This window comes from Asterias rubens, chromosome 3 (assembly GCF_902459465.1).
Source record: "Asterias rubens chromosome 3, eAstRub1.3, whole genome shotgun sequence".
Taxonomy (NCBI): domain Eukaryota; kingdom Metazoa; phylum Echinodermata; class Asteroidea; order Forcipulatida; family Asteriidae; genus Asterias; species Asterias rubens.
In genome coordinates, this window is record NC_047064.1 from 14,805,776 (window position 1) to 14,858,301 (window position 52,526).

Consider the following 52,526-nt stretch of genomic DNA (forward strand, 5'->3'; position numbering starts at 1 on the left):
CCAAATCCATCCTATATCGAAATCGTTTCCAAATTAATATTGCGATATTCGATAATATCGTGATATTGCCCAAGCTTACTCCGTAGTCATAATGGGTTGATGTGGCTGGCAGCCAGAGGCGCCCTTGCATGCCTGCTTCTAGAACGATCTTGGCTGGGCTCCGTAGTCATAATAGGTTGATGTGGCTGGCAGCCAGAGGCGCCCTTGCATGCCTGCTTCTAGAACGATCTTGGCTGGGCTCCGTAGTCATAATAGGTTGATGTGGCTGGCAGCCAAAGGCACCCTTGCATGCCTGATTCTCGAACATGTTGCCCTTTAAAATATTGCCCATTTTCATAAGGACTCTATTGCAAAATTGAAACCCCTTTAAAAACTGATTTTGGGGGTTGAACAAAACAGTTTTAAAACTGTTGCAACTTCGTTTTCATTTTGTGGCAAGTTTGTTTGCCAAAACAATATGGAACATTGTCTAATTCATGTCTCAAAATGTTTTGGTCCAGTGTTAAGATTGGAGCCCTGCAGGCCTAGAATTTCACCTGTGAGAGAGCAAGGCCATTTTTATTTTGCAACGGCCACTTCCATCAGAAAATCTTGAGTCTATGGGAATTGTTGTAACGAGAGACACCAAGGGACAGAAAAGGCAAAGGCTTCCATGTAATTTGTACTATCAGGCTTCGAGAACACATGATAATCTTTTTTGTTTCTTTTTTTCATTATTGTGTTTCTGTTTTGTAGTGTGTGGGGTTTGTTGGGGGGGGGGGTCAAATCCTTTCTAAGACGGAAGTAAAGTAAAGAAACATAATAATTGTACAGTAGGTGTTGAATATCCAAATATCGCTCTTTTTAACTGTCCAATATTTTCAGGGCTGTAGCAATACTTTGACTTAACGATACTGTTTCGAGTTTTATTCGGTTTTTTATTTGTGAGAAGAATGTGTTAGTTACACATTGTTTAAATTTAGTCTTAATGCTTACTGATTAAGAAGCTCATGAAGAATGATTGTTTTCTGGGAAATTGTCCCTGTTGTGTTTGAGAAAACTGTATTTGAAACCCTTTAAGGGTCTATGTACTTTGACAACAAACACAATGTCCACAGAACTACACTGAAACTTACACAGTTTGAAGATGATGATGGGAGAAAGCTTCCCTGAAAATATTACTTGCTGAGGTTCTGTAGTTTTTGAGAAATGAGTAAAACAATGTCATGAAAATCATTTTCGTCTCAGTGATCATGAGACGAAAATTATTTAAGCATGTAAAAACGTATTTTCATGACATTGTTTTACTCATTTCTCAAAAACTACAGCACCTCAGCAAGTAATATTTTCAGGGAAGCTTTCTACTATCATTATCTTCAAACGGTGTAAGTTTAACGTAAATCTGTGGACATTGTGTTTTGTGTTACAAAAGTACCCAAATCCTTTAAAAGCACAACAGCTGGTTTCGGTTGTTACAACCAAAATTAAGGACAATGTGTTTAAATGCTGAAAATTGCTTGGTCTGTCCGAATTGGTTTTTTTTCTCCTCAGTCATACAGCGTTAAGTATTTTCACATATTTGTTTGTGCATGTTGGCCTACAGGGTTGAACCATGAACACCATCTGTTATTTCTGTGTCAGTTCAACCTAAGCTTGGGCGATATCACGATATTATCGAATATCGCGATATTAATTTGGAAACGATTTCGATATCGGATGGATTTGGTTTTAATCGAAATATCGATCGCGATATATCGCGATATCGATTAAATATCGCAATGTATTTGCTAGCTGAGACATCTTGCACCCCATAGGTTTGGAGTAAAACCAGAAGAATAGGTCATTAGAACACCTCTCTAATGCTATGACTGTCTCTTCTACAACTTTCACTTGGAGTTTGAAGACTGATGTCAAATTTAATTAATCGCGATTATATCGAATATCGCGATATATTGTCGGCGATATATCGTAAATAAAATAAATCGATATCGCCCAAGCTTAGTTCAACCAGTCCTGTGTAATACTTTAATTGCCCTTGGGAGGAATTTAGGAGTCCAACAAGTGTAAATTTTTACTTGTTTTATTTGGTACATTTAGTGTATGTCTACAAAAACAGTTTGTTGTCTTGTGTAATGACGAGTTAAAATGAATTTTAGTTCAGTTTTTAAGTTGTTCATGTGATTGTAGAGAGTCGTTGATTGAGCTCGTTGCCAAAAGAAATGTTTTGCCATTAAAAAAATTTTTTTTTATTGAAGCAGATATGATAAAGGGATATCTTGGAACTTTTAAGTTATAATTGTTATTGTTAAGGAGAGATTAATCATTGAATTCAGTTTTGTGATGCACTCATTTTTCCTATAAATAGAATCCTCATGAAAATGTGGGGAAAAAAATAGTACATCTGTTTTAAAAGATGTCATTCTTGCATTTGGATAAAGATTCTCATATGTTTTTTACCCTTGCACCGATGTGTAATAGGGACTGTACACTCGGTACTCAACTCCATGTGCAAATTACTCTGGTGTGCTGCAAACCCACAACCTTTGCATTGCTAAAAAGCAGATGTCTTATCACCAGACCACTGGGTTTGTAGCCTTGATCAAGGCGCTCAAGCCAGCCGCGACCTGCAAAATCCCAGTCCCCATCACTGAATTCCCCATACATAACACAGTGCATATAATACGTGTACAGCGTATGTACACACATACATGTACGTGCTGTACAATTACCATCTGTATAGTACACGTACGGTACATGAGTATTTTCTTGAGCCACGTGTGCGAGGTTGAAAGTAGAAAGACACGACCGTAGTCGCTATACTGTTCTCGCTGTACAATGTACTGTACATACAATGTAATGTATACATGTACATGTATGTTGTTCAAGGCAGTTTTAGCAGCGGGTACAGGAACAATTTGACAGTCCATAAAAAGCAACAATTCTGTTAAAATATGTACATATCTTTTCAAATGTTGCGTCATTGAACTAGAGTGGTTGGGGTGTATCAAACACAGTGGTATGTTTATTGTAGTTCAAGACTATAACTGTATAATTTTTAAAAACAATTCTCTCACCGTTAAAAAAATGAATTTACCACAAAACTTAATTTAACCTTGCAGCCACGTGGCCTTTACACTGCAAATCAGCCCAAATCAAAAAGTTTAGTATTGATACAAGATAATTTCTCAGTAATTTGAGGGTGCTCTCCCCATTTTAAAGTTTCAAAGGCATGCTACATGTATGTATGGAATATGAATGTAAATATACATGTAAAATGTCCTATATGTATCTCAACCTCTCTTTTTTTCTTCCTTTTTTTTTATATACACTTTTCCCTTGTTTTTATGCCAAACGGCTTATCTCTACTTTTCTCAAATAATTTCATTTTTTAAATTGGGCTATTTTGCCATGAAAGTGCTGCACAGCTCTTTCAATTAATTTTTATTTTTTATTTTAATTTTATGCATGCCCTGACGAGTTCACTACTTTTTGTAAGCAACGTAATTTTATTGCACAGTTTATTTTTGTCAGCTGCTGTTTAGTGATTATGTAATCTCTATGCCACATATGCACGTTAAACTATCAAGTTTAAATTTGTATTAAATCTTAAGTTTTCTTATTAAATTAATTAAAATACTTATTGCGGAAAGAAACAAGAAAATAGCCTAAACATTTATTACTGATAATGTGTAACTTGTGGTAAGTGTAGTTTTCTTAAAAAATAGCAGGCAAATGACAACTGTAGTACACCCTGGAGAAATACTATACATAAAAATGAATTAAACTTTAAAACTGCACAATATCAACATATAAATAAAAATGAGCTGCTAAGTATCCCAACCTGACCCATACCGCCCTGAATAAAAATTTAAAGGCACTGGACACTATTGGTAATTACTCAAAATAATTATTAGCATAAAACCTCATTTGGTAGCGAGTAATGGGGAGAGGATGGTAGTAAAAAACATTGTGAGAAACGGCTCCCTCTGAAGTGCCATAGTTTTCGAGAAATTTTCCGCGAATTTGATTTTGATACCTCAAATTTAGAATTTGAGGTCTCGAAATCACACATCTGAAAGCACACAACCTCGTGTGACAAGGTATTTTTTTCTTTCATTATTATCTCGCAACTTCGACGACCAATTGAGCTCATATTTTCACAGGTTTGTTATTCTATGCATATGTTGAGATCTGGAAAGAAGACTTGTCTTTGACAATTACCAATAGTGTCGATGGTCTTTAACAGAAATTAATTTAAGAAAATTTACATCTATTGAATCATTGCAGTACCTGCTGCTAAGGATTCAAGGCTAGCTTAATGGTCTGGTGGTAAGACATCTACTTTGAATGTGCACAGGCTGTGGGTTCGATTCCCACCTGAAGTATTTTCACTGAAATCTGGAAAGTATGGAGAATTGTAAAGGTAAAAAATAACAGTTTATATTTACGTGTAATGTAAAGAAATTGACTCCCAAAATGGTGGGGCTGGTAGACGCGCATTGTGCAGAGGGGCGTTACTCGTTGTGCAAGGGTATATAGTGATTGTGAAGGTGGCAGTGGGCGGGGGCTGGGTAGCCTCCCTCCCAATTTACAGAAAATAAAAGGGAGAGATGCTAAAGAAATCACATGGCATAATAGTGGGGTTTTTCAAATAACAATTTTGGTTTGCTTGTATAATAATAATAATAATAATAATAATAATAATAATAAACGAGACTTATAAAGCGCATTTTACAAAATGAATATGAAGAAGCATTGTACATGTATGCCTGTATATGAATGTAAATATTTGCTCGGCCGAATGGCAGTAAACTTGCTGCTCACTCAAAGTGAATTTTACTTTCATTTTTCTATGATTTTCTTCAGCATTATTTAGTAAACTAAATATGTTTCTCAGTGTCCTATTGATACAATATGAGAGCTTTATCATAATTTTAATGTAATTTGTTGTAAGTTGTTTTGTTTTTAACAATTGAAGGTTAGTTATTAGTCAAAATTACCAACCAAGCTTATCTCTTGGTTGTTTTATTTGATGGGTTTACCATAATGTGTCTATTGTTCTGTGAGTTTAGATAATAAAGACGTAAGTGTCACAGTAAGTGAAGTCTGTCCAATCGTACTGCTTTGTAATCTACAGTGTTCCTAGCCTTGATCAAGGTGCTACAGCCAGCCGCGACCTGCAAAATCCCAGTGCCCATCACTGAATTCAGCCAGCGCACCCCCTTACATAACACAGTGCATATAATACGTGTACAGCGTATGTACACACATACGTACTGTACATGTACATGTACATTACCATCTGTACGGTACCTGTACGGTACATGAGTACTTTCTAAGTTGTTTGAGCCACGTGTGCGAGGTTGAAAGTAGAAAGACACGACCGTACTCACGACTTCGCTACACTGTTCTCGCTGTACAATGTACTGTACATACAATGTACTGTATACGTTGTTCGTGTATGCACAGCATGCAGACTGGCGAATCGCGCCGGGCTTGGGCACACTACGCCAACAGCCTAGAGTCAAGGCTACATTGTTCCTTGTCTTAAGACTAGCGGCGTCCTACACAAACAGACCCACATTTTTTCATTCCATTCTCTCTTTTTTTATTAATGCTATTGTAGGTTTTAAATTCTCAATTGATAGTTTAGTGAACCGTAAAGCCATTGGTCCTGTGTGTTGTGTTATGCACGTAAAAGAAAACTGCACGTATCGTAAGAGAAGGGGTTCACCCTGGTGTTCCCGGTTTGATCAGCAGCATGTAGCGCCAAAGCACCTTGTAAACCATGACATGGTGCTGTATGAATGGGTAATGGGGTCTCATAATCTGATAACAAAATGGCAATTAGTTTTCCAACCTCGGTTGGCAAAAAATTGGGCAGTGACGTTGCAATGGAAAAGTCTGTTAGGTCAGTAGTATGACATTGAAGTCCTAACCATTGACTCAAGTTATTTGAAAACAAATTAAAAATTTATTTATTACATCAAGACTCGAGATATGAAGCTAATACTCTGTTTTATTGGTCATATTATAAATTGCTTTCTAATAAACATCTTTCACTTTTATGTACACTGTACACATAGCATTTTTTACATCCAAACAATTTGGTGCTTTATAAATACTGTTTTATTATATGTTTACTGGGCTCGTAATGAAGTTAATTTGCGTCAATGTAAAATGGCCAGAACTGGTGAAATACATTCTGTTAAGGAACACGTTGCCTTGGATCGGACGAGTTGGTCTATAAAAAGCGTCTGTAACCCTTTTCTTATAAAATGCATACGGTTGGAAAGATGTTTTAAAAGTAGAATACAATTATCCGCACAAGTTTGCCTCAAAATTGCGTGGTTTTCCTTTCTGTGCGAACTAACACGGTCGGCCATTTGCCGACCGTGTTAGTCGATGAGGTAAAAGGAAAACCGTGCGATTTCGAGGCATGTTTGTGTGGATGATTGTATTCTACTTTTACAACATCTTTCTACCCATATGCATTTTATAAAAAACGGTTACAAACGCTTTTCAAAGACCAACTCGACTGATCCAAGGCATTGGTTCCTTTAAAGACACTGGACACTATTGGGAATTGTCAAAGTTCAGATTTCTCACTTGATGTATCTCACCGTATGCATAAAACAACACACCTGTGAAAATTTGAGCTCAATTGGTCGTCGAAGTTGAGAGATAATAATGAAAGAAAAAACACCTTTGTCACACAAAGTTGTGTGCGTTCAAAGTCTAATTCTGAGGTCTTGAAATAAAATTAGTGGGAAATTACTTCTTTCTTGAAAACGACACCACTTCAGAGGGAGCTGTTTATCACAATATTTTATACAATCAACCTCTCCCCATTACTTGTTACCAAGTAGGGTTTTATGATAATAATTATTTTGAGTAATTACCAATAGGGTCCACTGCCTTTGAAGGCATGGTACACGTTTGGTTATTGTCAAAGACCGCAGTGTTCTCACTTGGTGTATCCCATCATAAGCATAAAATAACAAGCCCGTAAAAATTTTGGCTCAATCGGTCATTGAAGTTGAGAGAAAAAACACCCTTGTTCGACGAATTTGTGTGCTTCCAGATAGGAATAAAAGACTTCAAGCTAGAAGTCTTTTAATATTTTAGTGAGAAATTACTTCTTTCTCAAAAACTACGTTACTTCAGAGGGGGTCATTTCCCATAATACTTTATTATCAACAGCTCTCCAATGCTCGTTACCAAGTCAAATTTTAAGTTAATATTTGTTTTGACTAATTACCAAACGTGTACCTTCCCTTTAATACACGGCCTGTGCACACTCAGTTTGTCATCTATTCAATAAATGAAAAATAGTCAGTGCACTCCAGTGCCCGTTTTGTAAAATGAAAACTTGTATTCTCTTATAATACTTCATAGTGGGTATAAGACATAGATAAAGAGCTACCGTTTCCAATTTGGGAAAACAAAATAATATCATTTGATTTTTGTCAAAGAAAGAATTTGAGAAAACTCACAAGTTTTTTTTACATTTGTTTACACTGAGACTGGAATTTGTGATCGTTAGAGAGCACTTTTGCTAGTTTTTTCCGTAAATAATCTTTTACATCTCATTAATTTAGATGTTGCCTGAGAAGCAGAACATCAAACAAAACTAAACAAAATACTTGTTTACTTTAAACAAACATGAACGTCTACACATGTTTATTTTGTCATCAAACTGCCCCCTAATCCAAAAACCACACAGAATAAGTAAATAAATACTACTAATTGTGCCACACCACAAACTTAATTATCAAAATACAATACAACAAATCAACCATCAGAATTTTTTCAAAACCGGAGATCACCTGGACGGATAAAACAAAATTGTTAACTCTTATTTTGGTATTTATAGGATGCGAGTCACGATACCTTGTCCATAGACTACATGTATTTCACAGAATGCCTAGAATGAGGTGCATTCTTGTCTACAACTAGACCAGAATGCTCCTTGCTTGCAGACGATTGGAGCATACTGATCAAAAACGTCTAGTTGTTAAAGGGAAGGTATTGACCCAGATCACCTGACATCATCATCAGAATAATCTTGGATGCGCCATACTGGTGGGCAATGTCACTGTGCGTTATTCAGTGAAGAGCACATTTTAGGCGACGCAGCGTTTACACATAAACACATTGCTCACCAAAATGTGAGCGTGGCACAGTTGCAGAGTGTGACGTGCTTGCAAAGGGTCAATATATTCGATAATCACCCTTTTCAAATTATTGGCAATTACAACCTGTGGTTAGAAGCCTACAGCAGCTTTCCATGATAGAAGCCTACAGCAGCTTTCCATGATAGAAGCCTACAGCAGCTTTCCATGATAGTATAAAGCATTTTGAGAAACATTTCACTTCAAAGTGATGTTGTTATGTAAAAAGGTATTGGTTTTTATTCCCCAAAACTAAATCTGATAAACACTACTGTCAGTAACGCTTCTCACATTGTGTGTTCCTATATTTCAAAAACGCGGCCACCCTTTGAAATGTAATTTTCACTAGTTAGTTTGATTGTATAAATCTACATTTTTATTGGTTTAAAACAATAGACCGATCCAGTAGGCTCCGCCCCCGACGCACGTGTGAGCAAGAACACGTGGGCTCTCCAATGCCTTTCTGCACAACTCTGCGGGGCCCACCAAGATACTCCGACGCATGTCGGACCTTATTTGTCGGACCTTTGTTACGTTGTGATTGGTCAATACACCATGGGGCGGAGCTTACTGGATCGGTCTATTGAACAGTTCCCAAAACAAAAGGTATACTTGAATGGTTCCAAAAACAACAGGAATACTTTGCCCCTAAACCATCGCTTCTTACCGTCAGTAACGCTTCTCACATTGTGTGTTCCTATATTTCAAAAACACGGCCACCCTTTGAAATGAAACTTTGTGATGTTAGTTTGATTGTATAAATCTACATTTTTATTGGATTAAAACAATTGAAAGATCCCCAAACAAAAGGTATACTTGAATGGTTCCAAAAACAAAACAAAAAGGAATACTTAGCCCCTTAAACCAACGATTATTTTCAGAACCACGACTCGTAGAGAGTGTTATATGCATGGTGTCTCCGCAAACCTCACAAGACAATTTCACCACCATGCAAAGTTTTGAATCTATTTTAGTATTCTAATAACTTTGTCAAACTTATTGTTTCACAAGTTTTTGTTCTCCATACATTGTAAATAGTGATTCAGTATCTAGTTCCACACAACCCGACCCTAACAACAAATTCGGTAGTCTAGTTGGTAAGACACTGCTCTAGAATTGCAAGGGTCGTGGGTTCGAATCCCACCCGAGTAACATGCTTGTGATTTTTTTTCACAGGACTCGGGAAAGTACTGAGTATACAGTGCTAACACACATAGGTGTATGGGTAAAAACCGAAATAAATATTCTTTATCCCCGATGCAAATTTAACATCTATTATAACAAATTACATGTTAACAAAGATTGGGGGAAATGAACACAACACTACTTTGTACAGTTTTATATGCATTGCACATTCCACTTAGTGAAGCATTGCACATTCCACCTAGTGATTCCACAAGTGAAGCTTTGCGTATTCATAAATTGTTGATAATAAAACCACTGGACTTTTAAGATTAACTCTGTAAACAATGCCCTTCACATAAATATATGGCAAGAAAACAAATTTACAAATTTACAAATATACAAATAGCCGTCTTACATGTTTCTGTGTGAACAACTCAAAACCAATGGTTGGAATCAAATTTTTAGAACAAACAAAAAAACCAGAGTGACTAGAAATAAGTTCTCTTTGGTGTTAGGTGCACTGTACATTTTCTGTAACAGCTTGAAGCACTACAAGCCTAGATTCGGGGCCCCATTGCACCGAAATCTGCTGATAATTTAAAATAGGTTTTGCTTAACAGATGCAGGCTACCAGCCAAAATGTAAAGTATGTGTATTTGTTTGTCATGGTTCCTCGCCACTTTTTACTTAGCAGCACATATTTGCTAAGCAAGGATTGGAGCTAGGGCAACAGAGGTCACATCTAGCCTCCATGTAGTTGCAGAGACAGTTAACAAATAAGGCTAACTTCAAATGGAATTTCAGAACGACCAGAAAAGAAGAAGTAGATGTGTCTATTAGAAAGCTTATATGTATTAATTTATGAAATTAGTTAGTATTTTAATGCTACAACACCTTTCCTTGTTTTGTCTATCAGACTAATCTTTTTTGTCATTTTGTTTGCACCGACACCAAGATAATTGCTGCTGGGTGGGCTGGGCTTTGTGGATTGGTCCATTAAAGTCATTGGACACTTTCGGAACAGAAAAATAAATAAAAGTTCACAGATTTACAAATAACTTACAGGGTTTACAGAAGGTAATGGTGAAAGACTTCCCTTGAAATATTATTCCATGAAATGCTTTACTCTTTGACAAAACATTAAAACAATATCAATTCTCGATATCGAGATTTACGGATTTATTTTAAACACATGTCATGACACAGCGAAACAAGGGTTATCCCGTTATTTTCTCCCGACTCCGATGACTGATTGAGCCTAAATTTTCCCAGGTTTGTTATTTTATATATAAAGTGTGATACACGAAGTGTGGGCCTTGGACAATACTGTTTACCGAAAGTGTCCAATGGCTTTAATGCACCAATAACAAAAGGGGGAGGGGTCAAAATCATACGGTGTAAACAAACTGCAAACCTAAAATTGTGCAATATGACCTCCCAAACTGACATACAGATTTGATCTAGTATCTACAAGGCACACATGATAGGGGTTTCTAATATGTACGTGAAACACAACGAGCAAAACCATCAAATGCTTTGGATGTTTTGCAAAATACTTTGTCCAAAATTACTCACAACAGAAAGAAACAAGAGCAGTATTCAAACCATTTGCTCTTTAACCTTTTAGCAATGTCCAGTACAATGACTTGTTTGATTGCGAGTTTGGTCAATGTTAAGCATCCAATTGTGACCCAGGCAAGTTAATTAACAAACACTATTCAAATTTAATTTGCAACTGGCTAAATTGTGTAGCATTTCAGTGAATGATGTTCTTTGTTGATTGATAAACAATGTTACAATAAACAACTGCCAAACAACAACATAGCTGTACATATGTAATTGGTCAAATATAATTACTTTCCTTGGACACCAATACTGCACCCATCGATCCCCAACAGCCACGCGCTCATTGGTCCATTTACAACAACACGGCTAGAACATCAGTGTGTCAACCAATCACGTACAAGTAAAAAGCTGCTCCCTGGTTGGTCAATCATAACTAGGTTGCTAGGATACCAACCTTCCAGCCAATCACCTGTCGGTCGAAACCACAGCTGAAAAGATTACATGAGGACGACTCATCGTTCCAAGCTGTACAACACACCATACGATGATGGCCCTAGATGTAAAAAACAAAACAATCAAATATTTATCCCCGGTTTAACAATTTGAAAAATGCAGTTTGAAATCCACTGATGTAGCAGCTGTCTCAATGTTATTTATAATATCAATTAAACAAATGATGTGTTAATGATGAAGAAAAGTTGTTTAAAGGCAGTGGACACTATTGGTAATTACTCAAAATAATTATTAGCATAAAACCTTACTTGGTAACAAGTAATGGGGAGAAGTTGGTAGTATAAAACATTGTGAGAAACGGCTCCCTCTGAAGTAACGTAGGTTTTTTTTTTTAAAGGTAAATTCTCACTCAAATAACAAAATACTTGAGGCCTGAAGCCCGTTATTAGGCATGGGAAAGCACACCAATTTGTGCAACATGAATATGTGTTTCTTTCATTATTCTCCTGCAACCTCAACGACCAATTTTAGTCCACATTTCAACAGATTTTATGTTTTATGCATATTATGTTGGAATACACGAAGTGAGAATACTCGTCTTTGAAAATTACCAAAGGTATGCAGTGCTTTTTAAAAAACTACGGTACTCTTCAGGTATCAAACAAAATATATATATAAAAACACAACAATGGTTGTTGTTGCTCTACTTACCATTCTATTGTTTCTGGGCATCCTTGCAAGTCGTACTCCATTCAGATCATACAGACGAATATGACGATTGTCATGTGGAATAGCAATCACATTATTAGTCAAAGACACCGACAACCTACAAGGAAATACAAAAATACCAGCATAGTTAATTTTTAAACAGACTCAAAATAGGTAATCTGTGAGTAGTTTTCTATGACTCAAACATTACTCACCTGTTGATGCCCGAGTCAGACCTAATCATTGCGATCGGGGTCCTCATATTTTTCAGGTCCCATACTTTGGCGGATCGATCGTCAGATCCACTCACAATTTTGTCGCCGGATGCGAAGGCAGCCGAGGTAACAGAGCTGTCATTGAAAGAAAACATTCATAAATTTAGTTATGGTTCACACGTCCAAGGGAAAGTACGGTGTTATTGTAGGAGGAGCATACCAGAAATTGCATTTCAAGAACGATTCACTAGACCAAAGGCCCTGTTGCTCAGAACTGTAACTGGAAGAAAAACAAATTCTTTAGAAGACAATCAATGACTTCAATCTGTAGCCACCAAGAATGAGGACAATTTCACAATGATTTAAGACGCGTCTTAAATGTGTAACATGTCCCAACTCAAGACACTTCCGAGGAACGATTTTACAAAAGATAAGAAGAGTTTAACCTTGGAAACACCCATGAACCCTTCGTAATTTAAGATCGGTATGGTAGTTATATTTGTATATTAACCTATGTAGCTTGTTACATAGTGGTGCTGCTGCCGTTGGCTGACCATTGTGATGTGAGAGACGGGCGCTATGAAGAAATTTAGTCTTATTGACACCGACAGATAGAATCCATTACTCATTAGAGTTTGAATGACGAGGAAATTATCTGTAGGCTGTTGCATTAGTGTAATAAAACACGTATGAAATAATAGCCTTTGGAACTAGCAAATTCAGCCTGAAACCCATATGCGGAAGACGAGTTTTCTGAAATCAATCCTAGAACTGAAAATCTGCTGGTAATTTTAAAAATAGGTTTTGCTTAACAGATGCAGGCTACCAGCCAAAATGTAAAGTATGTGTATTTGTTTGTCATGGTTCCTCGCTACTGTTTACTTAGCAGCACATAATTGCTAAGCAAGGATTGGAGCTTGGGCAACTGAGGTCGAATCTAGCCTCCATCAAGTTTCAGAGAAAGTTAACAAATGAGGCTAACTTCAAATGGAATTTCAGAACGACCAGAAAAGAAGAAGTAGATGTGTCTATTAGAAAGCTGATGCATTTATTTATGAAATTAGTTAGTATTTTAATGCAACAACACCTCTCCTTGTTTTGTCTATCAGACTAATCTTTTTTGTAATTTTTGTTTGCACCAACACCAAGATAATGGACCCTTCCCATGAAATATGCTAATTACATTCACGCATGTGGTTTTATATGCGGAAGACGAGTTTTGTAAAATCAATCCTAGAACTGGTCTTACAAAGGCTCAATCTTACGGTTCGGACTCGTAAAAAAAAAACTAGGATCAATTTTAAGTTTATGAAGAGTTCTGTGAAATCGACCCCAGTAATGAGTTTTCCATAGCATCCTTACTCTGTGTGTCCCTGGAAGACGTTAACGGAGTGGATACTCGGATCTCTGAAATCCCACAATCTGAAAGTTGTATCGGCCGAGGACGTAACCACCAGCTTCTGAGAAGGATGGGCACAGCAATGAGTCAACTGCTGATCATGACCTACAACACACAAACATACAAGAGAAAATAAAGTAAAATAGTCCTGGGCCTTATTTCGTAGAGCTGCCTTAGCACCAAATAATGCTTAAACAGCTGTCTGCTATTAGCAGGAATGAGCAGCATACCAGTCACAAATTGTACATTTGACGTGGTATTTTGGCTGCTGGTAAAGTTATTCTGCTTAGCAATAATCTTGTTGTGCTTAGCTTTTTTTATGTGTAAGCAGCTCTATTAAATTGGCCCCAGGTTTTAGTATCTAGTTGTAATAGTAATACACCTTGATCACTTTAATATTGACTGAATACGACACGTTGATCGAGTTTTACACATTTGATGATCATCGGCGCATTCGCACGGGACTTGTTTGCACATACCTAGTAGTTATCAACGTTTATATCAAAACACTAACACAGACTAAAACACAGGCTTGTGGAAAGGAGATTTAAATTTTCTAAACATCTGTAGTACTAGCATTTTGTCAACCTTTAACAGCACAACACTTTTCCATGGATATATTTATTTGATCCTTAAGTTATAAATAAAACTTCCTTGAAATTTCTTCAAAAACTTTGTAGAATCTAATGAAATTAATTTGCTCCAGAACCAAACATCCTTTGTTTGTACTGTGTACAGAACGGTATGTTGACCCTGCTTTTGCATTTTTTAACCCTCTTGAAAGAATGTGTATTTTTTATTCGGCAGCCATTTTAAAAGTGTTTTGCTTTTTTGAGACACGCGGTATAATGGAGATCAATATTGATTAGTGACTCACCTGTGAGTGTGTGGACAATAGCACGGGTATCCACATCGTACAAGTTGGCCGTCCTATCCCATGATGCTGTGACCAGCTGTTTACCGCCAGCCAGCCAATCAGCGGCAATGATTGCACCAGAGTGCCCCTCCAGCTGTGACTGGGGGGACTTCACATAGACGATGTTCTCATTCTCCACACCAACTGAAATCAAACAGATACGAATGGTGAAGTAGGCTACATGTAATTATAAAATAACAAATTCTGTTAAAGCGCATTACACATCAACCGTATGTGTTTTACACTATTGCCCTGGTCGTTATTAAAGCGCATTACACATCAACCGTATGTGTTTTACACTATTGCCCTGGTCGTTGAGCCAAAAACATCCCTTTAATCTTAGTTTCTCAGCTCCCTGGGGAGATACAGCCCCGAGCTGTCATGACGCTCTCAAGTTTTTTTCATACACAATATCAACCTCTACCCTCGCAGGTACCCATTTATACCCCTGGGTGAAGGGTAAAGAGAAGCAATTGTCGTAAAATATCTTGCTCAAGGACATAAGTGTCACGACCGGGATTTGAACCCACACTCCGGTGAGTTAACCACCAGAACTTTAATTCAATGCTCCACTCGATCATGACACTCTACATGTGTCCGGTTGTAGACCTTTCCTCACATTCCAACTATAGGACCGCTGTTTGAATCACGCCGGGGGCACTTTATGTGGATTGGGTTTTCAGTCCCTACTAATTGTGTGGGTTTCCCCTTTAGTATTTATATGGGGGTTTTCCTCCAACACCTAAACTGAAACTTCCTTCATTGTCTTCTCCCTTTTGGGTTCTTGGCCAGTACAGTGATAAAGTTTCTCTTGTCTGAGAGACCCTGACTTCACAACCAAAATGAATTAACGAAATCAAAGGGCAATAACTGTCCAAAATCAATCCAGCCAATCGAACCGGGAGCACTAGGGCAAACCCCTCTTATTTTCAGTACATGCACTGGTTTCTTTTATGTGCCTCATACAACACACCGGACCAACGACTTTACATCCCATCCAAAGGACCCAGTAACAGTGATCAAGTGCCTTGCTTAGGGACACAAGTGTCACGACTGGGACTCGAACCCACACTTGGCTGATCAGACGCACCAGAGCTTGAGACCACGTGCTTATCTGCTTGGCCACGTTATAATGGCTTCACACAGCATTCTCAGCATTTCTTGGCCAGTATGGAAAGGGTGTTCTAGTTCCAAATTCTGAATCAGGGTTAGAATTTTGTGTAAAGGTTAGTTTGTCTTACCGTCTGGCTCTTCTTTGTCTGATCCATCAACATCATCGCCAGAGGATGGACACGATTTCTGCAGATGCAAAAATTATAATCAAGGATATAAATGCACTAGCAACCTAGGCCCAATTTCAAAGATATGATATCGATCACAAATAGTACATGTAAAATGGTTCTTTGGCTGAAAAACATCATTTTGTTGTGTCCAGCTACATTTTTGTGCTCAGGTTTATGAAATTGGGCCCTGGCCCCTTGAAGTGGTCTTAGAATTTGTCTTAGAATGTGAAAGGTCATGGGTTTGATTCCAACTGATGTGCTCGAAAGTTAAACAGAACAGTAGGTACATGTGTGTATAACTTATTCTAGCATCAGTCCCATGGCATATTAGCGATAGAACTATGTACTAATGCTAGATATAGAAGCGTAGTACCTGGATCTCAGAAAAAGGCAAAAATAAATAAATCTGGACTTAAATAGATGGGCTAGATGGGCTGTAATCATTAAACAAATCAACTTAAAGGCAGTGGACACTATTGGTAATTGTCAGAGACTAGCCCTCACAGTTGGTGTATCTCAACATATGCATAAAATAACTAACCTGTGAAAATTTGAGCTCAATCGGTCATCAAAGTTGCGAGATAATAATGAAAGAAGAAAACACCCTTGTCACACGAAGTTGTGTGCATTTAGATGGTTGATTTCAAGACCTCAAGTTCTAAATCTGAGGTCTCGAAATCAAATATGTGGAAAATTACTTCTTTCTCAATAACTATGGCACTTCAGAGGGAGCCGTTTCTCACAATGTTTTATACCATCAACCTCTCCCCATTACTCGTCACCAAGAAAGATTTTATGCTGATAATTATTTTGAGTAATTACCAATAGTGTCCACTGCCTTTTAAGTTGTAATTCCACCATAATGAACTTCAATAACCCACACTTTTTTTCTGCTAATAGATGTGACTTACACTGACGTCAGTAACTTGGTGTATGAGTGGCGGCAATGTAACAGTAGATTTCCAAATGTGGGCTGTGCTATCACCAGAACCTATAATCAAGTAAATTAACCAAGAATTAACTTAACTTTCTAATTGATTGATTGCAATAAGCGTCATCAACCACCACATTTGATGTTTTAAACAACGCAAAAGTGCATTTGTGTATGCGCTACGCACAGCTCTTAGCCAATGATAGCTTGCACGCGTGCAAATTTCATCAAATATGGTGATTGATGACGTTTAGTGCAATCCATCTACTACCAAGGATGTCATTTTCATTCATTGTTTGTGTTCATTTAAGGGAATTTTTCTTGTCTGGATATTTTTGGCCAATTTTGTTGCGTCAATGAAAAACACTGCATCTTGATTTTCTAAAAACATTGTATCTCGTACAAAAATGCTGAGCAAAAACATCTTATCTGGGCCTTTACTTGTTTTGTTTGCACATCCAGGCTACTTTAAAAGTGATAGGAGGTTTTAGGGATAGAAACGGTTCAAAGAAAACTTAAGCTTAAGTCATTGCTTTCCCAACATTACAAACATTAATTTTCAAATAGGGATCAAGTTTGAGATCTTTAAACCTTTGGATATAGGCTGTCAAGAACCAATACTGCAAATCATTGTAAAACCTACTTTGAACCAATGCAAATCATCATGAAATACCTACTTGTAAGAACCAAGGATTCTGTTGGATGAAACCGAATAGAGTTAACAGAACCAAGATGGCCCACATACTCCAAGACGCACGCTCCCGTTTCAATACACCACAGTCTGGCAGTGCGATCTGTAAAAAGGAAGACACAAAAACCTTTCACTCACCTACATACTTAGGGCCTATGTGTCTCCCAAGAGACAATGGTCCAGAGGTTAGACTGCAGGACTTTGAATCATACCAAGCTAACCGCTGATTTTACAACGACTAGGATAAGTTTTGTTGTCTAGTTTTTAAATCACAGTTTCTTGATTTGCGCAATTTATAATCATAAACCTTAAACCAATGTTTGTATGAGAGAGATTGGCTGTTGTCAAATTGGTGTTTATATCCCCTTGTGGGACTTTGCTGAGTTCCCTTGATGGGAAGTTCATCTAAACAAACAAACAAACAAACAAACAAACAACAATGCATCGTCGAAAAACCAAGGCTGGAAAAAACATCACCTTGTTATTTGAGAATAAAAGTTACAACTGCAGTAATCAATTTGTTATGCAAATTCTACCTGCACCAGCTGTTCCAAGTAATGGCATGTCCCCTCTGGACACGCTGACCTCCCAAACTCCATCTCGGTGACCTCTGAAGTGGCGCATTTGTTGACATCCAGAGGTACTCGCTCCCTTGAAGCTAAAGACATTCTGTGGGTTTTAAATCAAAGGTTTTCCAAATTAGTACAACATTGTTAGAGCCTGCAACATCTAACGCCACACTTCGAGGCCCGTGAATTATGCCAGAGAGTGGCCTCAAGCCTAGGTGAACCCACGTCCATATGCACCTTTCACCTACATTCATTTTACATGGAGAAAATGCAGCTGCCAGACGACACCTCTGACCAATCAAACACAGATATGGCAAGTGCTATGAAATCATGGTATCCAATGAAATCACTGGTTCTGAAAAGCAAGTGCATGTCTTTATCCTTGTGGATAAAGACAGGGGACCAGTCTTAACAGTGTAGAGACTGTTAGCCCATAATTACATAAAGGGCCCAGAAAAACTGCTATCTTGACGGTAGATAAGTTGTACACTATTTTGTGTTTACTGTCATATGGCATGTGGTTTTTAATCCAAGTCTGACAAGCAAGACATTCTTGTGCTTAGAAGGTGTTTGAAAGTTAAAGATTTTGTTCCGATAAGGGGCACTTCTACGAGTACAATTTAAATTTTTATTGAAACTTTGCAAAGGGCACCACAGTAAAAGCACAGGGCACCAGGGCAGTTGCTGTTGGTGCTGTGGGTTATTTCAGAGCTTGGAGTAGGTATCGATCTCCTAACAATCTTGTTAACCACTCACCTTGCCTGTTGTGGGTTTGTACTTTGGCTTCATGATCAGATTGGACAGCTGGGTGGATGCTGGAATTACAAAATATTTAAAAATTTAATTAAAACTATTATTTTAATTGTAAGTAAGTGGCCCTCGAGTTTGAACAGCTGAGGGAGTTGCCCACATCTCAAGAGTGTACCTTTGATCGACATACATTGGGGGGAAAAGGACAGACACATCAAATAACCTCATTCCCTTAACCCCGATGTAGACTCAAAGATGCAAACACAGCGTTTTCCCACAGCATGCTTGGAATAACATTGCCTCTGTTGCCCTAGACTTCGTTAAATTCAGGTCCCGTGCTTAAATTGGGTCAGAGTAGTGTATGAGCTACGTATGAATGAGGGCACACAAAGGAGCTCAAGTGCAGCAGTGCAGCAGTGGACTCTATTGGGTCAAGTCTACTGTTGCCCCTGGTCCTGGCCTTTGTACACTCTCTCTCAAACGTTGCCCAAAGACTGTAAGATGCCTTTTGCAAAATGAATTTGGCCTTGCCCTTTTAAAGATGAACCTACAGGCCTGCCACAGAGTCTCTCAAGAGTAAGACAATGCGTAATAGCAAAAGGACAGTAGATTCTAGCAATGTCTTCCCCAGACGAAAATACGATCATGACTCTGGCCCATCACTTCTTGGCCGACTGCAGTCCGGTTGGTTGGGCCAAAGCCCAAATCAAAGTTCCCAACAGAAAAACCCCGAGTGCCCACTACTTTTTGAAAACGGCCAGAGTATCCCCTTTCATCACCTTTGCTCCTGACGCTTAGTCGAGCAGGCCCATCAAAACCATCAGCACCTTCAACAATTGGGACTTTCCCACTCTGGAACGCCTCCAACTTTTCTGTTAATGCCTCCACTTTATCCTGCACTGAAAGATTTCAAGCAAATGGCATTTGTAAATAGCTTTGGGTCATATAACTGGTTATTCGTTTAACTGTAAACAAAGTTAAAATCTGTTTTCAAATTGACTGAAGCAGACAATGAAAAGAAGGGGAGGGAGAGGGTTTGTAAAAAACGAAGACCACAGTGACAAAAAGACAAATGTGAGCACCAGATGCTATAACAGGGAGAACAGTTGCTGTCCATTTCATTGAAGAAATTGTCTTTTCTTAATCCCCTACAAAATGTAATACATTATTTTCAATCCCCTACAGTTTGGTATACACTTCACTTTATGATAGATAGCCTCGTTCTCTTTCCATCCTCTATGGTATGATAGAAAAAACAATGAAGGTAGTGGTAGCCCTTAAAGGGAAGGTACACATTTGGTAATTACTTCAAACAAATTTTAACTTAAAAACTGACTTGGTATAAACGAGCAGTGGAGAGCTGTTGATAGAACAACAATTTGTTGGAAACGACTCCCTCTGAAGTAACGTAGTTTTTGAGAAAGAGGTAATTTCTCAATAAAATAATAAAAGACTTCTAGCTAGAAGTCTTTTATTTCTATGTGAAAGCACACAATTTCGTCCAACAATGGTGTTTTTTCTTTCATCATTTTCTTGCAACTTTAATGACCAATTGAGCCCAAATTTTCACAGGCTTGCTTTTTTATGGTTACGATGGGATACACCAAGTCAGAAGACTAGTCTTTTACAACTACCAAACGTGAAAGACTAACTTATTACATCACAAACTGAATGAGCTTGAGAACGGTGCTCACACTTTTCTTTTTTTCACTTTGCCCTTTAAGACTAACTTATACATCACAAACTGAATGAGCTTTTGTAGCAATAACTACTTTGTCAGATGCACTTTGCTTTGTAAGTCACCACCCCTGTGATTTTTGGTTATGTGACTGTGAAGATTGGCTATAGTGTTCTATTTGTCATCCTGGTGGTAGATCCTTGAAATGAAAGTGTGTTGAACTTTGCTTCTTTTACAGATGGGCTAATAGTTAGTTCCAATGGGAATCGGTAGAAATGTGTAAACCGATTCAATGGAAGTTACAAGTTCTGTTTAACCAGTTAGAAATATACATGTAGAAGAACAACCAAAGATGTAAATAAAACCATCTCAGTCAAAGTCAACGTTTGGGGAGTGAGACGACACCCCATTATAAACAAAGATGTCTTACACTGGAGATTTTCTGCATACATTCCCTCAAATTCATGCTCTATCTGTCCAAACAGCTTAAAGAGGCGAGTGTGGTATGCCTGCGGGAGGATGCTGTCGCCTGTATCCAACCCTCTCTGTCTTCCTGCTGCCTCATTGTCTCGCATACGCTGGATGGACAAGCGTTGCTTGGTGGTCTTCTTGACACTTCCTTGGTCTGTTGGCATTTCTACAACTTCTTCTTCGACCAGGGTCTGTGTGAAAAACAAAGTCAAGATGAAATGTAATCTTCACTTTTATCAAAGTCTATTTTAACATCTGTTTGTTTGTTTGTTTGTTAGTTTGTTTAGATGATCTTCTCGTCAGTGGCCTTTTGGCAAACTCCTAGAGTCCTCCATACAAGCATGACAAGGGGATTTAAAAATTTGTTTATTAAACTATAATAGTAAGCATATTCTATTTGGATAACCTTCACCCGTTCAAGTCTGTTTGTAGCTAATTAATCTGCCTCGCGAGTAAGCGTACGAATTGCATAAATCAAGAAACTATTTCTTCTTTTTTTTTATATAATTTTTGCAAACATCAAAACCGAGTGTAACCTTTCTAGATTCTGGGTACATTCAATGGATGACATTATCATGATCAAATGGCACCCACAAATTCCAATGACCAATCAATTTAAATTGAAAAAATATCAGTCAAGATCAATTTTAATAATATTATTTTAACATACACAACTGAATTTGTTAGACAGTCTCAAGAGTACTGACACTGACAGTTAGCTGGTTAGTTTATACCCCAATCTTATTGCTGTAATACATTGTTCAAAACTTATAAAAGATTATATCATGATGAAGACATAAACAAACAAAAACACATTCGTTTTGATCATGTCAGACACAACATTTAGTAGGTCTTTTTAGTATAAAATTAAAACACAGACATGACAGACAGAGAACTAAAATTTATACTCAAGAAATAAGCATCAACCAGAGACTCACTCACCGAGAGGCATGAAAGTAAAGGATCCAAAAATTACTCTTGTGTTAAAAGCTGCTTCCGTTTTTTTCTACTATTAATAAAATGTTTATTTTTAGACGAGGGCAGTATTACTTTTTATCCAGTTGTTGAGGAAATCAATTTGGCTGTCTTCTTTTTTTACGCTTTAGAAACGGTCTGAATTCCCGACTGGTAATGCAGTCCGTATGCATGGTATAAGAAAAACAACAGCACCAGACTTCAAAATTTCAATGTCATAATGCCAAGCTTAATTTTGCTTTCAATATACCTTGAGCGTACTCAAAAATACATCACCCTATGGCACCCGACTATGCCAAATTTTCAACATACGTGGGTGTGGCTACATTAGTGGGGGTTGTATTTTTAATGATTTGGCCAGATTTTCAGTTAAATTGAAGAATGTGAGTGAACAATACAACATTTCTCATTTCCCTCTCACTTGAAATTGTGTTTAATTTTGAATTTTATCAAAAAAGATCATGCGAGCCAGATGACCCATTCAAAAGCGCAAACACTTATTAGCAGGTACGACATAGACAAGTCTACGTCTGCTGGCTAGGCCGGCTACATACACTTTGACTCGAATCTCGACTCGACCATCGACTCGCTGCTGCGTGAACTCATTACATATGCAAATTATAAGGAGAGTTCAACCAATGGGAGTTATATATGCTTTGTAGAGGACAACAACGTCCAATCATGTTCTAGTAAACTAGAAAATGATTTGAATATTGATAGATTTATGCGAGGTACACGTCGTACACAGCTTCATGAGCAAGTGCACAGCGCAACCATGCATGGATAGGCGACATAATCATTGTCACTCTCTTTGACCTATAATCTCTTGAATGTAAATAATCCAAAAATTACTTACTGTATGTTATGAATATCAATAAAATAAAAAGTGAGAGTTCCTTTTTTGTCCTGGTAATGATCTCTTTGCAGCAATACTAAATAATCTAATGTTACTTTAAAATTTTAAAGGGCAAGTCTATAATCTAGGTCATGTTTTTTATCTAAAATTGACTTTAAAAGGGATTAAAGGATTTTCCATAATATGGACATTCAACCATTCAGCCTAATAAGTAAACACTACTTGATGACCTCATGTACATATTCAAAGAAATAACCATGATATAGGCTTTGTTTTCAGAAGGTCTGTCAAAGTTGTTATCCCCAGTGGGCAGAACACTGCCTTAGCAAAGCAGGGTCACCACAAGGGTACATCCTATTTATGCCAACTTTTTTACCTTGATCAAGCCACTTAGAGCCCCGAAAAACCCTACAAAACTTAAAATGACCTTCCCTAAACACGTCTTGAAAGGCAAACAAATTGCTTTTAGCTCAATATCGTGTTTTTCGTGTTGTAAAATAACTTGAAACACGAAGGAAGTGGAAGATAGCTCTGTACATGTTAAGCTTAGGCCACCACATGTCAAGACGGCCGGGTAGTCTTGCGTTGTCGTGATCGCCCATTGCATTGTTTGATGTCATTGCATGCATGCGCCAAGCAAATTATGCACAAACGCAGCACGCATACACGGCAGCCATTTTGAAAGACTTGAATGTGCCGAATTTCCCGTCAAAATTCTTCACCATATCGCCCAAAAATTTAAAACAATCCTTACGGTAAGTGATTAAGCAATTATTTATTTACGAATACAGCTAATTATTGGGAGATTATGTCGGTCGGAATGTTAAAAAAATCGGTTATTTGGTCAGAAAAATACGATTAAATAGGCTTGTTTTTCATGGAAATCCCCGTGTCCACGCCCGTATTTTTCCATTAGTATGGTTCGGAGCGTTTCGCTGCGAATTCAAACACTTTTACCACGGGATTTCGAAGCTCAAATATCGCTTAGATAGTTAGTTTTCCTTGTAGATTGTTATCGGGTCTTAAGAAGTTCATAATGATTAATGATTTTGTACATTATGTTGGCTGCATTTGCTTCCATTGGCTGTCTGACGAGCAATGAAAGTGTGGAGTACGTGTGTGTGGTGCCCCAGCTAGCTCGCAGCTTCCGCGCGCAAGATAATGAATGAATGTGAACTCGGTGCGATGCGGTTAGCTAACAATCTCTGCAGATACACAGTCCGCCTCCGACGACCATGCTGATGAGAACAAATCTCACCTTTGACAATTACCCCCAAAAAGAATAATTGAAACTGGTAAAACACTAGAAATACAATTACATCAAATCATTCACACTAATTGCCTCACCAAATGATTCTAAAAAATAATTTAATAATGAACAAAAAATTATATTTTAAAAAAATTATTAATTTTTTACAATATTGTCAACTGCATTCCTTATCAATATGGAGCAAATAATATTCAAATTTAAAAAAATGTCATTCAACAGTAATTCCTTAGATCACTGTACATCAAAGGTTTACAATTTTTAAAAAGTTTGAAGTTGTAAAAGCGTAATTATCCGTAATATTAAAGACACTGACTGAGCGACTGCTGAGCGTACTGTAGTCGACTACGGTTAGCAACACAACAGAGAGTAGAGACAGTCCGCCCCTGCGTCCATGTCTTATTAACAATTACCCCCAAAAGAATAATAGAAACTTGTAAAATACAAGAGAAAAGAAAACAAATATTCCCAATCATTTTTACCAAATATTATTTTCAATGGTTTTACTTTACAAATTTAATTTTAAATTAAAAAAAATGTCTTACTTTTTGTAAAAATATTGTCAACAACATCCACTATCCAGCAATACAAAATTTAAAATATCATTCACAAACAAAAAGACACTAGACTAGTCTTGCCACAAACTTGTTTACTTTATTTAGACCACTGAATGTAAAATGTTTACAATTTCTAAAAAATATTAATTTACGCGTAAATTTAAACTGTAAGTAATTTGTGACATTTGCACTTTCATTCCCTTGCCACTAGTACAGTAGTCACTACAATTAATAAAAGTATCCATTTTAGGTGTATCAAAAATAATAATTCAAAGTCACAATCACAGTTGATACAAATAGGTTTTTACTATAAAGCCCGGTTCATACTTCCTGCAAATGCGAATGCGATACGAATGTTGATTCCCAACAAAATTCGCACCGAGTTGCCCTGTGCTCAACTCACTTGCGAATATCGCTGCGAAAGGAGGGTTGTAACGTCAAAATCACGTCAGATTCGCTTTGCATTTGCATTCGCATGAAGTATGAACCGGGATTAATGCTAACAAAACCACTTCAAGGCGCAAAGTATGTACGCTTGTTTTTTAGAACCATTCAATATTTTTAATCCCATAAAAATTAGTGTAGATCTACAATAAAACTAAGCAGTGAAAAAGTCATTGAAAAAGATCGGAGCCTTTTTGAGATATCACCCTAAATCTGGAGTGGTTTTGAAGAATGATCTAAATCAGAATACTCAATCTGACAAATGTTTCATGCATTGCGAGAGAGATAGAGTTGAAAGATCATCTGCCAGACTGTAATTTTGGCAAGTTGAAAATATTATCACTGCGAGGACATTCACAATATTATGGCTTGACATCGCTGATGGGCGCCTTGTTTTGCGAATATTGCAAATTTTGAGGATGTGCCATGCAATGCATAAATTATGGCACTTGATTGGTGGACAAAAACTGTCAAATTTATACATTACCACTATAGGCTTACATGTTCGCATTTAAAGCGTAACTCAATGAGGGAAACACAGGCCGGTGGAGGCAACAATAGTGATTGCCTCCATGCCAGCCTCGCTACCAAGGGCAGCACGCCGTATCGATACCTCTCGCCACTAACCCCTGGGAGGGATGTATTAAAAAACAACGCTGATTGGCCCAGGAAATTGTACGCATTGTAGTTTTAAGATATTTGTATGTTGATCACGCCCGCATTTTTTATGACACGATTACGTTTTTTAAAAACAAAAACAAAAACATTCTTTAAGACGAAAAACATGCGTGCGCGCGTAGAAAATATTGAATAATGTACACTCATTAATGGTTGATTTAAATGTGCTAGCATTATACCACATTTAAATTGGCCAGTTCCAGGGGTTATGATCGAGCAAGGCATGCTGGGGAAAAATGGCGCAGTGAGATCGATCACCCTTGGGAACGAGGTTGCCTCCATGCCTCCTCCTGGTCATTGCCTTGATGTCCTGGAAATGCTCCAGCAGAAATTTACAGTTTCCTCAATAGGGTGTGCTCTTTACCAAGGAGGAAATGCCCTGGTGCCATTGCCCTTTCAAAAAGAAGCATTTTTATACAGGCCTGGAAACATAAACTAATTCTGGGAATGGAACATTTCAAGGGGCATCAAGGCATTCAAGGCAAATAGTCGTGCAGAGACTGTTGCCTATGAAGTATTATAACACCCCTTACAAATATTCTGCCTTTTCATTGGTTTAGAGCGCGTCACATGATGTGTCTTAGTTTTACTAGAAACGCAGCCATGTGATAGTGCATCGTTTGCCGTGTGATAGTCCGACGACTATCACACGGCGTGCGATACCCCGACGTCTTTTTACCCACCTCGAACCCAATCAGTTGTGCATCTGTGTATCGGAAAGAGGCGTACAAAGGTTACGTGTACGAAGATGATAAATAGTCTGTGGGGTGTCAAAAAACAAATATTGACTGCTTTAACTCGTGCTATGGTTAAAACTATGACTCCCTCGGTGATCCCTGAACCGTTCCATTTTCCCTCGGCTGCGCCTCAGGAAAAAGAACGCTCCGGGGATCACCTCGGGAGCCGTAGTTTTAACCATAGTACTCGAAGCAGTCAATATTTGTATACTATCAGTCAGCACAGTAACACCAGCATGTACGCAGACTGGAACCTCGCAGTTACTCTGCCAAACCTTTTTTCCCTTTGTCCAAGTAAAAACAGTGTGTAGAGTAAACTCAAATGTAAATTGTCTAGATAGTTTTGTTTAACTGTTTTCTTCACAAAATGATCCGTCAATACAAGTTTTAAGTCAGAATGCATTATGGTGCTACATGTATATGTAGCCGAGCTGTCTAGTGCAGCTACAGAGTATGGATTTGAATTTCTGCCTGGCTGGTCACTATGCTTATATCTTTTAATACCATAATTGTTTTGTCCTTCCAATTGGATGCCTTTGGTCCTGCGTACTAAAATATAATACATGTGAAGAACCCAGAGCACTTATCACAGAAGAGTAGGGGATTACCTTGCTGTTTCTGGTTCACTGCAAGCAGCCTTGGGCCTTGTTCAAGGCTCGGCTTAGGCTCCAGCTCTAGTCTTCTGAAGGCGGGTTCATACTCGCTGCGATTCCACTGCGTAGGCACCGCACGGAGCCCAAGCATGAGATGGAGCCCATGCAAAATTGTGAGAATTGCCCTTGTTTGCGCTTAGAGGTTTTATCAGGTTTGCGAGCTACAGTCACTTTTGAGGCATCCTTGGTTTCAGGGATGTATACAGGCCCTCATTGTAATTATTATAACACCCCTTACATAAATTCTGCCTTTTCATTGACTGAGAGTGCGGCACATAATATGTCTTAGTTTTACTTGAAACCAGGCGGCCATGTGATAGTCGTTTGCCATGAAATAGTACAAAGACTATTACATGGCTCGCACAGTACCTAGACTGCGCCTCAGGAAAATAGAACACTCCGGGGATCAGTGGTGCCGGGGATCACCTCGGGAGTGGTAGCTTTAACCATAGAACTCAAAGTAGTCAATATTTGTATTTATATAACACCCAAGCAGATCCTTGCCATTTGATTGGAGGATTGTCCGTCACGTGATAGCAAATAAAAGTACCATTGCACGCTGAGTCACTCGCCGTGCTTTTTCGTTCCATCCGAAAAGTACCATTGCACGCTGGCACGCTGCCAGCGTGCAATGGTACTTTTCGGATGGAACGAAAAAGCTGAGTAAAAACAGCACTGCGTGCGCGTGTCTTTGGTAACGCAGCAGGTGTTACTGCAAGAACGCATAGTAAAATTACTAGCATTCGGCTTCTACAGTTGAAATTGTTTGTTTTGAAAGTTGTTTCTTTCAATCAAAATGACAAAGTTCTACTTGGATGTTATATAAAACAAATAATGAATGTTTTTCATTCGTGCAATGGTGCGAATATGTTCATTCGTTGAAAGCTGGAATGTTCCATTCAACTCGGCTCCGCCTCGTTGAATAGAACATTCCATCTTTCAACTCATGAACATATTCGCACCATTGCACTCATAAACATTCATTATGTGTATAATAATACCATGTGATTTCATCTGACTGTTACTAAAAGGCCAATTAGCACAACTGGTACAGGTGTTTTGGATTGAGAAAAGGAAATAACAACAATGACATTCCCTTCTTTTTTTCTTTCCCCTGGATTCTATAGCCAATGTTGACCGTCAAGTAATGTACGAGGGCAAGCATATTCACTTCTCAGAGATTGATCACAAACCACTGTGCTCGTACAGTGCCAAAGTCTGCAAACAGCGACGCCTCAATGGCTATGCTTTCTGCATCCGTCACGTTCTGGAGGACAAGACTGCCCCCTTCCGACAGTGTGAATTTGTGGCAAAGTATAACCGACAACGCTGCACAAACCCCATCCCAGCTAGTGAAGACCGCAAGTATGTGCAGAAATTCTGTGTTTTTTTTTTTATTTAGGGTTGATTTGAAGAAAGAAATTGAAAAGTTTCCGTATCACGCCACCAATTTTTCATTCGATTTGAAATAATACAGTAATATTTACCTCGCTGAGATATCCCTTCTTGTAAAAAGGAGTGAAAAAGTGGTGGCCGGATACGGAAAGTTATCCAAAGAAATATTGACTAGAGCGAGACTTGAATCTGCGACCTCTAGATCAACATGCTAGCTATCTAGTCATAATGTTAGCGGTCTCCCTATTTTGTCATTATCTTTGTTTCGGGGTGCCAGCCAGGAGCCATAATTATTCATATGAAGATAATTTCTTTGTGCTATTGTTGTGACATCTTTGTGAAAAATGCTTCTGAAAAGGAAATATTTTGCATTTATTCAATTAACCAAACTGCAAGGAACATTTTGCTGGCAAATCATTATTGGTAGCCAGTAGTCACTGTTGGCCTTGCATAGGCCTGGGCGAATTATTCGAATATCCTGTTAATGGCGAATAGGTTTTCCTATCCGTAACCGCGAATGCCTTTTTTTTCTTAACCGGATATCCGCATAGGGCGCAAATACCTATTTATAAACCGGATAGTTCTGTAATTACAACCAAGTAACCGGATATTCTTTTAATATTCGAATATCCGCGGACGTCGGGTGACAACTGAATGTTTTGTCTGAATCCTTATGAAACTTCTATTAAGACAACATAAAACAGCATAAATTAAGTATTTAACTATGCTCACCTCCGTGAAGAGTTAAAACAATGACATTTCTGACGTAATTTGTTCAAAGATTACGAAAGTTTTCCTTCACGTAGAGTCAATCACGATCAAAAGAAAAAGCAAATCGCTATCTTTAAATTAGATCCGGTTATTTTTATGAATGAACCGAGTGACACTGTTTAAAAATAATATCAATTCGCCCATACGATCTCATTCACAAACGAACAGCGCCCTCTAGCGGAAAAAAAGAAATATTTTTAATATTTTTTTTTTATAAATATTTTTTTAATAGCGCCCTCTAGCGGCGAAAAAAACTATTCGAATATCCGGTTTATTTTGGATAGTTGGCCAGCGGTATCCGAATATCAAAATTTCACTATTCGCCCAGCACTAGTCTTGCATACTATGTATGAGGTAACTGAAACATATTTGGTTATTTGGCAGTTATCATTATCAAAAACATTCATTCATTTAATCAGTTTGAAAGTTTTCAATTTGCGAACATTTGAGGCTATACATTTTGCAAACATGTAGTAGATGGGAGAGTAAAGAACACTTTACGTGGGTACAATTGAAAGGGTCAAAAGATCTTGTAAGAGCTAATGAAGTTATGTTTTTGTTGTTTCCCTGTCTGAAGGTTCTGTCTCAGCCACTTACAAGTCCTGGGTCTCGTCCCAAGAAAGGAGAAGAGGTGCAAACCAGGAGACCCGTCCAATGATCAACATGTAGCGGCAGAGGAACACACGATTGAGTCACACGTTGACAAACTCAAACCCCCTAAGGAAAAGAAGAAGAAAGACAAACACAAACGTAAGCATGAGAAGCACAAGAACAAATCCAAGAAATCCGATGTTCAGAACCACTCGGCAGTGGGCAGTCATGCGTTGAGTAGAAACTCTTTGGAGCTCCTTTTGAGAGCGTCACACAGTGGGTCGTTAGAATCCACGATACTTCCCCACTCTGCCACCGCGAATGATGGCTTGGACAATGATTTCGTCGCGGAGAAACCCAGGAAGAAGTCACGCTCACGGCAGTCGTCACTTCAGGATCGGATGCGGGATAAGCTCGAAAAGAACAAGGTGCGCTTAAAACTGCAGCGAGATCAAGAACTGCAGGCTAGGTTACAGCAGGTGACCAAGTCGTCGCAGTCACCAAGTCAACGCACTACCTCGCCAGCCTCATCCCTAGGTGCACCGTCCTCGAGTCTTTCCCAGCCACCACTGTTTGCGGACTTAAGTGACCACCTCCCAACAATGCCGCCGCATGTAACACATTCCAAAGCCAAGGTGGACACAGGTCCCAACTTGCCCTTTGCCGTGACCAACCTCCCACCATTAAGTGCCTCTGTAGTTCAAGCCCAAACTAAGAAACCAAGGACGTTATTCACAAAGAAGCTAGGACTTAAATCATTGGATAGTCTCCGTGACATTTATCAGGCGGAAGAAGAAAAGAAACTGGACCTGTTCTCATTAGGTGAGTCATTTTCACTGAACAAAACTATACAAGTCTCATATTAAAAGATGTTAAAAACAGTGGACACTATTGGTAATTACTCAAAATAATTATTAGCACAAAACCTTACTTGGTAACAAACAATGGGGAGAACGTTGACAGTTTAAAACATTGTGGAAAACGGCTCCCTCTGACGTGACATAGTTTTTGAGAAAGAAGTAATTTTCCACGGATTTGATTTTGAGACCTCAGATTTAGAATTTGCGGTCTCGAAACCAAGCATCTGAAAGCACACAACTTCGTGTGACCATGGTGTTTCTTCTTTCATTATTATGTGGCAACTTCGATGACCGATTGAGCTCAAATTTCCATAGGTTTGTTATTTCATGCATATATGATGAGATACAGCAAGTGAGAAGACTGGCCTTTGACAATTACCAATAGTGTCCACTGTCTTTAAAGGCAGTGGACACTATTTGGTAATTACTCAAAATAATTACCATCACTAAATCTCACGTGGTAACGAGTAATGGGGAGAGGTTGATAGTATAAAACATTGTGAGAAACGGCTCCCTCTGAAATGACGTAGTTTTCGAGAAAGAAGTAATTTTCCATGACTTTGATTTCGAGACCTCAAGTTTAGAATTTGAGTTCTCGAAATCAAGCATCTGAAAGCACACAACTTCGTGAGACCATGGTGAGACAAGGATGTTTTTACTTTAGTAAAAACATCCTTGTCTCACCATGGTCTCGCAACTCCGACTACCAATCGAGCTAACATTTTCACAGGTTTGTTATTTTATGCATATTTTGAGATACAACAAGTGAGAAGACTGGTCTTTAACAATTACCAATAGTGTCCAATGTCTTTAAAAGATGTTAAATTATGGAAGTACCGTATAATGCGTTGTTTTACCACAAACTGATGTGTAGTTAGCACTTGATACTCGGTACTTTCGCGAGTCCTGTTGAAAAATCCAAAATAAAAAATTTAAAAAAGGAAAAAACTAACCTCAAAACACGGAAGTGAAGTATGCAAACAGGCAGGTTTTTGTTTAAGAATATTTTACAAACGATCTTTCTTTTGAAAAATGCTGTTTTTTCTCTTAAATATTTATACGTCGGCATACAAGCCGCCCGGAGAATAAACCGCAGGAGTTCAAAAAAATGTCAAAATAAACTGCAGTTTATAATCCGAAAATTACGGTGATGATGACCAATGGTGGCAGACTGTCCATTCTTGTGTAAAGTCCACATTTGCTTCAGGAGAAAGGTCTGGAATCGAGGGTTACAAAAAAAACCTGTAAACATTAATTTTTATGCTCAACTGTAAAGTTAAGGAATTTATTGAACTCAAAGTCAACATTTGAACATAACTTTTAAAACAAAACAAAAATATTGATGTGAAAAAACACAAGATGGCCAGTCTTGTCTGGTCATGACTTTACTGGCCGGATGCTAAAATCACTAGCCTCGGGCATCCAGTCTCAAGTGTAAATTTTGAGTTGTCTATATTCAGACAATAATTGTCTGAATATAGACAACTCTCAATTATTGACACTATTGGTAATTGTCAAAGGCTAGTCTTCACAGTTGGTGTATCTCAACATACATGTATGCTAGTTGGTGTATCTCAAAATAACAAACTTGAGTTCATCTGTCGTCGAAGTTGCGAGATAATAATGAAAGAAAAAACACCCTTGTCACTCACACAAAGTTGTGCGCTTTTCAGATGCTTGATTTCGAGACCTCAAAATTCTAAATCTGAGGTCCCGAAATCAAATTCGTGGGAAATTGCTTCTTGCTCAAAAGCTACATTACTTTATAGAGGGAGCCGTATCTCACAATGTTTTATACTATCAACCTCTCCCCATGACTCGTTACCACGAAAGGTTTTATGCTAATAATTATTTTGAGTAATTACCAATAGTGTCCAACTGCTAGCCTGAAAAGTAATTGAGCCTACACCATGTACTTGTACATAACCCACATGCTGGTCACCCTTTGTACTTGATAAACGTTCCTATTGTTTTTCAAGAGTTGAAAATCATGCCTGTTTACAAGTGCACTTTAACCAATTTGTATTTTAAGTAGGATTTCAAACTTTGCATGGTGGAAATACGATATGTTTGCGGCAACACCATGTAATGACTATCTCTAATAAGTTGGGGTGGTTCTGAAAAGAACTGTTGGTTTAAACTCGACGTTCTTGCATTTTGACTAGGTACTTGTTGAGTTTTTCATCTACACTACCACACAGCATGAACCATACCATCAAATCATTGGTTTAGAAGCAGGTTCATGAAATGTCCCTGTACTGTACACAAAATCATGATCATACTGTAGCAATAAAAAAATTGTACAGTTTACAGTTTTTTGTTTCATTGAATATATTTTTGTTGTTCTTGATCAATTGTTTCCCCATGCACAAGCTCATGAGAATCGGGTCGAAACAGGCCAATACGCATGACACAAAAATATTAATTGTTAATTTTACTTGTGTGGTTTTTTTTTGGGGGGGGGGGGTAGGACACAAATCAATATTCACGACAATCATACAGAAACTTGTTTTCAAATACGCCAGATTGCACAGGGCATTCCAAACCAAAGATAAACACCAAGTGATCACCATTCTGAGGACCTTGTTTCAATAATTGAGAGGGCTTAGTTAAAGCTTCACAAAAATTGTTAATCTTTGCTGTGTACATTTAGTTTTTTGCTAAATTCAAGCTTGTTTCTAAAAAAAAATAATCCTTTCAAAACATAAAAACAGCATAAACAAAAGCTGTGAAAAGGAAGCATACATCAAAAACGCAGATGTGCACAGGCTATTGTCACGATTTAATGAGCATCGATTAAAATAAATTAGATTTTGAAATTCTAATTTTAACCTGCGTGTACCTGTGGGAATACATTCATGGTTCATAATCAATAGGTCAGTTCATCCCAGTTGTGAATTTGGCTGATTTTTAATTTAATAGAAGTTTTACGTGCATAATATAAAGGGAGCCTCAAATTTAAATGTCAAACTATTCAGAACCCACATCGTACGTGCCTGTTCAATGAAACGTATGTATTGGCGTAGTACAATGCTTGGAATGCTGGGCAATGTGGGCAGTTTAAAACCTGCAAGGTAGATGAAAATTAGTTACGGTGAAACGTTCCAATATTAGGTGCACGGTCTGTTTGCCAAAATTTGAAATATTTTGCTTTTATTGTCTTCTTTGGAAACTGTTTGGTTGCTTGTTTGGAGGGGGTTTTTAAAGGGAGGGGTTGGGGGTCTGTGTAGTCTACATGTATGCAGTCTAAAGTTCTAAATTTGAGTACTGACTGTATGACAGTACTTAGTGCAGACAATATAATGAAATGCTAGTGAAAGTGTGTAATATTAAACAAAAACAAGTTATGTTGACTTTGAGTCTGATAAACACTAAAAACACCTTTCAATTGAGTAATAAACATTGTAGTACACAATATGAACAAAATGTGTATTTCTTTTTTTAACCATAAATTATGCCACATTGCTTGTTCATATCAAAACAGGATGCATGTTTAAAACTGTTCTTGTCAACTGTTAGAACAATTCTTGGCAAGTAAACATTTTAAGCAACAAGCAATGAGGTCGCGTGTGGGCACCTTCCCCCTCCCCCAATACAAATTTGAGCCCTTGTATGTGTAATTTGTAAGGCATCTTCCTAAAGATCAAAATATCTCAGGTCAAATATTTGTTCTCCCATTGTTTTGAAGTTTTTTAGAGACATCTTTGTTGGTTGTGTACAAAAAATAGAACCGAGATTGTGTATGGGCCTGTCAATCACCACACATAAAAAAAAACAATCTGATCAACAACTTAACTTGCCCTCACAATCACATCCTGTTTTCTGTGTATATGAAATCCCTCTAAGTTGCAAGAAAGAGTAGTGGTTAAAAGCGTGCATACATAGTAGTGTCAGAGCACGTCAGGCCGTCTGGGATCAGAGAGGTCAGTTTGCATTGGTCTAAAGGTCCCATTCCTGTCTCACTCACCTGTTGCCCCCAAGCTTTAATACCCAATATGCCTGGTGTAGTATCTCGCCTGCCACAAAATGACCTGGAATGTAAAGGTCATTGTAAATGGTTGCATGTAAAAAGGTGCTTTCTTTCAAAAAATATTAAACGTTAACATGAAAAATGTTAAAATGAAAAGTGCTTGCATTCTGTGCTTTACGTACCTTTCCTCCCTTTTTTCTTATAAAAGCTTTTGTCTTCTTGTTTGGACTTGACGATAAATATTGCAATTTAGTAACTTTTCAACGAATATGTTTGAAATCTTACTTTTATTTTATATTTTTTACCCTGGGGGGGCCTCTCAGTGAAACACCCTTTTTCGGAGGTGCCCAGCAACTACAAACAAATGAATAATAGCTTAAACTCATTTTGTGGTATATTATTTGCTTATTGAGCTTTTACTACTGTTTTGTTTTACCTGCAGGCTTAGAATATTCCTCTGATGAAGATGAAGATGAAAGGCAGTCTCCCCATAGATACACTCCCAGATTCACTGATTATTGTAGTAGCAGTAGCAGGTATGTATTCATAAAATTAAAATGGCTGATTTTTTTACTGTGGAAATCCCCGAGTTCAACAGATTCCCTGATGGTGAATTCCCTACAGCTATCAGGAACCTTCCTAATTCTAACAAAATCCAACACCATTTGATGCTGAACACCCAGACTGTTGGACTCTGACTTTGAGGAGAAATTCTCTGAGGTCAGTAGATTCCCTGGTGGGGAATTTTCTGCAGTTACATGTATTATGGGCCTTCCTCATCAAGCAAAATCCCACACCAAATAATAACTGAACACCCAGACTGTTGGACTCTAACCATGAGGAGAAATTCTCTTAGGTCAGTAGATTCCCTGGTGGGGAATTCCCTGCAGCTACATGTATAATGAACCTTCCTAATTCTAACAAAATCCAACACCATATAATAACTGAACACCCAGACTGTTGGACTCTGACTTTGAGGAGAAATTCTCTGAGGTCAGTAGATTCCCTGGTGGGGAATTCCCTGCAGCTACATGTATAATGAACCTTCCTAATTCTAACAAAATCCAACACCACTTGATTACTGAACACCCAGCCAGTTGGACTCTGACTATGAGGAGAAATTCTCTGAGGTCAGTAGATTCCCTGGTGGGGAATTCTCTGCAGCTACATGTATTATGGGCCTTCCTCATCAAGCAAAATCCCACACCAAATAATAACTGAACACCCAAGACTGTTGGACTCTAACCATGAGGAGAAATTCTCTTAGGTCAGTAGATTCCCTGGTGGGGAATTCCCTGCAGCTACATGTATAATGAACCTTTCTAATTCTAACAAAATCCAACACCAGTTAATTACTGAACACCCACACTGTTGGACTCTGACTTTGAGGAGAAATTCTCTGAGGTCAGTAGATTCCCTGGTGGGGAATTCCCTGCAGCTACATGTATAATGAACCTTCCTAATTCTAACAAAATCCAACACCACTTGATTACTGAACACCCAGCCAGTTGGACTCTGACTATGAGGAGAAATTCTCTGAGTTCAGTAGATTCCCTGGTGGGGAATTCCCCGCAGCTACATGTATAATGAACCTTCCTAATTCTAACAAAATCCAACGCCACAACTAACTGAGCACCCAAACTGTTGGATTCTGACTCCTGTTCCCATATAATGCTGTAAGACCATATCCGAGTTAGTGGCTATGACTGTGGCTTGAGTGCGGCTTGATTGAACATTGAACAAATGTTGAAGCATAGGATGCCTATAGCAACAGCTGCAGCTGCAGCTCTAAAGCATAATTAGTTTATTATATATAATTTATGCATTCCTCAGACAAACAGAATCAACCAAAATGTGTAGTTTGATTTTGCTGGGTTAGGTGGAGGGGAGTTAGGGCTAACATATTAAACGGGTTCCATGTGTAAGAGTTCCACCAGTGGATGCTAATTTGTGTGCCAATTATGAGAAACAAAGTTTTAACTTTTACTTCAATTGTTCATGATTTTTTGTGACAAAATAATACCGAAGGGATGCAGTTACCATATGCAGTACATAATTATAGTAGGCCTTTGGCTAATAACTTGTTAATGGCTTTCCTTTTGTATGTGCCATGATAGTTCATCGGGACCTTCAAGGAAAAATCGTGTGGATGAGCTAAGTTCCCGTTTGAGGAGTCACTGTGCCTGTGTGCTGCAATCTGACCGCTGTCAACGAACGAAGAGGCTTAAGTCCAAGAGGCTCTGTCTTGCGCTCATCAAGGCGGCTAGGGAGCATTCATTTGGTGCTGTGGTGTCTATTCTTGGGTTAAATAGGCAACCCTTGACAAGGTAGGTCTTCAAGTAGAGTTAACCTTTGAATTTGCGTCACCTTTTGTTATGGGATATCGTGATAAAAAGTTCTAAAATACGACAAGCTATAAATCAAGTTTGGTGTACATTTTTCATAAAATCAAACAAAATGTTTAGCAAAACTAGTGCATCAAAAATCATTAGTGTATATTTAATGTGTTTGGCTATTCAAAGTTTGTGCTAATTTGCTACGAAAAGAAAAACATATTTTAATTCACAAAATTGTTGTGCTGTTGAGATCACTTGGGATCACCATATGTAGAACATTCCAAGCGGGTAGCCACCTCAACTGCCCCAACACACAGACAACACGAATGGTAAGTCAACCCAGATTCTCTGTTCTCGAAAACTGTGTGTGATTGCACAAACTTTGTGTTCAAAGGGTAAAGGTCAATTCATAACCAACATACAAATGAATTTTTCCTTCTCTTTAATTCGTCTCAGACCCAAGGTGGAGCTTCCTCCGGACAGAACTTGTGCCAGCAAGGAAGAAAGTGGAGATGCGTGCCAGGAGGAGGCAGTGCCGTACTCAAGCCGTTGCTATAGACGTATCCTTTTTTACATTTCATTGGTTGCCACTTCAAAAAAATAACAAAACAATTTCAATAAGTGTTTGAAAGGTAATTTGGAATTAATAAGAGTCACCCTGAGAAACATTGTCTGAGCACCTCTCTTTGAGAAAGTAATCGTAGGGTGTCATGGCCGAGTGGTTAAGAGCATCGAATTCAAGTTCTGGTGCGAATTCACCGGAGTGTGGGTTCGAATCCCGGTCGTGACACTTGTGTCCTTGAGCAAGATACTTTACTATAATTGCTTCTCTTCACCCAGGGGAATAAATGGGTACCTGCGAGGGTAGAGGTTAATATTGTGAATGAAAAAGCCTTTGGTGCGATATAAACAAGGGAGCTGAGAAACATTAAAAAAGGGATGTTACTGGCCCTATGACCAGGGCACTAATGTGAAGCGCATTGATACGTATTGATATTATTATTATTATAATTATTATTATTATTATTATTATTATTATTATTATTAATGACTAAAATCAATTGAGTGGTTTGTAAGGTGTCAAGCAAATAACTTACAAGCAATGTGTGCTTCTGGCGTTCTAACAACCTATAATCGTCATTAAATGTTACATTTGCTTCGGGGATAAAGATTATTAGTTTTGGTTTTTACCCATACACAGTGTTAGCGCTGTATTGACCCATTTCACCTGACGTCATCATCAAACAAATCTAGAATGCGCCATACTGGTGGGCAATTTCACTGTACATTTTTATATATAACTCTATGATGTGCGTTATGGAGTGAAATTGCATTTTACATTAAAAAACTTGTTGACGCCCTGTATAACAAGACCAGGTCTGAGATCTATCAGATATCCACTTTTATGTTTCCAAAACTAACCCGGCCAGTTCAATGACAGGTTTTTTCTTCCAACATAGCACCAAGACTGTGGAATTCTCTTTCTGAAGACCTCTCACAAACGAACAACATCATATTCTTTCAGGAGAAATTTAACACACACTTATTCAGGCTTACTTCCCCAGCAATTTAATAATAACTTAGTTTTTTAAATACCGGCATCTATGAATTTTACCCAATGCTGTAGTAACATTGGAATTATTTTGTTTGCTTTGTTTAGTGAGAGTTTTCCTTAACAGTGGAATCTTACAGACATTCTTGAGGACGAGCACCAAGAACTCTTCCATCAATGCTCGGCAGAGTTCCCAGGGGGATTCCGTTGCATTGAGCCTGCCTTTGATATGCAGAATGACGACCCATTATGTCTGGAGCATTGCAAGAGAATGGTGGGTGCCTCTCTCTCCCCTCCCACCACCCCCTCTATCTTGTCTGCCCTTACTCTTTCATGAGCCCTCCTTTATAGATGGATTGCAATAGGCGTCATTGGCCACCATCTTTGATGAATTGTGCACACATGAAAAGCAACCATTGGCTGAGAGTCACTCGCAAGCGCGTACACGCGTGCACTTTTCCCTTGTTTAAACATCAAAGATGGTGGTCGATGACACGTATTGCAACCAGCTATTCATAAGGGTGTTTTGAAGGTCTTGATGCTATGACACAATAATGTTACAGAATACAGCCCTGATACTTTATGTTGGCAACAACAGCAAAATCTTGAACAGTTGAACTTAGAAGCGCCTGTATAACACCCTTTCAGCCTCAATGGAGACACTAGTTCACTCTGCACTGTAGTACTGTACTTGAGCCTCAATGGCAATTTAAGTGACCAACATAAAAACCAAAAAAAAATTGAATCTGAGCACAAAAGCAATTTGTTAAAAAGCTATATTTTTGTTTATGTTCACCCTCCATGCACAAGAAAAACTCCAGTTTGAGCACGCAGGAAACTTTTGTTCAAAAAGTGTAGTTTCATCCATCCATGTTTAACCTCCATGGCCACGCTTACCAGGGTTAGAAGGAGAAAGATAAGATCTTTCTTGAGAGGGTAAGGTTGCTATTATGCAATCACTTCATATTAGAGTGAAAAGATCAAAATGATAAACACCTACAGAGAGCCATATTGGTTGTGTACAACAAAGTGTTTGGGCTGGCAGAACGCACCGAGGAAAAAAAACACAAGAACTTGAATGTTTATTGTGAGAAAGTATCATTGTTAGACCCTTTTGAGCTTTATATCTCCAGTGAGTAATCCAGTGAGTAATCAGGCATAAAGGTTTCCTCTGATCGATTTTTTTTCTTTCCTTGCAGAGATTACAGCCAAAGCAGAAAAAGCCCCGCAAAAAGACGAAACCCTCGGCGCTGACAAGACCCAACAAGAAGAAGAAAACAAGGAGAAACGTCAGACCTCAGAAGCCAATACCTCCAGCCTGTGAGTAAACCATACTTGTCCTCTTACCAACTTAAAGACAGTGGACACTATTGGTAATTGTCAAAGACCAGGCTTCTCACTTGGTGTATCTCAACATATACATAAAATAACCAACCTGTGAAAATTTGAGCTCAATCGGTCATCGAAGTTGCGAGATAATAATGAAAGAAAAAACATCCTTGTCACACGAAGTTGTGTGCTTTTGAGGTCTCGAATCAAATGCTTGGAAAATTACTTTTTTCTCGAAAACTAAGTCACTTCAAAGGGAGCCGTTTCTCACAATGTTTTATACCATCAACCTCTCCCCATTACTCGTTACTAAGTAAGGTTTTATGCTAATAATTATTTTGAGTAATTACCAATAGTGCCCACTGCCTTTCAACTATGTCAAGGATAAGGGATTGATTAACTGATGAAAAAAACCGTGTTGGTTAGTTCAAAGCTGCCTTTTCTTATAGTGGTTTTAAAATATTACAGATTATGCATGTCGTGGCCAAGCGAATAAGTGCGCGGGAGCCAAGCTCTGATATTTTTGTCTAGAAGAGTGTGGGTTCCAGTTCCGTTTGTGACACTTTTGTCCTTTAGCAAGACACTTAACCATTAATGCTGCGGCCTTCGAATTGGACGTATAGCAGTTATTCCTGTGTGTTGTGTAGCCTATTGTGTGTAAAAGAACCCAGTACACTTATCGCCAAGAGAGGGGGTTTGATTTGCAACATTTTGCGCCACAGCACTTAACCGTTACATAGTGATATATGTAAAGGACTTGGTCTCATTACGTCAAGCTCCTCAAAACCTAACAGGAAAATACTGAGCGTCACTGAGTGGCGGATATGAGAGTTATATTAGAAGCCACTGTTATTATTGTAAATATTTTAACAGGATAATATTTTAACAGGAAATTATATGTTTTTTTAATGGATTTTGTTATCTATTTTATTTTAAACATCAGTCCCGCAGAGGAACAGCGGTATGCCACCATCATTCAGTTTAGACATGCCTCGCCTTAGCCTCCCAGCAGACGACATGGATCCTGGCGACATAAACCTTGACCTTGGCATAGACACCTCTGACCTCCGCATGACCTCCGATGCAGATAATTCTGATTTGAACTCGGAGGGCAACGGCAGTGATCTATCGGAGATTCTTCCAAAGTTACAAATGGATATGCCGGAGCTATCCCTGTTTGAGTCGGACGACTTCACAAAGTTTGTCAAAGAACACGAAGAAGGTAGGAGGAAAGTCTTTGCCTAATTATAAACTGCTCACAAGAAAGTTGGGAAACTTTTTTCAATCCAGTAAATTTTTATTATTTATTACTCTCTTTGTATTAAGTTTTATATCAATGCAAAGCTGAAGTGTTCCTCTTTAAAATGATACCACATTTGCAATGATGACATGTTGCTGGACATGGCCACATGAGTAAGACAGAGACAGAGTCACAAATCAAATGTGCCAAAATTAGCACGGTAATTCAAGCAAGCAAGGCAACTTACTGATCTTAATAATCCACTTTATATAAAGACAAGAAGTTCAGTAACGAGTCTTGCAAATACCCAAACAAGGTGTTTTTCAAGAAATGGGGCTAATTGTGTGTGGTGTTCTCACTGGTGCAAATCTTTGTGTAAACCATTCATGGTTCTGAGGGTTGACCGGTTTGATTTTTGGTCATTACCTATTGACTGTTTATTACAGTACCGATAATTTTGGCACATTTGATTTGTGACTTTGCCTCATTGTCATTCATGTAGCCAATTTCAGCAACATGTCACAATTGCAAATGTGGTATCATTTTCAGGAGGAACACTTCAGCTTTGCATTGATATATAACTTAAAGGAACATGTTGCCTTGGATCGGTCGAGTTGGTCTTTGAAAAGCGTTTGTAACCATTTGTTATAAAATGCATATGATTAGAAAGATATTTTAAAAGTAGAATATAATGATCCACACAAGTATCTTTCGAAATTTTACCTCGTCGACAAACACGGTCGGCCATTTATGGGAGTCAAATTGTTGACTCCCATAAATGGCCGACCGTGTTAGTTCGCAAAGTAACAGGAAAACCACGCAATTTCGAGGCAAATGTGTGTGGATCATTGTGTTCTACTTTTAAAACATCTTTCTAACCATATGCAGTTTGCAACAAACGGTTGTAAACGCTTATCAAAGACCAACTCGTCCGATCCAAGGCAACGTGTTTCTTTAATACAAAGAGAGTAATAAATGATAAAAATATACTTTAATGAAAAAAAGTTTCCTAACTTTTTGTGAGCAGTTTACATGTAAATAAAAAGTCCGGTTAAAGTCAGATTTTGGTTGAACTAGTAAAACAGATGTTTATTGAATTTGTTTTTTTGCAAACCTAGTGGAAAGACTGCAAGCGTTGTAGAATTAGTTAGCTTTGGTTTTAATATCAGCTGCAACTTCAAGATTAAAACATAAGTTGATGCAGATGTAGTTTTTAACAAAAGTCAAGTAATTTTCTTATGGCCTTTTTTTTTCAAATAATGATTTTAAGTAAAAAACCACAAGGGAAATGACCATCTAGACGGTGAGAGTACACTGATCGAAACATTTAGCAAAAACTGGCTCTACTCTGTGGTACACTGGTATGTCTTCCCCAGTTGTCATTTCAAACATTGTTAAGCAAACAAAAAGAAAGATGTTTTTGTCGATGAGCATGGACACTTTTAATACTTGTTTTCTGTAGCACCTTGAGAAATATTTATTAGAAAGATGCGCTTTATGAGTTTGTATTGTAATATTTGTCTTTATTCACTAGCTGACAAGAATGGAGACGGTGACTACATGCCCATCCCTATGCCCACCAGAGAAGAGCAGGAGGCTCTTGAAAGAGCCTTCTTGGAGGTGTCCAACTCAGTTCAAGAATCCCTTGACCAGTTGTCCAAACAGTCCATGGACCAACACTTGTCCACCAACAGCTCCATGTTTGATGAGCAGAACAACAGTGGAGATTCCGGAGATCAAGATGGTGCTGACGGTCTACCCCGGGACCTGCAGTCGGCCGCAAACCGACTGTTGCAGGACACCATGAGACAGAACACAGTGGACGCGATGACTGGGTCGCTACACCACTCTGCAAACCTTGCCAACAGTGTGTCCACCAGTAACTTGTCTGTAACGCAAGCATCTGGACCACTGCATGTTATGACCAGCGTAGCCGGACAGACTGCGTTTCATGATAACGGTGGACATTTTAACGCAGTGGCAGGTCTGATGGGGCAGAATGCTTTGCCAGTGCCCCAGCTGCACGGCCAGTCGTTAGAGTCATTGAGAATGCAAACACCAGTCTTGATGGGGAACGGAATGGTCCAGATGAATAGTGCAATGTTGAATCTACAGAGACATATGGCTAATTCACCACAGCAGTCGCCCCACAGCAACCAGATGTCCCCACATCATGTACTCGCCCAGCACAGTCCCCAAATTAGCAGCGCCATGCTGCAGCAGCCGAGAACTATATCAGGGCAACCTAGCCCAATGCACAGTCCAGTCATCACTCTAACCTCTGCCAACAGTCAACATATGGCACTCCCCAGCTTCCGACAGACGTGGAGTGTGGCGCCCTCGCCCACGGCGCTCATTCTTAACAATAGCAATCTGCTGAGTATGATGAATCAGAACAGTCCGGACTCCACCCCGAGCCACACCCCAGTCCACACCCCAGCGTTGTATCCACCGATGACATTTCCCCAGAAGCTAGGCTTCCCGCTGGGCACCAATGATCCTGTGTTGGCCAAAACCCTGGGGGTCGTGTTCAACTCAAACAACTCGGCCGTGGTCAGTTCTGCTGGTCAGAATCACCTGAACTATATGAATGTTACGCCGACCCAAGTCAGCACAGTTACCACTCCCTCATCGAACACAACTTCAACAAAAGCAGGTTCTCAGACGTGAAACATACCATTAAAATCCTGCATTGTATTTTAGCCGGCAGAACATCAGACTAAATGGTGTTTGCTCGGATGAACTTGGTTTGCAGTTCCTGTATTCTAGTAGGTTTGTTTTTTCCATGCAACCAGAACTCGTTTCAAAATTTTGCATAGCTTTGAGATGAATATGCATACCTAGATATGAATATGCATCAGACGTCTGTATATTTTTTAAAGAAATATCCAAGAGCAGCTATACAGCTCCTCTGCTGGTGAATTTTTGTTTTGAGTCCTCTCCTTTAAAAAGTGACATGGAATCTTATGAGATGGGTTTTCTTAACTTGAGTACAATGGTCATTAAAATGTTACACCTACATGTATTTCCTGAAAATAACAGTTGTAGTTTCTACTTTTATATAGTTTTTTTTTTAATAGTGTAAGGTATTCTTTTTAAAATTAGAGAAAACAAAACAAAGAACCTAACCTCTACCCTCATGTTGAACTTCAGTCTTTGGAGTTCCGATTCCTGTTACATGTAATTAGGAAACTGGGGTTGATTTGGTTAATGTGCTTTTTGGTAGGGTGCATTTGCTGGGTGTGTCCTTCATTGAACCCTACAGTCTGGGTACTAGATCACTCGCAGGCATTCCATTTGCCTACCATTTGCCTACCAGTTGTTAACATTGTTGCCTACTGTTTGGCTGCTCGCTGTTGAAAGTAACAACTGCCGGTGTCACAAGGGTTACATGTAGGTGCTAACTCGTCGACAAATTTGCCTTACTCCAATGAGATGAAAGTTTACTGGACATTTTCACTTTGCATATTTTCTTCTGAAAATCTGAAAGAGTTTACTCCGCAGTTGGATATACTGGAGTTTTGTTACATGCTCTAGTGTCAAAGGAGGGTCTTTTTTATCAACGAGGCCCTTGCTCTTTAGACCACATTAGTATCTATGTTAGTGCTGAACGAGAGTCGTTGAGAATATAAGAAAGAGATACCTCTGACTATGCCACGACGCATCCAGTAATATTTCAGGACTTAACATTCATTTTGTTGGAGCACGCTTTAGAGGAGAGGGCACTTAAATACAAATTTTGTAGTACTCTGCATTATTCAGGCTTGGATATTTGGGAAAAACTTTGATCACGCCAAAGATGCGATGAGAATGAATTTGAGATTCCTCAGTGAGTATTCTTGACAATTTTAACCAACGTGAATTATTTGAAATAATCACACCTGTATTCATTAAAAAAAAAACTGTAGAAGTATATTTACTCTTGAGCATACTTGTGGCTGAACCTGTTTTTAATGATGTAAAACCCAACATGATGGGCCTGACCCAACTATGGTAGGGAATGTTTTAACCACAGTTGGACAGGCCCAACTAACGACAGTTTCCCTACAAAGTTTACTTGCCACCTTGAAGGGGACGATCCAGAACGTTTGCCTTGGAAATAGGTTTTTATCTGTTAGTGACAATAGACCTTAATTATGTTGTGGTCATCTGTGCCTGGTTCCCTGTATTCAACAGTAACGATGGCAGTTCTAATTTTCATGTCATGCAAAGGACCAGAACTGTCTTTTTCCTTCCAGTCAAAGGTCATGTCCAAGTTGGTGGCTACAACTTGATTGCGCCTAACATGTGTTGAAGTATAGGACACCCTTAGCTACAGTCATAGCCTTACCCACCAATTCGGATACGGCCGCGGTTTGGTAACATTGGGTGCGTTCGTTTAGCTTCCCTGGGCCATCCCCGGTCTGCCCCGGTGCGTTCCGATAGATAGCTTTTGACGTCATTCCAGGGGCTCACCCAGGCCAGCCCCTTGTGCCCTGCTTGTGGAGTGGGTCACTAGGGGCTGGCCCCAGGTAAACGACATCACTATGAAAGCAGTGAGTGGTCATTCGTTTAGTTCTTGTCAGGGGCTCACCCGAGTGAGCACCGCAGGGTAGACCCAAGGAAGCTAAACGAACGCACCCATTGTGTGAGAAAAGCAAGATGGCCGCCCCATGATAAGGATGAACTCCACATGGAACTGTTCTAATTGAATTGTGGGTTTTTTGTAGTCATATGTTTCAGGAAAGTTTACTTTCCCTCCTTACAAGTTTATTTTACTGTTTTTTAAGTTTTATTTTCAAAACGATGTTCATACAACATTTGACCATTGAACATTATAAAAAGTGTGTCATGTACCCCTCCAAAACACATATAATTTTTTTGCAACACAGTTTCCTACAAATTCTCAATGTCCTGTCCTACCCTTGTTTAAACTTTCAAATCAAATTTCTGGGTAAAACCTGAGACCCAATTTCATGGACATGTGAAGCGAGAAATATTGCTTAGCAATTTATTTTGTTTACTTGAAGTAATCCTGACTTTCAAGCAAATAAATAAGACATGCCCATCCCATGGAATTGGTTCACCAAAGAAAATTATAACCTTTGAGTGGCGCTATTTTATATTCCCAAATACTATTTTTGCTGCAAGATTGTTTAAAAAGAGAATGCAATTGTATGTACATGTATACATTTATTACCACAAAACAAAGAAGCTGTACAGACATTTTAAACCACTATTGCGCAGATGCAAAATTTTGAGGGAATTTTCAAAAGAATTGATAGTATTTTTGTTAAGAATTAGAGACCGGGTTAATGGTTCATTACAAAGGGATGAAATGTATTTTGTGTAATTATGTTTTTTTATAAGAAAAAGATATATATGTATATTGTAAAGCATCAATTTTGGGTAGCAATAATATTTGTTTTCCTGCACACAAACGGTCCACATTGAATACCTTTTCTGATTTGTGTTGTTGCTGTTTTTTTCTGATTCTTTCAATGTGGCAACACTTTGCTTTATTCATTTATATATTTTACATGTAGATTTGTGTATGTTTGTTTTTGTTCTTACTGTATGATGTGTTCAACACAAACCTTCTGAATTATTTTTTTTTTATTGAAGCTTCTGGTCAAGATGGTTGTTTTTAAAAACGTGTGACTTAATTTGTTCTATTTCAGAAACTCAAAAATTTCTGCTCAGGCTCATGCTGATCAGAAGCAGAAACTGTGCAAGACTCCATAAACTGTTTGAAAATGGTGATACAGTATTTCTAAAGTAGAATCAACATCGGAAAACAATACTAAAGAATCTATCACTGCATTCATTTGGGTGTTGTGGCTGAGCAGTTAAGAACAATGGACTTATTAAAGGCAATGGACACGATTGGTAATTGTCAAAGACTAGCCTTCACAGTTGGTGTATTTTAATATATGCATAAAATAACAAACCTGTGGAAATTGGAGCTCAGTCGGTCATCGAAGTTGCGAGATAATAATGAAAGAAAAAAACACCATTGTCACACGAAGTTGTGTGCGTTTAGATGGTTGATTTCGAGACCTTGAGTTCTAAATCTGAGGTCTCGAAATCAAATTCATGGAAAGTTACTTCTTTCTCGATAACAAAGTCACTTTAGGGGGAGCCGTTTCTCACAATGTTTGATACCAGCAACCTCTTCCTATTACTCCTCACCAAGAAAGGTTTTATGCTAATGTTTCTGATCAGCAGAGTTTGGGTTTGAGTCCCAGTATCACTTGTTTCCTTGAGAAAGACGCTTTACCATTGCCATTCCCCAGGCCCCTCCTACTATAGGATTGGTAGTTCACTTCAAAGAACTGTGCAGCCGTTTTCATGAAATGCTAGGATTAATCTTATCTTGAGTTAGGACGAGTAACCCGTCCTAACTTATGATGGGTTCAATACGTCCTAAATTTTCGGTTACAGAACTGCACTCATTCTAAGTCCTTAGATTAGGAAGAGTTTGGTGAAATCGACGGAAGAACACTTATCGTGTTAGAGAAGGGTTTAACCCCGTTGTTTGTGGTTCAGATAACAAGCACTTCGTTAACATCTTTCCTCTTTCCTCTGGCTTGATTTTTAAAAGTCACAAATGAAAGCTGGAACCATTCCAGTTAGGATCTTGGCCAGTTTGTGATTCCTTATAACCATAACAAGGAATACTACAACTGTTGTTCACCGACACCAATAAATCTGGACCATATTTCATAGATTAGAAAATGATGCTCAACAAATTTGCTTGCTAGCAGAAGTTATCAGGGCTCAAGTATAAAAAGAAGAAAAACAAATTGTAATAGTGATATTTTGTTTGATAAGCCGAGTGATTTTGCTTGCCAACAAATTTTTTACTGTTTGCCCCTCTTGAAACCTCAGCTTCCGGGCGATAGGGTCTGTCCAAATGTTTTGAAGCCCGCTTTTGCAAAAATATTTTTAAAATAAATAGACAGAGCTGAATCAGAAGTTTCAAAAGGACCAGGGTCGATTTCACAAAGATAGTCCTAGTAGGTTCGTGGTAAGACTAGTCTTATGTGAAATCCACCACTGTTTCAACTCAATGAAATTGGCCTTGATTGTTCCTGTACTAACTGAGATGACCATTCGGTAGCAACCGTCCATCATGCTCTTGGTGTTTTGTTTGTTTCTCTCTTACTGTTGTTTCTTTAGAAGCACCTTGATTTGATCACCAACTATCATCTTATTTTGCCTGAGGATATATATTTTTCTTTACGCCACGAAAGTGCAGGGAATTGTTTTGTTCATCCTAGACTCAATGTGGAATTAAAAGAATTGATAATCCATTCAGAAAATGGTCTTGCAAGTGTCATTTTATTTGAAGACTTGTTCCCGGACAGTATATAGATCGACCTTTATTGATAATCCATTCAGAATATGGTCTTGCAAGTGTCGTTTTATTTGAAGACTTGTTCCTTGGATAGTATAGACCTTTATCACGGTATGGCCATCTTGATTTTACTCCATTCCAACTCACTGGAACCAAAAATTTACTGAGGCTGGACGAAATAATAGTCTGGTGCCATGTTTGTGCAATGAATGTTAGCATTCATTACTGTTGTGGAAACAGGGGACATGACCAACATGGTGACAGCGTGATAAAGGTCTATAGGCTTGGCTAAGGCCGCGTTTGAGTTTACGGCTACAGCTTTAGGCTATGGATTTCTGCATCATCATGCAATGAAGCTAGTGGGAACATCCTTAGAAACTCCCTTAGCAAACGTCGTATTCCTAGCTGAGCCACCCATGCAAATGGCCTAACCATGGAGGAAGGAAGAAAGTGGCCTAACCAAGATCCTTGCTCTGTGAGTGTGATCATGGAAGAATTAGGAAAACAAACTATGCCCCACCCCCTAATTCATTCAGCCTTCTCTGCAATTTGTTTGGGATGGAAACAAATATATTTTTTGTCTTTAGATATTTTTCTTTGTAAAATAAAACATCTTTTTTTCTTCCTCTTTAGTTTCAAATACCACTGGAAACTGTTGTTTACCTAGTTTCCACAATTTTGTGGAAGCCACGCCCCACCCCTTTCCCACTTTAAACACTGCAACGTGGCGTCCATTGGCAAACCAAACTGGTACCCCGATTATACGATAGGCCTAAAGAACCGATTGAAAATGCACACCAGGGATTATTTACGTGTGCATGAAGTGGTCAAATGGTGGCGCTATACTGCAACGTCACTACTTTTACTGTTTTCACAAGCTTCATTCATTTATGCTGCCTTTTGCATTTTGCCATATTGACATCCAAAGGTACGTGTGTTGTTCATCGTTATTTTCTACTTTTTGTACATTAATAATTGTCCTGATTTGTTTGTTATTTGATTCATGGTTCATTCAATTATGTGAGGGTTTTATATTCATCGAACTGTTTTTGATGTTTCCATATTTGAAGCTTGAATTTCAACTTGTTAATGTTAGATTTGTGTACGTTACGAAATGGGAATCGTGTAAAATAACAAGAAAGTAGCTATAGCTTGCGTTTGTTGTGTGTGTGTTTTTTTAAGACAATCATGATGATGATTAACAACTCCTATCCTATTAAAAGGATAAAGTTACTCCTCGTCCTATCCTACCAGTACCAGTACCACTAACTCATTAACTTGCAAGTTGGATCATCCATACGCATAGGATTGATTCTTCTAGGGCATGTCTTTTATGATTGATTAGCATCTCATGATCTCAAGTTTAAAATTTTATTTAGAATTAGATTATTTATAATTATTATGAACAAAAATAAAAAATAAATCAATTAGTAGGTAAGTATAATTTATTAACTTCTTGTTTTATCAAATTGATTATATGAAGTATTTTTGATATTGTTTGATTTCAAGGGACTATTTTTTAAACGATTCTTTTTGAACAGTCTTGAGTTGAGTCATCTCAACTCAACTCAGCTGTTTGTAACAAAAAATGGGGGCGTGTGTGTGTGTGAGATGTGTTTATCTCTGTCTTACTCTATTTTGTCAAATGAAGGATATCAATGAGTGATGGATAAATTACCGAGGAGTTGTTGACAACTGCTGACAAAACCAATAAATTGTTCCATATTTTGCTTAAACTTACTAGATCAAATGCTTATATAATTGACGGTAAAGTAAAACTAAAGGTGATTAAAGAACTCAACTGAAAACCTCACAAGCTCTCTTTTTTACTTGAAAAGAAGGAAAAAAACATAATTTTATTATGGAACTATGTATCTTCTGGTGCAATAAAATAATACAAATGCGCATACAAATATTGGCCAACATGTGTTTTTTCCTACGTACACCGTATTGTTGGGTGCGATTGGTCAATCTGCGCGATCGACCAATCGCGCTGCGCTATTGAAAGATCAATGGGGTGCGCAGCAATCGGTCGTATGCCATATGGACTGCAGCATTATCCACAGGGAGCGTGTCTATTGGGGAACCCAACATTGAAAAAAGAAAGAATCATTCATATTGGATAACTTTCCGTATGGCGCCACCACTTTTTCACTCATTTTTACAAAAAGGGATATCTCATTGAGGTAAATAAGATACTATATTATTTCATATCAAATGAAAAAGTGGTGGCGCCATGCGGAAACTTTTCCTTCATATTGTCTATTTAGACTATACGTTTAGTATTAGTAAATAATTACAATACTCACTTTCAGGGGAGAAATGGTGTTTGTGTCATTATTGTTCCCACCCCCCTCCCTTTTTTTGGGGGGGGGGTAAAATTTCAGTCTGATTCTATATGATTCCAGCTACATATGGTGCGAGCTACATGTAACTGCTGCCATGACTTTGCTTTACTGTCTGCTTGTTTAACGGATTGATGGAAGATATTGTTAAGTTCTTGGGTTTTTAACACCTTAACCATTATTTTGAGCTTTAAAGGCAGTGGACACTATTGGTAATTAATCAAAATAATTATTAGCATTAAACTTCACTTGGTAGCGAGTAATGGGAAGAGGTTGATAGTATAAAACATTGTGAGAAACGGCTCCCTCTGAAGTGACGTAGTTTTTGAGAAAGAAATAATTTTCCACGAATTTGATGTCGAGACCTCAAGTTTAGAATTTGAGGTCTCAAAATCAAACATCTAAACGCACACAACTTCGTGTGACAAGGGTGTTTTTTCTTTCATTATTATCTCACAACTTTGACGACCAGTTGAGTTCAAATTTCCACAGGTTTGTTTTTTTATGCATATGATGAGATGACAACAAGTGAGAAGACTGGTCTTTGTCAATTACCAATAGTGTCCACTGCCTTTAATTGGCAATTCCAAGTGAATATGGAACAAGTTAAATGGTGATTTTTGCACTTTGTCTGCAAATTGGCAGTTCTGTAATAAGTAGGACCGCCTTAAAATAAAAATGTTCAGTTTCATAGTTGCCACAATCATAGTTGCGATAACGTAACTCTCCTGCCGTCGGCAAGAGCGTTACGTTATCGCAAAAACTACGATCAAAGGTTACTGGCTGGAGAATTTGCTGACATTGAAGTGTTACGATTTAAGCAACTATTGATTTAGTTTTTGTTCACCTTTGTAACTCTTCAGATTGACCACAGTAACAAAAACAAGCAGTAACCATGGACCAGATTCAGCAGTTGGTTGATCCCGCTAAGCAGTTTGCTAAGGACTCTGTTAGACTCATCAAAAGATGTACTAAGCCAGACAGAAAAGGTACAGTGGAGATATGACGAGGCTTTTAAAATTTGTGTCGGAATTAAATCTTTCATAGAACACTATCACTTGAATTAATATCAGCACCTTAATCAAATAATATCTGGATAGCAAACATATTTTTTTCCTAACTGATGATTTTTGCACCATTTAGGAAACTATTATTTTTTTGTTGTATCATGTAATACCACAAGGGAAACTGACCGGGTAAATTTGAAATAATTTGGGTTGAATAAAAAAGAATTTATTAAATATGGACTTTCAAATATAAAATTTCTTTCATACTTAAAATAAATGAAAATTAGAAAGAATATACCTATTTACTCTATCGACCCTCTTGTGTTCAGGGCAGTGGACACTATTGGTAATTACTCAAAATAATTATTATCATAAACCTTTCTTGATTACGAGTAATGGGGAGAGGTTGATATATAAAACATTGTGAGAAACAGCTCCCTCTGAAGTGACTTAGTTTTGAGAAAGAAGAAATTTTCCACGAATTTGATTATGAGACCTCAGATTTAGAATTTGAGGTCTCGAAATCAAGCATCTGAAAGCACACAACTTTATGTGACCATCATGGTGCGACAAGGGTGTTTTTTTCTTTCATTTATATCTCGTAACTTCAACGATCGATGGTGCTCACAGGTTTGTTATTTTATGCATATGTTGAGATACACCAACTGTGAAGACTAGTCGTTGATACTTACCAATAGTTTCCAGTGTCTTTAACG

The 52,526-nt window shown here is 38.3% G+C and overlaps 2 protein-coding genes across 3 annotated transcripts; one reads left to right on the plus strand and one right to left on the minus strand.

The window, feature by feature from the left end:
• Positions 1–10,566: 10,566 nt before the first annotated feature.
• LOC117287956 (WD repeat-containing protein 37-like) lies at positions 10,567–24,562 on the minus strand. Of its 2 annotated transcripts, none has more exons than XM_033768619.1 (13): positions 24,552–24,562; positions 20,868–21,099; positions 19,539–19,658; positions 18,766–18,824; positions 17,977–18,109; positions 17,427–17,543; positions 16,730–16,809; positions 15,777–15,834; positions 14,497–14,679; positions 13,583–13,724; positions 12,221–12,355; positions 12,009–12,123; positions 10,567–11,397 (listed from the first exon to the last, which is right to left on the minus strand). In XM_033768619.1, exons 2-13 carry the CDS (start codon positions 21,070–21,072, stop codon positions 11,278–11,280), a joined length of 1,467 nt encoding a protein of 488 aa, XP_033624510.1. In that variant the 5' UTR covers positions 21,073–21,099; positions 24,552–24,562; the 3' UTR covers positions 10,567–11,277. The 2 variants fall into 2 exon arrangements, with proteins under 2 accessions (XP_033624510.1, XP_033624509.1); XM_033768618.1 differs by lacking the exon at positions 24,552–24,562 and adding an exon at positions 21,851–21,998.
• Positions 23,384–44,196, plus strand: LOC117287955 (INO80 complex subunit D-like). The gene is made up of 10 exons (XM_033768617.1): positions 23,384–23,494; positions 28,203–28,440; positions 29,819–30,654; positions 35,105–35,198; positions 36,780–36,989; positions 37,455–37,558; positions 38,691–38,824; positions 39,750–39,870; positions 40,823–41,101; positions 42,654–44,196. The coding sequence occupies exons 2-10, from the start codon at positions 28,223–28,225 to the stop codon at positions 43,787–43,789; spliced, it is 3,132 nt and encodes a 1,043-aa protein (XP_033624508.1). The 5' UTR covers positions 23,384–23,494; positions 28,203–28,222; the 3' UTR covers positions 43,790–44,196.
• The last annotated feature ends 8,330 nt before the right edge of the window (positions 44,197–52,526 follow it).

Coding starts and splice junctions, on each gene's coding strand:
- LOC117287956 (XM_033768619.1), bottom strand. CDS start 21,072: ATGCCAACAGACCAAGGAAGTGTCAAGAAGACCACCAAGCAACGCTTG. Junction 15,835..16,729: donor ACCAAGTTACTGACGTCAGT/GTAAGTCACATC, acceptor TTGCATCTGCAG/AAATCGTGTCCATCCTCTGG. Junction 11,398..12,008: donor TGCCCAGAAACAATAGAATG/GTAAGTAGAGCA, acceptor TTTTACATCTAG/GGCCATCATCGTATGGTGTG.
- LOC117287955 (XM_033768617.1), top strand. CDS start 28,223: ATGTACGAGGGCAAGCATATTCACTTCTCAGAGATTGATCACAAACCA. Junction 36,990..37,454: donor AATAGGCAACCCTTGACAAG/GTAGGTCTTCAA, acceptor AATTCGTCTCAG/ACCCAAGGTGGAGCTTCCTC. Junction 39,871..40,822: donor GAAGCCAATACCTCCAGCCT/GTGAGTAAACCA, acceptor TTTAAACATCAG/TCCCGCAGAGGAACAGCGGT.